At 45.0% G+C, this 72089-nt stretch overlaps 1 protein-coding gene across 1 annotated transcript; it reads right to left on the bottom strand.

The window, feature by feature from the left end:
* Positions 1 to 14650: 14650 nt before the first annotated feature.
* On the bottom strand, positions 14651 to 65067 carry hcrtr2 (hypocretin receptor 2). The gene is made up of 7 exons (XM_033022082.1): positions 64845 to 65067; positions 30263 to 30441; positions 27245 to 27488; positions 24471 to 24586; positions 24157 to 24380; positions 20340 to 20461; positions 14651 to 15260 (listed from the first exon to the last, which is right to left on the bottom strand). The coding sequence occupies exons 1-7, from the start codon at positions 65065 to 65067 to the stop codon at positions 15040 to 15042; spliced, it is 1329 nt and encodes a 442-aa protein (XP_032877973.1). The 3' UTR covers positions 14651 to 15039.
* Between the last annotated feature and the right edge of the window lie 7022 nt (positions 65068 to 72089).

Raw genomic sequence — 72089 nt, 5'->3', positions numbered from 1 at the left:
TCCAAGGAATAAAGCTCTAGTCTGTTCAACCTCTTCCTCTAGCTCAGGCCCTTTCCTGAAAGCCAAATCTTGGACAAACACCCTGTTAGTTTGGCCACATACCATGGATTTGAAAAATGCTCAAACTGCCTTCTTAGACCTGTCTAGGCGTTGTGATAGACTTCCCTTTGCAAGCAACCAGGCATCTTAAATAGCTACAAAGGCAAAAACTAGTGCAAAGTGCTTCCAGTTTGACTGAAATTATTTCACAACAGTCCTGGCACAAAAGTAATAGCTGATTGTGTGGAACTGATGTGTGGAAAAATACCAGATGTACTAACGTGAATAGTCCACATAAGTGGCCAGGCCAATTTTGTATCTGGTGCTCTTCCATTTGGAAATAATTTCCAATTGGATCTACTTGAAGTAAAATCAAAACTGGATAGCGTACAGCATGCAGAGCAGACTCAATATGATTAGGTTTCCAGGCTACCGTACGATTAGAGCACATTGCTGTACTGTGGGGCATTGTAGTCCATAACAAATCCTACAGACAGATGTTGGTGAATGATAGAATCTGGGGGAGCTGATCGCAAGGTTGGGAGAATGAATTGGGTTAGTGGAAACGGGTGCTTGATGTACAGCACAGAGTTGCTGGGCTGAAGGGCCTGTTTCTTTCCAACCAAAGTAGATTGAACCACTTCAGTCAGATGCCTTCACACTGCACACACTAAGCAGAGACCAGACATCTCTCTGCTGGTGGCTGCCGGTGGAACAGGCGAGAGGGAATCAGATAGGAAACTAGATACTTTGAATCGTGAGCTGTCTTAATGAAAACCACATTTCCAAAGTCTTCATTAGGGTCTAATATTTATCTCCTGGAATGCTTCACCGCAAGCTTTTACTGTAAATGTGCTTCCTCTATAAAAACAGATTAAGCAGCTCATTAAAGCTAATCCCTTTGAAATGTTCTTTATATACTTTTAGTTCTATGCATAATAGTGCCATCCTGCAACGTTTCTCGTTTAAGTACTGCAAAACCCTCAGGATTGATGCTTTCCTTACAACAGGAAGCTTCTCCTCAGCGTTGGTTGTGTATGTATCACAGCGAGGGGTCTGTCTGCTAAAGGCAAGCCCTGGTTAGAGTGCCCACCATTTTGTACAATGCTTGTTTCCTCAGTGGTCTTTACAAGGATGCCATCGAGAGGTAAATCCAAGGGTCATAGTTAGAAGCACTTCTTCAATAGTTGTCATTGAGAGACTCTGGGAACATTTTATACAAGGGCGTTGAACAATACAGCAGGAGCAGGCCCTTTGGCCCACAATATTCACGCTGACACCGATGCCAATTCAAACTGCACATCTGCCTGCTTGAGGTCCATTTAACTATTCCCTGCCTGTTCATGTGCTCTTAAATGATGCTATTGCAGCTACGTACTTCCACCATCAATCCTGGCAGTGCATTCCTGGCAACTACCAGTCTTTGTGTTAAAAAACATGCCTTGTAAATATCTTTTAAAGTTTTCCCCTCTCACCTTAAAGCTCGGCCTTTAGTCTTTGACATTTTCACCCAGGGACAAAGGTTCTGACTCTGTGCCCTATCTATACCTCTCATAATTATATATCCAGGGACCTTGTGTTTTACGCAGGGTTTCCTTGGTGGAAAAGCAGCGTGTAATTCAAAAATGTGTAAAGTAAACTTATACGCGAGCATGCTGTCAGCAGTGAATTCAAAAATTCCAGTGCATATATCAAGCTTTGCTGTTAAAGGGACAAGTGCGCTATTTCAAAAAAGCATAAATCAAACGCGTGTAAAACGCGAGGTGTCTGTACTTCAATCAGGTCTCCCTCAGTTTCCGACAATCCTGAAAAAACAACCCAAGTTCATCCAACCTTTCCTTATAGTTAATATCCTGAAATCCAGGCAATATCCTGGCAAACCTCTCCTGCACCCTCTCCAAAGCCTCCACATCCATCCTGTAATGGGGTGACCAGAACTGTATCCAATACTCCAATTTTTTTAGTTTAGTTCAGAGATGCAACGCGGAAACAGGCCCTTCAACCCACCGAGTCCATGCCGACCAGCGATCTCCGCACACTAACACTAGGAACAATTTACATTTATACTAACCCAATCAACCTACAAACCTGTACGTCTTTGGAGTGCTGGAGGAGACCGAAAATCTTGGAGAAAACCCACGCGGTCACAGGGAGAATGCACAAACTCCGTACAGACAGCACCCGTAGTCGGGATCGAACCTGAGTCTCCGATGCTGTGAGCGCTGTAAGACAGCAACTCTACCGCTGCGCCACCGTGCCTTCTGTAATGCTGCCTGACCAATGTTGTTTTAAGCTGCAACATGACGTCCAATGAAGGCAGGCATACCGTGGGGAGTGGAATAATGGAACATCCCTGAACACAAGGTCATCTCTAAAATGTAATCAGTGAAGAACAATAGAAGACAGTTTGGAATATGAAAACGACATAAAAATGACACTTCCGCTGATTAATATACTATCCTATTTTAACATGCACAACTTGGTAACATCTCATTTGCTTTTCACAGCTGACACTAATAGCTTTTCTCATCAGCTAATGCTGCAGTAATCTTTAAAATCATTTGGATGAAGGTGTTTGATGGGAACACTGCCATGAACATGTTGGACATTGGTGCTTCTCCATGTGGCTTGCTTGAGTATCACCATCTGCTTATTTCAGCACCTGAAGATGTGCCCGATAATGGTTGCATTGAAATGGAGACACAAGGAACTGCAGATGCTAGAAACTTGAGCGAAACATAAAGTGCTGGGGGATCTCAGTGGGTCAGGCAGCATCTGTGGAGGGAATGGAAAGATGCCGTTTTGGATCGGCAACCTTCACTGAGATTGATCTTAATGTGAGGGATTTTGAGACAGTGTACAGCTTGCTGGCTGAAGGGCATGTTTACCTGCTGTGTGAGGCACACTGAGAATCCAAGACGCAGAAACAAGGAACTATAGATGCTAGTTTACATGAAAGGACACAAACTGCTAGAGTGACTCAGAGGGCCAGGCAACATCTCTGGAGAACATGGCTAGGTGATGTTCTGTGTCACGTCTCTTCTTCAGACAGATTAAGGTCATAAGGTCACAAGTGATAGGAGTAGAATTAGGCCATTCGGCCCATCAAGTCTACTCTGCCATTCAATCATGGCTGATCCATTTCTCTCTCTCCTAACCCCATTCTCCTGCCTTCTTCCCATAACCTCTGACACCTGTACTAATCAAGAATCTATCTATCTCTGCCGAAAATATCCATTGACTTGGCCTCCACAGCCTCCTGTGGCAAAGAATTCCACAGATTCACCACCCTCTGACTAAAGAAATTTATCCTTATCTCCTTCCGAAACGAACGGCCTTTAATTCTGGAGCTATGTCCTCTAGTCCTGGCCTCTCCCACTATTGATTGCTGGGGGGGGGTGGCTGAAACCTGTCAGGCTTTGTCCTACCTCTCCTCTTTCTCAGCTTTCTACCCCTCTCCCCCCCTACAACCGTCTGAGGAAGGGTCCCCACCTGAAACGTCACCTATCCACGTTCTCCAGGGATGCAGCCTGACACGCTGAATTACTCCAGCACTTTGTGTCCTTTTGTGCATTAACCAGCATTTGCAGTTCTATGTTTTTTACAAGGAGATGGTACCACGGCCTCAATCTGTGCAATGCTGCAATACAGTCAAATCCCACAACACAGTCACGGAGAACATGCAAACTCCAAGCAGGCGGAATGAAACATCCGGTCTCAGGAACTGTGTGGCAGCGGCTCCTCTACCTGTGTCACTGTGCCACCCCACACAACTTTCCTTGCCCTTTTCCTGCTTTGTTGCCACAACCTCTGCTTCCACCAGCATGTGGAGCTCCTACACCAAAGATGTGGCTGCAGAGATGGTGAATCCTCAACAAATATGTGTTAAATGTCAACTATCTAATAAATTAATGGACATGTAGTGGCCTGGACGAGGTCAGGAAAAGGCCAGACGCCAGGCGGGTTCAAACAGTAGTCTTTTAATCCCTACAGCGAGAGTACACCACACACACACATCGAGAGCACTAAAACCAGGGTCGTCTGGAAACCCCGTGGCAGACCCATGCTCCTGTCCCTCAATCGGCGAGGGGGCTGATTCAAGGAGTGGCCTACCCCCCAGGGACCCGCCACAGACATGCGTTGAACAGGACAGCATAGGAACAAGCCCTTCAGCCCGCAATGTCTGTGCCGAACCCGATGATAACATAAACTAATCTCATCTGCCTGCACATGATCCATATCCCTCAATTTCTTGCATATCCAAGTGCCTATCTAAAAGCCTCTGAAGCACCACTATTTTATCTGCTTCCACCACCATCCCAGGCAGCGTAATCCAGACACCCGCCACCCGCTGTGTGGAAAAGTTTGCCCCGGCACATCTCCGTTAAACGTTGCCCTTTTCATCTTAAATCTATGCCCTGTAGTGTTTGACATTTTCACCCTAGGAAAAAGCTTCTGACAGTCCACCTTGATTTATGCCTCTCATAACATTATGTACTTCTATCATGTCTCCCCTCAACCTCCGGTGCACAAGAGAAAACAATCAAGAGTCCAGAGTGTTTTATTGTCATGTGTCCCAGATAGAACAATGAAATTCTTACTTGCTGCAGCACAACAGAATATGTGAACATAGTACATAAATGAGAGGAAAGAAATGTTCAGTGTGTATATATACACATACACACATACTCAAAAAACAAACAATTATCGTGCAATAATAGTAATTGTAGTTCAGAGCTTATTTGTTGTTGTGTAAGAAAGGTGGATGAACTTAGAGCCTGGATTGACACCTGGAAGTATGATGTTGTGGCGATCAGTGAAACATGGTTGCAGGAGGGCTGTGATTGGAAACTAAATATTCCAGGATTTCGTTGCTTCAGGTGTGATAGAATTGGAGGGGCAAGAGGTGGAGGTGTTGCATTGCTTATCAGGGAAGATATTACAGCAGTGCTTTGGCAGGATAGATTAGAGGGCTCGTCTAGGAAGGCTATTTGGGTGGAACTGAGAAATGGGAAAGGGGTAGCAACACTTATAGGGGTGTATTATAGACCGCCAAATGGGGAGCGAGAATTGGAAGAGCAAATATGTAAGGAGATTGCAGATATTAGTAGTAAGCACAAGGTAGTGATTGTGGGAGATTTCAATTTTCCACACATAGACTGGGAAACACATTCTGTAAATGGGCTGGATGGGTTGGAGTTTGTAAAATGTGTGCAGGATAGTTTTTTGCAGCAATACATAGAAGTACCTACTAGAGAAGGGGCGGTGCTGGACCTCCTGTTAGGAAATGAGACGGGTCAGGTGGCAGAGGTATGCGTTGGGGAACAGTTCAGGACCAGTGATCACAATACCATTAGTTTCAATATAATTATGGAGAGGGTCAGAACTGGACCTAGGGTTGAGATTTTTGATTGGAGAAAGGCTAACTTTGAGGAGATGCGAAAGGATTTAAAAGGAGTAAATTGGGACATTTTGTTTTATGGGAAAGATGTGGAAGAGAAATGGAGTACATTTAAAGGTGAAATTTTAAGAGTACAGAATCTTTATGTCCCTGTTCGGTTGAAAGGAAATAGTAAAAATCGGAAAGAGCCATGGTTTTCAAGGGAAATTGGACACTTGGTTTGGAAAAAGAGGGAGATCTACAATAATTATAGGCAGCATGGAGTAAATGAGGTGCTTGAGGAGTATAAAGAATGTAAAAAGAATCTTAAGAAATAAATTAGAAAAGCTAAAAGAAGATATGAGGTTGCTTTGGCAAGTAAGGTGAAAGTAAACCCAAAGGGTTTCTACAGCTATATTAATAGCAAAAGGATAACGAGGGATAAAATTGGTCCATTAGAGAGTCAGAGTGGACAGCTATCTGCAGAGCCAAAAGAGATGGGGGAGATATTGAACAAATTTTTTTCTTCAGTATTCACCAAGGAGAAGGATATTGAATTATGTGAGGTAAGGGAAACAAGTAGAGTAGCTATGGAAACTATGAGATTCAAAGAAGAGGAAGTACTGACACTTTTGAGAAATATAAAAGTGGATAAGTCTCCAGGTCCGGACAGGATATTCCCTAGGACATTGAGGGAAGTTAGTGTAGAAATAGCAGGGGCTATGACAGAAATATTTCAAATGTCATTAGAAACGGGAATAGTGCCGGAGGATTGGCGTACTGCGCATGTTGTTCCATTGTTTAAAAAGGGGTCTAAGAGTAAACCTAGCAATTATAGACCTGTTAGTTTGACGTCAGTGGTGGGCAAATTAATGGAAAGGATAATTAGAGATAATATATATAAGCATCTGGATAAACAGGGTCTGATTAGGAACAGTCAACATGGATTTGTGCCTGGAAGGTCATGTTTGACTAATCTTCTTGAATTTTTTGAAGAGGTTACTCGGGAAATTGATGAGGGCAAAGCAGTGGATGTTGTATATATGGACTTCAGTAAGGCCTTTGACAAGGTTGCTCATGGAAGGTTGGTTAAGAAGGTTTAATGGTTGGGTATTAATGGTGGAGTAGCAAGATGGATTCAACGGTGGCTGAATGGGAGATGCCAGAGAGTAATGTTGGATGGTTGTGTAGATCAGTGCATGCTCCTTTAACATAGTGACCTCACCACTACTAACCACGCCCCATTGTCTCCTGTATAATTGTAGCTTCCCCGCCTCTAGCTCTCTCTCTAGTCCCAGTGATGACCACGGACAGCTAGGGCATAATGTGTGTAGTGAATAAATAAAGATACTTGGTAAGAGACTTTGTGTGTTGGAACAAGACCTTTTACATGGTGTCAGCGCGGTAGACTTGCGTCTCCTGTTTATCGGTTTTATTTTATTATTTGTTTCTCCCAGTTGTTTCCCCACCTTTACATTTACTATGGCTAACTCGTGCCGTCGTCCTGACAAGCTCGTTTTTGACGCGGACATCGTGCACCGCTGGACTGTCTTCCAGCGCGACTATGAACATTACATCGCTATCGCTCATCCTGGTGCAACTCCTGCGGTACAGGCTCACCTACTCCTCAACCTGGCTGGTCCGGAGGCTATGGAACATTATGCGGCGTTCGAATTCGTCCCTCCGGAAGACCGCCATGACCCGGTATGTCTCATGGCCAAATTTACTGCCCTATGTGACATTCCCACAAATAACATAATTGAGCGCTTCAAGTTTTTCTCAAGACGTCAGGTTCCCGGTGAGCACATTGACGCTTTCATTGCCTCTTTGCGTCATTTGGCTCGGAGGTGCCGCCTCGAAGCTATTACAACTGACGAATTGATCAGGGACGTCCTGGTCTACGGTCTCCTAAACTCAAAGCTGCGCGAAGATCTCCTAATGAAACCCGACCTCACGCTAAAGGATTCCATGCATTCTGCTCGTATGGCCTCTGCTGTCGGCTCCGTTTCTCACCCACAGTCCCAGGACATCAACTTCACCGGTACCGTTGGCCGCCGGCGGATCAATAGCCCGCCTCGCCCGTTCACCCCCTCTTCTCCCGCTAAGGTCACCCCTCGTCGTTGCCCAAATTGTAATTTCTCCTCGCACCAGAACAACGTTTGCCCGGCGCTGGGTAAAACTTGCAACTCCTGCGGGAAACTTAACCATTTTTCTTCAGCCTGCCGTTCTCGTGGGAAACCGATCCCTGCTCCTAGAAGGAGTCTAAACATTCTTGCGGACACTGATAGCGCGCCTGGTTCCCAGTACCAGCCCGAACTCCCTGATTCAGATACGATTTCCTCCCATGGTGATCCGACTGTGTTTTCGCTCCTGGGTGCACCTGCCCCGATAACGGATCCCTCAATACATGTTACTGTGAATGGACACTCCTTCTCGGCCAAGGTCGATACTGGTGCGTTTGCAAACATTATGTCTGTTCGCCTCTTCAAACAGATAAGCTTGGGTGAGAGAGTGCTTCCCGATAGCTCCCGCCTTCATGCCTATGGGGGAGGTGTTCTGGTCGCAGTGGGGAAGGCCACTGTTATCTGCACTGTTCTCAAGACCTCTCGGCCCCTCACTTTTTTCCTGCTGGACTCTGATAACGTCACCCTGCTGGGCGCCCGTGCATGCCAGGACTTGGGTTTGGTCTCTTTTCACCGCGATGTCCACCTGGTGCAGGCCCCCATGGACCCCCTGATAGAGTATCCTGACCGTTTCGATGACATTCTGGGCAAACTGCCCTGTGCCTATAAAATCGTTGTTGACCCGTGGGTCGACCCGGTCGTTAGACCGGCCCACCGTGTGTCTTTTGCCATGAAGGGCCGCGTGGAGTCCACACTTCGTGATATGGTTTCCACTGGCATTCTCAGGGAGGTGAGCGCACCCACCCTGTGGGTCTCCACCATGGTCGTTGCTGCCAAGAAAGACGCCAGCGAGATCAGGATCTGCATCAACCCGAAGGACCTGAACCTTGCTATCCAACGCCCGCACTACCCCATGCGGACGGTGGAGGACGTCGCTGCACAGGTTGGTCCTGCCACTGTCTTCTCGGTCTTAGATGCCAAGAGCTCCTTTTGGCAGATCCCTCTGGATGAACGTTCGTCTTTTTTAACCACCTTCAGCACACCTTTCGGCAGGTTTCGTTTTCTTCGCATGCCCTTCGGGATCAACTCAGCAAGCGAGGTTTTCCAGCGGACCATGGAACAGCTGTTTGCCGGGTTGCCATGTGCTATTATTGTTGATGACATTTTGGTATACGGGAAGGACGTCGCTGAGCACGACCTGCACCTACGCCAAGTCCTGGACCGGGCTCGTGAGATCAATCTCAAGCTCAACCCGAAGAAGTGTCGGTTCCGCGTTCAGGAGGTCACGTACGTAGGCCACGTTTTCACGGCCAGGGGACTAAAGCCAGACCCCCAGAAGACTGCTGCGGTCACCGAAATGCCTGCTCCCACCGACGTGCCCGGCCTGCAGCGCTTTCTGGGCATGGTCAACTACCTGGGTAAGTTCATACCCGACCTCAGTGAACTGAGTGCCCCTCTGAGGGAGCTAATCAAAAAGGACAATGCCTGGGTCTGGCTACCGCATCACCAGTCGGCATTCGTAGCCCTGAAGTCCAGGCTCGCTCGCACCCCGACTTTAACGTATTTTGACCTGAACAGGCCTATCGTCCTCACCTGCGATGCGTCTCGGTTCGGACTCGGTGCTGCCTGCCTGCAGCTCGAGGACGATCGGCAGCTGCCTGTTTCCTATGCCTCTCGCACCATGACCCCTGCTGAGCACCGCGACGCTCAGATCGAGAAGGAGCTCCTTGCCGTGGTTTTCGCATGCTCCAAATTCAAAGACTACATTCTGGGCAACACTTTCACCATTGAAATGGACCACCAGCCGCTGGTTTCTATCTTGAACAAGCCTATCCATGCGGCCTCCTCGCGGTTGCAGCGAATGATGCTGCAGCTCCAACGATTCACATTCAACATTGTGTACCGCAAGGGCAAGGAAATGTTCGTGGCCGACACATTGTCCCGTGCGCCGCTCCCTTCCGTTGCCCGCCATCCATACGAATCGTCTGACCTGATGGTACTGAACGTTAACATTGTTCCCTCTTGGCAGATGCAGTCCCTGGTCGAACACACTGCCGCTGATCCTGCCCTACAACAGCTTGCGGGCGTCATCCGCCGTGGCTGGCCTGACCGACGCTCTTCCCTACCGGCCGGTGCCGTGCCCTACTTCCTGGTTCGGGACGAATTGGTGCTGCACAGCGGCGTGGTGGTGAAGGGCCACAAGGTCGTGGTGCCGGACGCTCTGCGTGACCACTACTACCAAACCGCACACAGCGGTCACCCCGGGGTGGAGGCCACTTTGTCCCGGGCCCAAGCTCAGTTTTTCTGGCCTGGCATGATTCCGGAGATTCGTGACAGGGTCTCCGCCTGTGCTGCCTGCAACAGCCTACTGCCTCATCAACAACGCCAACCTCTCATGCAGCAGCCGGCTCCCGAGTTGCCGTGGATGGCTGTCGCCACTGACATCTTCGAATGGCGTGGCAAACACTTCCTGGTCCTGGTGGACTCCTACTCCAGCTGGTTCGAGGTGGACCAGCTGCCTTCCCTCACGTCTGTTGCCGTCATCGGGAAGCTTCGCCGCCACTTTTCTACCTTTGGTTCCCCGGTGACTCTCCAGTCCGACAATGGCGGACAGTTTTCCAGCGCAGAGTTCGCCGCTTTCGCCGCCCTATGGAACTTTCGCCACATCACCAGCAGCCCCGAGTACCCGCAAAGCAACGGCCTTGCAGAGCGCGCTGTCCGCAGTGCCAAGGAGCTGCTGGAACATTGCCGTCTGTCCCATTCGGACTTCTATCTTGCCCTCCTCAACCTCCGCAACATTTCCCGGGACCCCGCACTTGGTTCGCCTGCCCAGCGCCTCATGTCCCGCACCACTAGACCCCCTCTCCCGGTTTCTCAGCAATCTCTAACGCCCGCTGTCCGCAGCCCTACCGCTGTCAAGGAGCGCATCATCGAGAAACAGGTCATCCAAAAGCGCTCCTTTGATAAATCTTCCCGACTACTTCCCCGTCTGTTCCCAGGCCAGGTTGTTCGGATGATGTCCACCTCCGGTCATCACCGGCTGGCCGTTGTCGTTGGCAATGCCGACTCTCCCCGGTCCTACCTGGTTAATTACGAGGGCACCGTGTACCGTCGGACACGACAGCACCTGCTGCTAGTCAACGAGCCTTCTCCGCCTCCCGCGGACCCGTTTTCGCCGCCTGTTCATTCCCCGCCACCTGTCCAGCCCCCGCCGCTAGTCCATTCACCGCCGCCTGCGACTACTCCTGCCCCTGTCACTCCTCGCATGCCACGGACCCTTCCCTCTCAGCTCATGGTGCCCAGCCCACACGGTCCCCCTTCTCCTCCTTCACCTGCTGTGGATCCTGTTCCGTCGCCTTGTTCTCCTCCTCCACCTGGGCTTTCGTCTCCCGGTTCCCCTATCTCTGTCCCTGCCCCCGTTCCTGTTGCTCCTGCGGTGGAAGGGGAAGGCGGGTTGCGCACCCGCTCTGGGCGTTTGGTCAAGCCGCCTGTCCGGTACGGAGTGGGCGAGTAGTCTGCTTCATTATGTTTTCCAACTGTTCCTGGTTTGCCTCTAGCGTATGAGCCGTGGTCGCTTTGTTTCCAAGAGAAAGGATGTAGATCAGTGCATGCTCCTTTAACATAGTGACCTCACCACTACTAACCACGCCCCATTGTCTCCTGTATAATTGTAGCTTCCCCGCCTCTAGCTCTCTCTCTAGTCCCAGTGATGACCACGGACAGCTAGGGCATAATGTGTGTAGTGAATAAATAAAGATACTTGGTAAGAGACTTTGTGTGTTGGAACAAGTCCTTTTACAGGTTGTTTGTCAGGCTGGAGGCCAGTGACTAGTGGGGTGCCACAGGGATCTGTGTTGGGTCCACTGTTGTTTGTCATGTACATCAAGATCTGGATGATGGTGTGGTAAATTGGATTAGTAAGTATGCAGATGATACTAAGATAGGTGGGGTTGTGGATAATGAAGTAGATTTTCAAAGTCTACAGAGAGATTTATGCCAGTTGGAAGAGTGGACTGAAAGATGGCAGATGGAGTTTAATGCTGATAAGTGTGAGGTGCTGCATCTTGGCAGGACAAATCAAAATAGGACGTACATGGTAAATGGTAGGGAATTGAAGAATGCAGGTGAACAGAGGGATCTGGGAATAACTGTGCACAGTTCCCTGAAAGTGGAATCTCATGTAGATAGGGTGGTAAAGAAAGCTTTTGGTGTGCTGGCCTTTATAAATCAGAGCATTGAGTATAGAAGTTGGGATGTAATGTTAAAATTGTACAAGGCATTGGTGAGGCCAATTCTGGAGTATGGGGTACAATTTTGGTCGCCTAATTATAGGAAGGATGTCAACAAAATAGAGAGAGTACAGAGGAGATTTACTAGAATGTTGCCTGGGTTTCAGCAACTAAGTTACAGAGAAAGGTTGAACAAGTTAGGGCTTTATTCTTTGGAGCGCAGAAGGTTAAGGGGGGACTTGATAGAGGTCTTTAAAATGATGAGAGGGATAGACAGAGTTGACGTGGATAAGCTTTTCCCACTGAGAGTAGGGAAGATTCAAACAAGGGGACATGACTTGAGAATTAAGGGACAGAAGTTTAGGGGTAACATGAGGGGGAACTTCTTTACTCAGAGAGTGGTGGCTGTGTGGAATGAGCTTCCAGTGAAGGTGGTGGAGGCAGGTTCGTTTTTATCATTTAAAAATAAATTGGATAGTTATATGGACGGGAAAGGAATGGAGGGTTATGGTCTGAGCGCAGGTATATGGGACTAGGGGAGAATACGTGTTTGGCACGGACTAGAAGGGTCGAGATGGCCTGTTTCCGTGCTGTAATTGTTATATGGTTATATGGTTATATGGTTTAATAGCCTGATGGCTGATGGGAAGCAGCTGTTCCTGAACCTGGACGTTACAGTTTTCAGGCTCCTGTACCTTCTTCCCGATGGCAGTGGTGAAATGAGTGTGTGGCCAGGATGGTGTGGGTCTCTGATGATGCTGGCTGCCTTTTGGAGGCAGCGACTCCGATAAATCCCTTCAATGGTAGGGAGGTCAGAGTCGGTGATGGATTGGGCACTCACAACTTTTCGCAGTGTTTTCCGCTCCTGGACGTTCAAGTTGCCGAACCAGGCCATGATGCAACTAAGTCTGTCCACCCACTCCTCGTAGCTAATAGCCCCTAATCTAGGCAGCAACCATTCTAATGGTTCAACGGCTTAATGCTGCTTTTAATGTCACATGTGCAAAATGCAAACGCAGAGTGAAGTTCTTTTCTTACAAACAGTCCAGTAGAGTATTGCAATAACCAAGCACATCGCCAATGAGCAAGTGTACAGAAATAATGTACTGATCCCGCATTCAAGAGGCGACGTGTTTTTCCGCCATTTTCACAGACCAGTTCTAGTTGTTATGAACGTTGCCCGTACCAGGCAAGCCCCAGGCTGCTACGGGCCTCCAGCCATTGCCTTCCGTGGATGTGCGGATCGGGCAGCGAACCGACGACCCTCTCCTCGCCCGTCCATCTTTGCTCCCCGGGGTCGCCTCCTGCAGCCGACCTCTTGGGCACAGTAGGCTAGACCCCGGTTTCCTCTCCTCTCTGAGCGGCCTTACCCCCCCATCATTGCATCGCATCCGGCATCATCACCGGCTCCATCCCCCCGGTCTCTGCGCTTCGGGGGGACGAGCAGGGGCCGGATCGGCGGGTTCCCCTTTACAGACCTCGCCATCCCTTATAACAACTATAATTTTTCGATTCCACATTTTGTAATGATTGATTTATGACTTTATTTTATAAGATTTGACATTAAAATCCCAGTCATGAGTTTTACCCAGTTTCGGACAGCACACTTCAATGGTGCATTTCTTTGCGATGAGAACGGGGCTAAGGGAGCTGGTGGTAAAGTGTGCCATCTAGTGCCCCCTCGTAGAACTGCAGCTAGAATGGAGGAGGAAGTCCCTGCCTTCTCACAGTCACAATGGCACACGTCAGTCAATTGGGAACTATTTAGAAGCCCCAGCCCACCTATGCTTCACTGAGTCCGCAGAGAGAACAACAGGCAGGGTGTGCTCGCCAAGGTCCTTTTGTTCTGTAATCATTTGTTGAATATCTCTGCCTTTTGCTCACCGAAATGAATGCAAAATGAAAGAAAGAACGAGAACAATATCAACCAATTTTACAGCCCATTAGCGTCACGGAGCTAACCTTTCAACCTTAGTGTGAGGGTAACGGGGCACTGATCAGCCTCTGTCTCACTTGTACAACACTAGATAGGGCTCTTAAAGATAGCGCAGTCAGGGGATATGGGGAGAAGGCAGGAACGGGGTACTGATTGGGGATGATCAGCCATGATCACATTGAATGGCGGTGCTGGCTCGAAGGGACAAACTCCTGCACCTATTGTCTTTTGCCTATTGTCTAACACCTGCATTTAACAGGTGATGTTATGCAGATGGACCCTGAGATGGTGCTGTTCAGTGGCTTGGTTTGGCATCACAAGTTCCCATCCAGTACATGGAGGTGGGAGCAAGAGTAGAGATTCCAATGGGGCTACACATCCTCAGGGAGAACAGAAAATGGGCCGTTAAGGAGGGATAAAGCGGGACAGGTAGATAAGGTGGTTTTTAGGGGATGTTGGACTAAGAGTTAAGGCTTGAAACCAGGGACAAGAGAGCACTGAGGTGGAATGCTGTGAGTTGCAATATGAACCCAAGTTCAAGTTCAAGTGAGTTTATTGTCATGTGTCCCTGATAGGACAATGAAATTCTTGCTTTGCTTCAGCACACAGAACATAGTAGGGATTTACTACAAAACAGATCAGTGTGTCCATATACCATAATATAAATATATACACACATGAATAAATAAACTGATAAAGTGCAAATAACAGATAATGGGTTATTAATAATCAGAGTTTTGTCCGAGCCAGGTTTAATAGCCTGATGGCTGTAGGGAAGTAGGTATTCCTGGTTGTTGCAGTCTTCAGGCTCCTGTACCTTCTACCTGAAGGTAGCAGGGAGATGAGTGTGTAGCCAGGATGGTGTGGGTCTTTGATGATACTGCCAGCCTTTTTGAGGCAGCGACTGCGATAAATCCCCTTGATGGAAGGAAGGTCAGAGCCGATGATGGACTGGGCAGTGTTTACTACTTTTTGTATTGCACTGCCTGATGCAAGTCCAATGAAAAGTTTCACATTCTGGGTGTGTATAACCCGTCTGAAAAAAGTGGAGTTAACTGGCATGCGGTGAAAGTGAAGGGGAGGGTAGCAGGTTGTCCAGGTAATTCGGTGTCACCATGGTCACGAGGTTTCAGCAGCTCCCACCTATAGTATGCATTCTCTGATTCTTGTCATTCCATCTATTAATATCAGAGGAGGAATTTTATTCTCTGTCACCGTGAACTTTAATGACGTGATGCACGTCCAAAATATTGTCACCTATCACCACACAGGGCCTCGGCTTTGCTCTTGCGATGCGGTGAGATATCCTCGGGTGGGTCTTTAATGTCACGGTCACCAGTCTCTAATGGCAGTGAAAGCGCTGGACTTCAGCGTGGTCACGTTCGCAAGCACCACGTGCTCCGCGTTTTTGGAAACGTTGTCGTGGCAGATCTGCGTGGTCAGCGATTTGCGGCTCTCCGTGCTCGCCCGCCCCCTGCTGAGTGGCTCCTCGCTCCGACCGTCCCTCTGCTCAAAGCAGGAAAACGCCATTTTAAACTCTTCCCGGAATTTGCCTTCAAGAAAAAGAGCAGAACTCTCAATCAATTATAGTTTTGTTTGGTTTAGTTTATTATTGTCATCTGCACCGAGCAAGGTACGGTGAAAAGCTTTTGTTTGTGTCTCAATCCAGTCAAAGAAAAGACTGTACATGAATACAATCCACAGTGCACAGATAAAGGATAAAGGGTACAACATTTAGTGCAAGATATAACATTAAGGTCTCCCTTCACACTTCTTCTCCAGTCTAACCGGGCACTAGTTTTTCAGACAGAATCACTCATGTAAGTGTTGGTGAATTTGTGGAAACAAAGAACTGCAAATGGTGGTTTACAAAAAACCCACCACAAAGTACTGGAGTAACTCCATGGGTCAGGCAGCGTCTGTTCAGAAAGGTCGTGGCCCAAGACGTAGCCTATCCATGGAAGGGTCCCGACCCGGAATGTTACTTCCATAAGTGTCCCAATCCCAAATATCACCTTCAGAAGGGTCCTAACCTGAAACGTCACTTATCCATGGAAGGGATCCAAAATGTTACCTGTACATGCTTTGCAGAGTTGCTGCCTGACTCACTGAGTTATTCCAGCACTTTGTATGTTTAGTTGGTGATTTGTATAGTTTCACCCCCTGCTGGATTCATGAAGATTCAAAGTTGGAACGTAATCAGTAGGATGTTGGCAAGTATTACCCAAAATATTCTGGACTTCCCACGTTGACACACTGTTTGGATCAATCTCCAACTTGTTGCCATTTAACCTCCAGCAATGCGGGCAGACTGCATGGAACATAACAGTTCCTCACCAAAGACTTTGCCACTGACCCATCCAATGTTTACGAGGCCCATTTAGGAATACAGGGAAGGAACAAGGAGATTTAATTAAGTTTAGTTTGGTTTATTATTGTCACGTGTACTGAGAAACAGTGAAAAGCGTCCTGTGTAGTCTTTTCTTTGACTGGATGGCACCCAAAAAAAAACTTTTCACTGTACCTCGGTAAACGTGACTATAATAAACTAAACTTAAAATAGACAAAACTATAGCTGTGTACAGATAAAGGATAAAGGGTACAACAATTATAGCGATGCAGCGGTAGAACTGCTGCCTTCCAGTGCCAGAGACCTGGATTTAATCCTGACCTCTGGTGCCGTCTGTGTGGAGTTTATACGTTCTCCCTGTTATCTCGTGGGTTTTCTCTGGGTGCTCCAGTTTCCCCCCACTAACCAAAGATTTTAAGGATTGTAGATTAATTGGCTTCAGTAAAAAAATGTAAATTGTTCCTAGCGTGGAGGATAGTGCTGGTGTGTGGGGTGATCGCTGGATGGCATGGTGGGCTGAAGGGCCTGTTTCCACGCTATATCTAAACTAAATTAAACAACAGATTTAGTGCAAAGATATAACATTGAAGTCCAATAAAGTCTGATTAAAGAAAGTTCAAAGGTCTCCAGTGAGGTAGATGGGAGGTCCGGACTGCACTCTCTTTATGAAAATGTCCTATTACTTGTTTCTTTTTTTTTCCCTCTTTTTAAAAAAATTTTTTTTTAAATTAGAAGTAAGTACAATATTATGGTACCATAGGTACCTAGTATATATTGGCATGTTGCAATTCATGTACAGCTTCTTATTATTTTTATTTTAACAATAAAACGGAGACAGAGAAAGAATAGAAAATAAATAGAAACGTGTGTGATATCAGAAAGTAAGAAAAGGAAAATGAGGAAAGAAAGAGAATGAAGAGAAAAGAAGCAGAGGTAGAAAGCAGAAGAATAAAGGAGAGATAGCTATTTGTTATTCTTGGCCACCATTCACCCAGTCCAGAAACGGATCGTTTCTACCTTTGTATTGCACCATATGCTTCCAAGAAATCGACAAATGGAGAGCAAATCCTTAGGAATGGTCTACTTTGTCTGTTAGGAGGAATCGTATTTCTTCAAGATGTAGGGTTCCCAACATGTTTGAAATCCACATCTTGCGTTGGTATCGATGTATTTTTCCAAAATGTCAGTATGTTTTTTTGCCGTTATTAAACCATAATTAAGAAATGATTTTTGAAACATATTCAATTTATTCTCGTCTTCCAGTAATCCAAATATAATCAATTCAGTGTTAGGATCAAGTTTTATCTTAAGTAACTGTGAAAATTTCAAAGATTTCGCTCCAAAATGTTTGTAATTTTATACAAGAAACAAAAGAGTGTGTTATAGTGGCATTCTGAAATAAACATTTATCACAAATGGGGGAAGTATTTGGGTAGAATTTGTGCAATCTAGTTTTCGAATAATATAATCCGTGTAGAATTTTAAATTGAATTAAATTATGTCTTGCATTAATCGAACATTTATGTATATATATCAAGTGTTTTTCCCAAATTTCTTTCGGGATTTTTATCAGTAGTTCTCGTTCCCATTCTTCTCTAAGTGCCTCTGTCTGTGGTAATTCTCTATTTAAGATACTATTGTATAAATATGATATTAATTTTCTAGATTCAGCCTTATTGTTCATTGCTTCTTCCAATGAGTCTAGAGTTAAAGTTTGGTATCCTTGTATATATTTTTTCAGGAAGTCACGGATCTGAAGATATTTAAAGTTTTGGTTATTTTTCAGCTTGTAATTTGATTGTAATTGTTGAAATGATAACAAGTTTCCCATTTCGTACATATTACTTGTTTCAAGGCCTCCAAATCAATTTATTTTTCAACCTTACTTGTCACCTTGCTAAAATCTGACCCTGTTGACGGAATGTAATGGGAATCAATCCTGGCTGCACATTAATATTCTCAGTGCTGTTCTCATCAGCAGTCAGTCTCATCTCCGGGATACAACACTAGGTGTTATTGAACTGGAACAGTCATCTTGGTCGAAGAGCCTGCTGGCTATGAGCAACGTTGTTCAAATCCTGCACTTATCTAGTTTGCCTTGTTCGACAGCCTCCCTAAAGATAAACAAGTTCAACAATTCTCTTCAACCTCTAAATACTTTTAGCAAATAACAGCAGGCAAAAGCACAGTTTTGTGTGTCTTTATCCTAGACGGTGTTGTTAGTTTGTCCCAATGGGTGAATTTTGTGCTCAGTTATCAGAACTGTCCTTCCATATGCTAGGATACTGTCCAATTCATCCCTACCCAATTGCGTGCGTGGATAGGAAAGGTTAAGACTGTGACCAACACCTTATCTATGCCCCATGAGACTTTGTAAACCTCTATAAGGTCACCCCTCAGCCTCCTTCACTGCAGAGAAGTCCCAATCTGTCCAGCCTCCCATTATCTTTCCAGCCTTCCAGTCCTGATAACATCCTCGTGAATCTCTTCTTCACCCTTTACTACACCCAGATTAATGACATTCTTCCTACAGTTGGGTAACTGTGCACAATACTCCATGTTTGGTGTCACCAATCAACTTGGATCGTTGTACAATGATCTCGTAAAGTTGTCCCATGAGTGTGATTGCCCATTCAGTGAATGTGTCAAAGAAACCTAAATTGATGTCATTTATCCTTAACAAACTGTTCATATGTCATCATTTCCATATTCCCCACTGCTCCACTGAAGCAGTACTGATGAAGCCGGCACCATCTCTACACCTTCACTCCATTCGAAAAATGCTCCCTGCAGGTTTGCTAATGCTTGGGATACACAGAAGATCCCTGCACCGATGACTGGGAAGTGAACCAGATCCTTAAAGTGCATTCTCCACCACGACCACAGTGCAGTGTCCTAAAGTGAAACCTCAGGGTGCTGGGGTAGCAGGCAGTAATTCAGTCCTTTGTTTAAATCCGTCATTGCTACAAGGAGGTTGCACAGCAGTCGAGGTCACAACCCATGACCCATGCTGTTGGTAGGTCGAGGTGGGTAGGTCGAGGTGCCGGTGCAGCGCGGTCAGTGACTCTGGGTGGGCGGAGGGACCAGACTGTCCCCAACTCTGCTGCAGGCGACGGGGACGTTGCCAGGTTTTCGTCTCCATGTGTCCGCTGCCCAGAGCCGCGGCCCCGCTCCACCCGGCCCCGTGTGTGGGCACTGCCGACCCATAGCCGGTGACAGTGCAGCCACACAGTGGGAGGGTGGGCGGAGGGCGTCTGTGGCTGTCCCGAGGGATGCGCTCCTTCAGCCGCTTGCACCTTGGTGCTCGGGCTCAGAGCAAAGATACCAGAGCATTTGGTTCAGAGCGCTCAGTCACCCTCCACAATTATTTATAGCGCAAAAATTGACAATTTCGGCCGTTTTTAACAGGTTAGAAAGTGTGCGTTTCGTGCGTTAACAAAACGCGTTAACATGGTGCTTGAAGCTGCCATGTCCTCCAAAAGGATTGAGCTACTCCGTGCGTCACGCCCTTTGACCTGATGACCTTACGTGCAACCCCCCTATCAGGAGTTAAGTTTTCTGTTAAAGAGGTAACATCTGAACACTTTGTGTTCACCTAACCGAAACAGCAACAAACTCATGTTTCTGTGCAAAGGAACTCATTATAATGAGAACAACACAAACTGCTGGAGAAATTCAACGTGTCGGGCAACATTTTTCAAGAACATGGATAGGTTTCGGGTCCGGACTCTTCTTCAGACCCAGACCCAGACCCAGGGCAGCACAGTGGCGCTGGGATAGAGTTGCGGCCTTATAGCGCCAGAGAGTGTAGGATAGTGCTCATTGTACAGGGTGATTGCTGGTTGGCATGGACTTGGTCGGGTGAAAGGCCTGTTTCCACGTTGTATCTCCAAAGTCTAAAGTCTAAATGAGTCCCAGCCCAAAATGTCACCTAACGTTCTCCAGAGATTCCGCCTGACCCGCTGAATTACTCCAGCATTTTGTCTTTCTTTGGCAAACCACCATCTGTAGCTCCTTGTTATTTCATTACAATGAGGCATCTTTTCTCTTTCCTGTACTTCCTTCAAACCTGAAAATGCACCTGCAACCAAGGCGACTGCCAAATAGTTCATTAACTGCTTCAAATTTGGAGACATGCCACGTTACCGAAGAACATAGTTATTTCTTAAGCACTTGTTCAAACAATGGTGCAAACAATTTAAACTTAATTACAAATCTATGTTTGAAAGTGAATTCAGTTATAGAGGCAACACAAGCCAAAGAATTATGATAAGGAACTTACCACTCAAAAAATTATAAATGATAGGATTAGCTGCACTGTTGGCATAGACCAGCCAATGTGAGAAGGTGAACAATGCATAGAGTGTTGCTCTGTCATTAATATTGTCGAAAGTCCCAAACACTCTGTGGAATGTGGAAACAAAAGGCAGAATCAGTTGCGGAGTTCACATTACAGGGACAGACCACAAATTTAATTTGAAAGGCTAAGAGAATTCTAGAAACACTGGCGGTACATCGTACAAAGCTGCTGCCTCACAGCATCAGGGACACAAGTTCGATCCTGACCTCGTGTGTTGTCGGATTGGATTTTCACTTTCTAACTGTGCCCACGTGGGTTTCCACCGGGTGCTCCAGTTTCCTCCCACATACCAAAGACATGCGAATTTGTAGGTTAACTGGCCTCTACAAAATTGCTGCTAGTATGTTGGGAGTGAATAAGAAAGTGGGATCGAACAGAGTGCGAATGGGTGAAGGATGGTCAGATGGACTTGGTGGGCTGAAAGGCCTGTTTCCATGCTGTATCTCTAAACTAAACAAAACCTCTAGCCTTTGTCCAGCCATCTGCTAATCAAACTCCCCCCCCCCCCCATACCTGTATCCACCTATCACTTGTCAGAATTTGACCCGCTCTCACCTCTCTTTACCAACTTTCTTCCCTTCTTATGACAATCAGTCTGATGAAGGGTCCCGACCTGAAAGATCGCCTATCCATGTTCTCCAGGGTTGATGCCTGAGCCGCTGAGTTACTCAAGACGTTTGTGTAATTTTTGGTGAATCAGTATCAGTGGTTCCTTGTGTCTGCCTCTTCCTTGCTGCAACATGTAGTGACAAGTATCTGGTTTATCATGGAATGTTTTTGGCAGATCACTCATGACTGGAGTGCGGTCCAGAAATGTCACCTACATTCTAGTTAAAGGGCCTGTCCCACCAGCATGCGCCTGCATGCGGCAAGCGCGACCTAACGTGGTCGCTTGAGCCGTTCGGCCTCGCGGGGCCGGTCCCGATTCGATCGCCGGAGCCGTATGGAGTTGTGCGGAGCTGGTCCCAACATCGCACGGGGCACCGAAAAACTGACCATGTTCAAACATTTCCGCGCGGCAACGGCCTGCCGGCCCGCAGCCGCCTCGACACCATACGCATGACGGGCATACGCAGCGTCTTGACGCCGTACGCAGTGTCTTGACGCTGTGCACGCCCGGCGGACTTTGCTTGAACTTCACGTCATTCACTCGACCTCCGCGCGGCCCCAGCTTCCGATTTGGTCGCGCTTGCCGCATGCAGGTCGCATGCTCGTGGGACAGGTCCTTAAGTCATAGTCACCTGGCCATGTTAGTCCTGAGGTCTGAATGCTTTTGATCAGGGTTTGATGCAAGAATTTGTAAATCTACCTTGACTTACACAAAATAAAGCACATCCCCAAAGCGATGATGAAACGTGAGATGAGATATGCATCTCACACTCATGAATAAATATTTTTAACAGTCATCAAATGCTTTATTGGTTGCAATCTTTTGAAGAGAAAAATAATATGGAATCCGTGACAAAATGAATGTTAAATTTCCCATTAAAGCTTCCTTACAAACTATTGTGCCATTTCCTGTTTTACAACTGTTTAATGCAAAGTTACATTTATTTAAGATAAGACCGTACATTAAAAATTAATGTCACATTTCATGCTGTTTATAAACTCTGTTGAACAAAGGAGATAATTAAAAAGCGATTAGTACCAAGGCTTTCTTTCGCTTGCATACTTATCTAAATATAATTGAATTATTTCAAACTTACAAAGCCAATAAAAGATTGGTGGCACAAAAGATGACAGATGCTCGAATCAGCGGGAGCTGCTGGAAGAACTCAGCGAGTCAGGCAGCATCTGCAGAGGGAATGGACACTTGAAGTTTCAGATCGGGACCCTTCATCCACTTCACCTAAAGGGTCTCGACCACGATGATGCAATGGTAGAATTGCTGCCTTACAGCGCCAGAGACCTGAGTTTGAGCCTGACTACGGGTGCTTGTCTGTGCGGACTTTGCACATTCTCCCCTTGACCTACGTGGGTTTTCTCCGGTTCCCTCCCACACTTCTAAGATGTGCAGGTTTGTAGCTTAATTGTCTTGGTAAAATTGAATATTGTGCCTAGTGTGTGTAGGATAGTGTTAGTGTGCGGGGATCGCTGGTCGGTGCGGACTCGGTGGGCCGAAGGGCCTGTTTTCGCACAGTATTTCTAAATGAAACTAAACTAAATTAAAATGTCAACTGCCCATTTCTCCATAGATGCTGCCTGACCCTCTGAGTTCCTCCAACAGCTCTCCTTTTTTTGCTAAAAACACTGGACCATTAGACTTAATTATGTAGCTGACATCCACCTGATAATGACTACAGTTTAGTACTTTCAATCATTCATGTCCATTCCTGATTTACACTTTGATCAGCGTTGCATTATTTTTATGGAACAAATACTGGTGAGATGTCCCATGCCTCAAATTCCTGAAATCCTTTCATATGAACACCTATTCCTCAACAGAATTCACTGTTCTTCTTGAGGTTGTGATGAAGATCCACTTGATAATTCCCTCATGGTCTATTAATGGCAGCAAAATACCAGCAGCAGTCAATTTCAGCCGAAATCAGCTGTCAACGCTCCTGATTAATGTCACCTTATAATCTCCTTTATTTTCAATTGACCCTTGCAAATATTAGCAACTTCACTTTCATTAAACAAGTTTTTGGTCACATTGCCAAGGTGCTTTTTGAAACAATACCGAATGCATTACTCTGAAGAAGGGTCCTGATCCGAAACGTCACCAACCCACGTCCTCCAGAAATACTGCCTGACCCGCCGTGTTACTCCAGCACTTTGTGTTTTGTTTGTAAACTATCATCCGCAGTTCCATGTGTCTCCGAACACATTACTCTTAGATAGTTAAATGTGGTCATCTTCAAAGAGAATAAATAAGTTTAAAACATACAAAGGGCTTTGCAATAATACCTGGTTTGTGTAGATGTTTCATATTCATTATACATATGCACTGTGTCAGGCCCTATCTGGATGTACACTGAGTGAGAATGAATAAAGTTCCAACAATCCGCTATCTGATTGTTCAGAAATCCTGATGGCTCAGTAGCTGAGCGACCACGTTTAGTTTCCTGCACTTCCTTTTAATCTCACTGGGACCCCTACACTTCATATATCTCACCAGGCCCATATGTTCCATGCTTCCCCTACGGCCCCGGTTTCCATGCTCCTGGCAAACACACCGGGACCTCACATCCTGCGATCCTTGTACCTCACCACAGCTTGGTTTCCCATCACTCCATTTAAACTCATCGGGGACCCCGTTTCCCAAACTCCCTACAAACCTACCCCGTTTCACTGGAAAATGTATTATCCCACTCGTTAACATCTTTTAAAAAAAAAAGAATTAAAAGTGTGCTTGGTTTACTGAGTATTTAATAGTCTATAAAATCAAGCCTTCTTGCACCACCATAGATAGCAGTGCTGCCTTACAGCGCCAGAGACCCAGGTTCGATCCTGACCTCAGGTCCTGTGTGACTTGCACGTTCTCCCTGTGACCGTGTGGGTTTCCTCCGGGTGCTTTGGATTGTGGGTCAATTTGTACCTGTAAATTGCCCCTAGTGTGTAGGGAGTGGATGAGATAGTGGGATAACACCATAGAGCCAGTGCGAAGGGGTGATCGATGATCGGTGTGGACTCGGTGGGCCGCAGGACCTGTTTCCACGCTGCATCTCTAAGCTACACTGCAACAGTGCTCAAATTGGCATGGTATTTGCGTTCTCCTGAAAATGAATCCACTCACCTTTTCAAGATGTTTAGGACGCTGATTGGAAGGTAGCAAAGTGCAAAGAAAATCAGAACCACCACGAGCATGCGTGCTGTTTTTCTCCTCGCTTGGATCTGTTTGATTTCTGCCGCTACACCACGGGTTCTGGACCTGGTTTGGTCTCTCCGACCTCGCTGCGAGGGGCACTGCAGGGCAAGGGGCTTCCAGTTCCTCTGTATGACCGAGAAAGTGCCGGGAATCTGCAATTTCAGTGAGAGATCTCCATGAGTGGCGGCCTTTTCACGAACCCAACAACAAGTTTCCCGTCAGTGGCGTTACCGTGAGCTCACCTGTTGGCACCAAAGCTTCCGAAATATTTGAAAGTAGGCCAAAACCATGAGACATAAAGGGCCCATGTACGTCACAATGAAAAAGCAGATATGATACACCTTGGCGTAAATATCATCTGGAACGGAATAGCAAAGCATTACCAAAATGGAACACTACTGCAATCAGTGATTCTATTCAGAAAATAAGAGATTACAATAGTACTGATCCGTTTCATGGTTTTAACCTAACATTTTACTTCCTCTGAGTGAATAAAACACCCAAGTGATACATTTATGAATAATTTATTCAACGACTGCACAAAATGAAACATAATATCGATCACTTATCTTAGTACTGTGTGAAAAATGTTAACAGAACATAACTCCGTTTGGACAATTTTGGACTTTTCATGAACTGCTCACTAAGCACGAGGACTTAGTTTCCAAAGGTGTTTTAATTTTGGTAAAATAAAAATTCCACTAGATGAAAGAATTACAGCTGCAGCTGTACAGTACAACACATGTTACAAGCCCCTTGTCCCATGAAGTCTGCTGAACATGATATCACTTTAAACTAAACCCTTCTACTTGCAAAACATCTATGTCCCTACCATCACCCATGGATTCCAAGCATCTTAATCTTCTGGATCAGTCTATCAGAAGGTGAAGAAGATTATACAAATTCCTTGTTCCTAATTCCCTAATTTTGTGTGGGCACTGCCCTTTACTTGTTTTGCCAACCTCATAAAACGAACATCACCAATGCAGGTAGTTCTGGTAGTTCCCAAACATCTCATGTTAGAGAAAATTATGTTATAAAGACAATGCGTTAAGGGCCTGTCCCACTTTGGCGTCATTTTCGTGGCGTCATTTACGCATCACGGCGCATGGTGCGCATGTGCGCGCCGCCCCATGATTTTGGGACGTACAAAATCTTCGCGCGCCATCTGCGTGACGTGCAAATGATGCCCAAGTGGGACAGGCCCTTTAATGGGCAGAGCAATTAGGTCTAGAGAGTTTCAGGATCGCCACAACAAAGTTAATTTTACCGCAGGATTTTCAAAAACATGATTTTTCAATGACAAATGTGTATTTTTGTTTCTGCAAGCAAAAAGATGCTAATGGCTGAATGCTACAGTGTTTAGTAGTGTGAATTGAAACAATCGCTTGTCAATGTCACCACCTCCCATGGTTAAATGAGCAGCTGTGTTCTTAAGAAACAATGGTGTCTGATTACTGATTACATGGAACCCATTTCCCCCCTATATTGTTTAAATTTAAGACAGATTTTTTCCTGCTTGTCAATTTCTAAAGTAACTTTGAATTGAAGAGAGACACAAAAAACTGGAGTAACTCAGCGGGATAGGCAGTGTACATAATGCAAATAGTGTTCTCTAAATCATTACTCACGTCCTACCTAGTTTGTGCTATGTTATAGCAGAACTACCTGCACTAAAGAACGGTTCTCCCTAAACTTTCTAATCTTTCTTATTCAGACACTTTAATCATGTTGATTCTTATATTTCAATGTTTTTTTCACTTTCAGAATTCATTGTTTGTGCTTTCTGCTTTATTAATGTCTTTCTTACATTTATTTAACCATTTGTCTGTAGCTCAAGTTCTGTATAATTAAGTTAAAATAAGGCATGGCAGAAATAGTCTCACTGTAATGCACAACTGACGACTGGAGTGATCTGGTTAATCATTTGTGTTGAAGAATCTAATATCTGGACATAGACTTCAGTACAGAGAGATTAGGTGGGGGTGTATACAAGCAGCTTGACCAGGAGGGCACATTGGCACATTAGAAGAATAATACTTCATGATTATTAACAACCCTCAGTATACGTTTCAGTGCATCATTGGGCTTGGCAGAGAACAACTGTGGTAAATTCAGTGCACTGATGTGAGGGCAGATGCCACTGCAACCTTCCAATGCCAACCCCTCACACATATGCATGTTGATACGTTGATTCGTCACAAGAATCAAATCGTAGACGAGCGTAAAATATTGATGGCTGCATTTGTAGGAAGGAACTCAGATGCTGGTTTAAACCGACGTTAGACACAAAAAGCTGGAGTAATTCAGCGGGAACGAAGGAATGGGTGATTTTTCGGGTTGTGACCCTTCTGCAGTTATCCGAAACGTCACCCATTCTTTTTCTCCAGAGATGCTGCCTGTCCCGCTGATTTACTCCAGCTTTTTGTGTCTATCTGATGGCTGAATGATTTGTAATCTAGGGCAAGCAGGGAGGGGAGGGGAAGGGTGGTGATGAGGTTGGTGGGGCTGGTCAGTTGATGTTTAGTTTTGTTTAGTTTAGAGATACAGAGCGGAAACAGGCCCTTCGGCCCACCTGGTCCGCGCCGACCAGCGACGCCTGCACATTAACACTATCCTACACCCACTAGGGACAATTTTTACATTTACCAAGCCAATTAACCTAACCTGTATGTCTTTGGAGTGTGGGAGGAAACCAAAGATCTCGGAGAAAACCCACGCAGGTCATGGGGAGAACGTACAAACTTCGTACAGACAGCACCCGCAGTCGGGATCGAACCCGGATCTCTGGCGCTACATTCGCTGTAAGGCAGCAACTCTACTGCTGCGCCACCTTGCAGTGTGAATGGAGTGAAGATATATAAAGTGGATTAAGGAAGGATTAGTACAAAGATGGACTTTGTGGGCTCAAGGGCTTTGTTTCTGATAAAAAGTAAAATGATTATCATGGCAGTCTGCATTTTTATGCTATTAATGATAAAATATGAGCTTTATTTCAGTAGAAATTGTATTTTACCTTTCCAATGCTCATCGCAGATGGTGAATAGAAGTGTTTTGTTGGCTAGTTCTGGCACCATGATGCTGCACTCCATGACGATTGCCTGGGGAATCATTAAGACAAGGGACACGATCCATATCATGACTATGTTGCTCCGTGCTCGCTTGGCCGTGCTCTTGAACATCAGTGGGTGACATACCGCATACCAGCGGTCCAGAGCGATGCAGCTGAGTGTCTGTACAGACACAGAAACCGCAACAGTCTGCAGCACACAAAACAAGGGTCATTACATCTCATCTCTTTAAACTTACTCCAGCATTTTTGTCTACCTTCTTTAAAGTCGTCATCTGTTAATGGCTTGAACAGGGCAAACATTTCAGGCACAGCTTTCCCTCAACTTTTCAAGTTGAGCCGAAGGGCCTGTTTCCATGCCGTATGACTCTGTTACATTTTAGATGGATGTGGGCCAAACAGGGGCTGGTGGGACCATAGTAGATGGGGCTTCGTGGTCGGCACGGGCAAGTTAGGCCATAGGGCCTGTTTCCAGACTGTATTATGGTGGGTTATGGGCCAAATGTAGGCAGGTAGGACAAGTGTAGATGGAGTATTTGATCGCCATGGGCAAGTTCGACCGAATGGTCTGTTTCCGTGCTGTATGTCTCTGTAACTCATCAGTTTCCCATGTACTGCCCGATATAAAACAGCAGCAGTGCTTACAGGCAGAAACAGAGGCCTGGATTCATTATCCAGGTGCAACGGTTCATATTCTTCCTCAGCAGTTGGGGACAAAGATGATGCTGATTTACAAAATAAAGACACAAAGTTCTGGAGCAACTCAGCAGGTCAGGCAGCATCTCGGGGGAACATGGATAAGCAACATTCTGGAATCGAGTCTGAAGAAGGGTCTCAACCTGAAACATTTTCTCCAGAGATGCTGAACTGACCCACTGAGTTACTCCAGCACTCTGTGTCGGCATCAGTAGTGGAGTTTAACATCAGTTAGCAATACAATGCAGACATTAAAACCCTCGTCTCAGTCACTGTAATGGTTCAATAACTGAACTGGATTAAAACTCCATCTGGTTAGGTTTAGTTTAGTTTAGTTTAGAGATACAGCGTGGGAACAGACCCTTTGGCCCACCAAGTCCGCACTGACCAGCGATCCCTGCACATTAACACTATCTGCATGCACTAAGGTAATTAACATTTATACCAAGCCAATTAACCTACAAACAATTACGTCTTTGGTGTGTGGGAGGAAAGCCCACGCAGAGAAAGCCCACGCAGGTCATGGGGAGAACATACAAACTGCGTACAGACAAGCACCGGTAGTCATGATCGTACCTGGGATCTGGGGCTCTGGCACTGTAAGGCAGTAACTCTACCGCTGTGCCACCGTGCAGCCCAGTGGTTCACTGACATCTAAGAGAGATACAACTTGGAAATAGCCCCTTTGGCAAAACGAGTCCATGCCACTGTGTCTTTCAGGTGAACAAATCTGATGTTCTTGTTGGAGGCTCCTTACCATAGAAAAAGACCCAGAGGCAGAAGCGATGGAAGACGAGCTCCACATCATGGCGGGCCTGCTCTAAGGAAGGGTCCCGACATGAAATGGCACCTATCCATGTTCTCCAGGAATGCTGCCTGAGCCACTGAGTTACTCCAGCACTTTGAGTCTAAGTCTGATGTTCTTCCTTGGCCTGGGTCTCCAATCCCACAGCAATCATCTTGACTCCTAATGCTCAGCTGACATTAGCTTTATTTAGAGATACAGAGTGGAAACAGGCTCTTTAGCCCAACGTGTCTGCACCCACCAATGATCACCCATACACCAGTTCTGTCCTACACACTAGGAACAATTTACAAAAGTCAATTAACCTACAAACATGTACGTCTTCGGAATGTAGGAGGGAACTGGAGCACACAGAGAAAACCCACGTGGTCACAGGGAGAACGTGCAAACTCATATAGACAGTACCCGAGGTCAGGTTTGAACTCGGGTCACTGGCATTGTAAGGCAGCAACTCTACCGCTGCACCAGTGTGCTGCCCATGTTACAGCACCCATTCATCTGCCCCCCACCACCTTCTCAAACTCACACAGAGATGGGTAATTTATACGGGCTTTGCAGTGAGAAAAGCTATCCCCAATCCCCACAGAAAAACAACAATTGGCACTGAGATGAAATCAAACAAATGTCTTGAAGGTATAATTTTTGTAAGGTGTCCTTGAGACTCTTGAAAGGCGCCCATAAATAAAATTTATTATTATTATTATTATTGAAGTTCACAAGCAATTATTTTAAAATTGGATTTGAATTTCAGTGGCTAGAAGAAACCCAGTGGGAGCAAAGCACACAAATACATTGTTGATATCTGTTCAAGCCTCTGCTGCAGCACCTCTCTGTGTATTAAACCAACTTGTTCAGGGTAGCCAAGTGATTTTCGCCACCAGAGGTCTGTCTTTTTCTTTACATTATCCCTCCTTTGTGTGCCCATCAACTGTTGGTGCTGTGTCCCCCCCCCCCCCCCCCCCCCCCCCCCCCCCCCCCCACGCTCCCCAAATCTTTGCACATCCTGAATCCTTTCCACTCGTCACTTTAATTTCATGTTTCATTTATTTTGTATTTTTATGACTGTTGGAAAAGCCATTTCTTTCCTGGGGTAAATAAAGTTCTATCGTATCGTATCATATGTTTGCTGCCACTTTAGCTTTGCAATATTCACAATCTAACTGTCAGTTCCAGTAGCTTGCACAGATTAAATTCTATAAGCTAGTTTAATGAAAACTTGTAGAATCAAGGAAGTGCAGATGCTGGTTTACACAAAATGACACAAAGTGCTGGAGTAACTCAGCGGGACAGGCAGCATCTCTGGAGAACAAGGATGGCTGATGTTTCAGCATGAAATGTCACATAACCTTATTCTCCAGAGGTGCTGCCTGACCTACTGAGTTACTCCAGCAGTTTCTGTCTTGTAATAAAAACTTGCATGGACCTCGATTGTCATTTGAGTTTTATAATTGATTAATAATTACCTGTAGGTAAGGAATGACTTTGCAGAGAGCATGGCCAAAGAACCAGGTCTCAGTTATGTCCACCACAAGGCTGGCAGGCAGGCAGATAATAGTAACGAGAATATCGGCAAATGACAGATTCACGATGAAATAGTTTGTGACTGTCCTCATGTGGTGGTTCTTCCATACTGCAACACAAACTGGGAGAAAGAAAGAATTAGCAAGAGCAAAGGCAGCACCTCGGCTTCCTAGCAGCTGTGCTTTCCTGCAGCTAGTCTCTGAGGTCGGGCAGCATCTGCGGAGAGAGGAACCTGGTTGATCGTTTAGGTCAATGACTTCTTGTGAGAAATCAAATGGTGGCGGTCGAGTCACGTGGGAGAAGAAAGCGTGGAATGGGGGGGAGAGCAGCAAGTTAGTGGTGGAGTGAGCTGAGAGATGGAGGAGAAACAAGGACATAAAGTGCTGAAGTAACCAGTGGGTCAGACAGCTTCTCTGGAGCGAGACCAAGCACAGACTCGGTGACCATTTCGCCAAACACATGTGCTTGGTGCCCAAGACCAACTGGATCTCCCACGTAAATCACTGTAAACCATTCCCCTTCCTATTCCCATTCTGACCTTTCTGTCGTTGGCCTCCGACATTGCCAGAGTGAGGCCACATGCAAACTGGAGGAACGGCACTTCATATTCTGCTTGGGTAGTTTACAACCCAATGTATGAACATTGAATTATCCAATTTTAGATAACCACAAACCTCCCCCCCCCCACCTGAGCATGCACCTATTTCTCCCCTCCTCTTACCCATCTTCCCACATTCCTTTCTCTCGTTCCACAATATGCGACTCTTCAACCCTTCTGTCTCACACTTTCTTGTTTTAATCTCTGGCCTTCATTCCTGCAATCTGCTTTTCAAACCCCCCCTCACCTGTGTCCTGCCCCAAAACATCACCTATCCCAGGTGTCCGTGCAGGAGGAGGCTCCCGATATCGCTTCCAGAGTAAACATTTATTAGTGTGGTGGCACGGTAGTGCAGTCGGTAGATGTGTGAAAAACAGGAAGGCAGATTATTATCTAAATGGCGTCTTTGGGAAAAGGGAAAGTACAACGGGATCTGGGGGTCCTTGTTCATCAGTCAATGAAAATAAGGTACACCACGCAGTGAAGAAAGCGAATGGCATGTTGGCCTTCATAACAAGAGGAGTTGAGTACAGGAGCAAAGATGTCCTTCTGCAGTTGCACAGGGTCCCAGTGAGACCACACCTGGAGTATTGTGTGCAGGTTTGGTCTCCAAATGTGAGGAAGGACATTCTTGTTTTTGAGGGAGTGCAGCGTAGGTTCACAAGGTTAATTCCCGGGATGGCGGGAATATCATATGCTGAGAGAATGGAGCAGCTGGGCTTGTATACCCTGGAATTTAGATGGATGAGAGGGGATCTCATTGAAACATAAGATTATTAAGGGCTTGGACACGCTAGGCAAGAAACATGTTCCCGATGTTGGGGGAGTCCAGAACCAGGGGCCACAGTTTAAGAATAAGGGGTAAGATATTAAGAACGGAGATGAGGAAACACTTTTTCACACAGAGACTTGTGAGTCTGTGGAATTCTCTGCCTCAGGTTGTGGTTATGAGCTTCAAGATCCGAGACATAAATATTATCGACAATCTGTTGTGAACAACCCACATTGAAGCCTCAGGCAAAAAAGCACATCAATGTCTCTACCTCTTCAGAATTATGAAAGTTGACATGACTCCAATGACTCTTACACATTTCTACAGATGTATCGTGGAAAACATACTGTCAGGTTGCATTGCATTACAGTCAGGTTTTGGAACAGCTCCACCAAAGACTAAGAAATGGCAGAGAGTAGCGGATGTAGTCCCGTCCATCACACAGATCAGACTCTATTTGCACTGCACACCGCCTCAGGAAAGCAGTCAATGCAATCAAGGACATTTCCTACCCCAGTCCTACCATCATTCCCCCACTCCCATCCAACAGTAGATACAGAAGCTTGAAAGTGCACACCACTAGACCCAGGAACAGATTCCTCTGCTGTTATCAGATTTCTGAACAATCCTTCCATAGGCTCAGGTACAGTCACAATTTTCCACTCGACCTCATTGCAGACATTGAAGCCTTTCACCGGAACTGTTACGCTACAGCGTTGAGAAACTATATTCTGCACTGGTATTCTTCACTTTGCTCTATCTTTGTACTTGTGGTTGGCTTTATTGTATTCATGGATTCATGGATAGTATTATCTGATTTGACGTGATGGCACACAAACAAAGCTTTACACTGTATCTCGGTACACGTGGCAATAATAAACCTAGACCCAATCATGCAGCAGAAATGAAAAAGGAAAATAATTACTGCCACCAGGTACATTGGAGGAAACTTCATAGTTCCCTCGATTTATGGAATCGTAACATTCTGTAAGGTTAAAAAAAGCAGACCAGGATTGATGAAGTGCTTCACCCAATGTTAGCATAGTAACATACTTAAGAGGCACAGTGGCACGGCTGGTAGAACTGTTGCTTCACAGTGCTTACAACCCAGGTTCGATCCTAATCGCAGGTGCTGTTGTTTGGTGTTTGCATGTTCTCCATGTGACTGCGTTGGTTTCCAGTGACGTGTAGGTCTTATACGTTAATTAGCCTCTGTAAATTGCCCCCTAGTGCGTAGGGAGGTTATGAGCAAGTGGGATAACATAGAACTAGTGTGAATGGGTGATCGGTGGTCGGTGTGGATGCAATGGGCTGAAGAGTCTGTTTCCATGATGTATCTCCAGACTCCAATTTTGTTTGAAGTGTAATCAAATACGCAAGAGGGAATTTCTATCTACTTCTAAAGCATGAATATCAATCAGCACTCAGGCCTAATTTTGTAAGAAAGGACAATTTAATTGTTGACTTTGTTTGAAAGCTCCCTGTGCTGTCCTTCAGCCCACCGACTCTACGCTGACCAGCCATCACCTGTTCACACTGCTCTGTGCTACCCCACTTTCCTATCCACTCCCTATCCATTCAGGGCAATTTCCAGAGGCCAATGAAAAACAAACCTGCACATATTTGAGATGTAGGAGGAAACCGGAGCACCGGGAGGAAGCCTACGTTGTCACGAGGAGATTGTATAAACCCCACACAGACAACACCTGAGGTCAGGATTAAACCTGAGCCTCTGGAGCTATGAGGCAGCAGCTCTACTAGCTGTGCTATTTTGCAGCCTAATTTTCTACTCCATTGCCCAAAATCAAAATAGAAATCTATTTTGCCTTGTTCCAATTTTTGGTTTTCTGGCTTCTGAGATGCTTTCACAAATCAAGTTGTCAGCCTTGTGATTGTCTTAAAAGCAAGTTCTGTTGTTTAATCTTGCTGAACAACTGAAAGAATGTACTTCTACTTACATCGCTTTGTAACTTCAAAGGTCACCTGACAATTTTCTTCCCGATCCAGTGAAAGCAGCTGTAATTTTACAGGTCTCCCTGCCTTACTGTTACCCCCATCGCTGGAAATATCTGAGTGATCTATCCAAGCTTTTCCTGTTTTATAGCAAAACAGAAAGTGCTGGATGAACTCAATGGGTCAGTCAGCATCTGTGGAAGGAATTGACATGGTCTTTTTTCAGAAGAAGGGTCCCGACCCAAAACGTCCTCTGTCCATTGCCTCCACGAATGCTGCCTGACATGCTGAGTTCCTCCAGCACTTTGTGTTTTGCACAAGATTCCAGCATCTGCAATTCCTTGTATAGAATAATACATCATAGGTACAGGCCATCATAGGTACAGAGCCAACGAGTCCACGCCAACATTCGATCGCGCAATCACAAAATCACACTGGTTTTATGTTATCCCACTCTCCACAACCTAGGGGCAATTTACAGCGGCTGATTAACCAACAAACCCAGCACATCTTTGGAATGTTGGAGAGAAACTGGAGCACCCGGTGGAAACCCATACAGTCACAGGGAGAACGTACAAACTCCACACAGAGAGCATGCAAAGTCATGATTGATCCCGGGTCTTGAGGCCGTGAGGCAGTGGGTTTATCAGATGTGGCTTCCAACACCTCAAAATCAATTGTTGACTTCAAAGCTCAAATCCTCAGCCCATGAAAGACGGCTTATAAATGCAAATTCTTTCCAAGGGACGTCTAATCTCCAATGTGTATCATTCCAGTGGACACAGTTGCTAAATTCAGTTCTGAGCAGAGTGGTTTGCTTGAGGTGCATGTGTACGGTCCATCACAATATTACCTTCCATTACTGTAAACAGGGAAAGCAGAGCTGGGGACTCACAGTTGAGATGTTAGTGTAAATTGCTCGTTCTAAGCTTCCCCCCAGTCTAGTTTCAGTCAAAAACCACTGTATCAAGCACTTGATCAACTAATCTTTATTTTGACAAAACACAATTGCAGTTCCCACCATTGTACCTAACCACCGCGGGTTTGATCCTCGTATCTGCCTGTTCACGCCCTCTAGGCCTCGCTCAAACAGAGACACTCCAGGAGGTCACGCAGTCCTAAGCGCTCTCCCAGAAGATCGATGCAGGACCTCGTGGCAGCAGACTTTTATAGGTCCCCGGACCTCGAGGAGCCCAACCACATGGGGGTGGTCTCTTTCCAATCCAATTACAGATATCGATTAACCCCATACATTACAGACATTTCCCTAAACCAATAATACAGTAGCTAATACATTGTATTCAAACGGGGCTTCTCGGAGGAAGCAAACATAGCAGCATTTACCCTGATCTGCAAGAAAACCAGACAAGGCACAATACCTCATCCAATCAACATTTGGCAAAGTGAAACTCTGCAACATTATTTATAATTATTTACAAGGTGTATGTCTGGTTTGGAGTCATCCAATCCATCCTATGCATTTTGCATCTAAATGACAGGATCTGCAGATGTTCTTATCCTTTTCCTGCAGCTTGGATCTAGGCTCTGGACAAACTAATAATAATAATAATAAATTTTATTTATGGGCGCCTTTCAAGAGTCTCAAGGACACCTTACAAAAATTTAGCAAGTAGAGGAAAAACATGTAGGCGGAATGAAATAAATAGTAGAGACATGACTAGTACACAAATTAAAGACAGAATTCAATTCAAAACACAATATGCTGCAATTCAAGCACAGATGAAAAGGGAGGGGGACGTGGGGCTAAGGATAACTGGTACCACTCTGTAGCTTGTCCCATTTCCACAGAGAGCACGTTCAAATTAATCAAATCTCCCAGCAGCCCTGAAGCTTTTACCCCATTTAAAAGTCCTAGCCTCTCCAATCTGGCCAGGATTAACATTCCTTCCTTTTTATCATATATGATAACCCATCATTTATGATAAATAGTCCAGTAATCAGCTAACCAGATATACATAAGTGTGTCCATTACATTTCCATTCATCAGCAACAAGATGATGATGTTTCTTCCCAGAATCATGTCAATCTTCCCTAGTTTTCATGGGCGTAGCTTCACAATTGCCATCTGATGAGTCTTCACCTCCTGAGTATTCATGGGTGCGAATTCACTCCATCCGTGTTGTTGCCCATTCTTCCATCCCATTCCATAGTTGAACCTACAACCTAAAATTCCTGAAAAACCTGGGACAAAGCAAGTTACAATCATGCACCCATGCTCTCCCATACATTCACTGTAATTTTACTTCAGAGTCACCTGAGTGACTACGTGAAGAACCCCGCTAGGACGCATGCGTGTCATATCGCTACACGCATTGCAACGAGTCACAGCAGGGGGAACTACGTTCCCCTTAGCGGCAAAATTTGAAAGCCGGGAACAGCAGGTAAGAAGACTCTGCGTTCCAGAATTTGAAAGTCGGGAACAGCAGGTAAGAGACTCTGCGTTCCTTCCACTTACCTTTTAGATGGAGACATGGACCAGATCCACGAAGGCTGCGGGAACGCTGGCGGGGGAGAACCGTAGAATTGCGGGCAGCTGGCAGCAGCAGCAAACGGCACACTGATCTCCCGTAATTGGGAACAGCTGTGCCCGACTTCGCTCCCGCGCCGGCCCGGCCGGTCGGGAGAGGAGCAGCCGCGAGCGACCAGTGCCCGTGTGCATGGGGGTCGGTTTGAGCGGCTGCAGGAGAAATTAAGCAGCCGCGAGCGACCAGTGCCCGTGAGCACCGGGGTCAGTTGGAGCGGCTGCAGCATGCAGGATAAAGAGCAGCCGGGAGCGGCCAGTGCCCGAGAGCATTGGAGCCAGTTGGACCGGCTGCAGGAGCAGTACCCCTTGTGGGGCTGCAGAGTGGAAATACTCCAAAGTGGCAAAGCCACAGTGGGCAACTAATAAGCCCCACAGCAGTACTCCTTGTGGGGCGGCACAGAGTTTCTCACTCATCAGAGGGGAACACCAAGAGTCAATCCTGGGCTGGCTGCCGGAACTGGAGTAGGAGCAGCCTCAGGAGTAACGGGTTCAGGAGCAGCCGCGATGGCCAGTGATCATGTGCATTGGAGCCGGTTGGGTGCCCGAGAGCATCGGGACCAGCTGGAGCGGCTGTTGGAGCAGGTAAGTGGCAGCTCCATGAGATGGAGACTAGTCACAGAGGGGCAGCTAGTAAGTCCTACAGCAGTACCTCTTCTAGGGCTGCACAGTGTTCTCCCTCATCAGAGGGGAGTATAGGGGGTCAATTTTGGGCTGCACTTGAACAGGGGAGCAGAACATACCCCTAGTACACTTAGGGTGCGGAAACCCTATGGGAAAACACTTACCATCAGGGAACTGCAAACCTGAATGTTCCCAGTATCAACCAAGACATGGTAGGGCAGGGAATTGAAACGAAATAAAGTTCTAAGTCCTAACAGCGGGACGGGATCGGTCGCACTATAAACAGAGACATGACACTAGATCACCAGGATGCACTAGCCTTATATGCTAACCTGGAACCTCCCAACCTCCAATATTAAAATTTGGAGGCATCTTATCTTAACAGGGAAAGAACTTCACATAGAGGGAACTCTGGGGCACATTAAGGAACGTCTTAAAAACTACTTCCTGGGAAATGTGCTACCCTCATCAGACACCGACACCCCAACGACCACGGAGGATGCCGAAATAGTAACACACCTACTAATAGTAACCAGGGAGGTTGGTGGGAGATAACAGATCCATCTGTATGCATAGAATTATTCTACCGACACTTAAAATTCAGAGTTATAAGGGTATACCTTAAAATTATTCATTCCATTATCCTCCAGTTCAGCATGTACCGAACTGAATGTTCATGCTTAACGGGTAAGAATCAACTAAAGCGCATAATGAACTACAGTGCCCATATATTATAGGAGTTATGGTGGACATCCAACACGTATCACAGGAAAGAAACATCGTCTGCGGTCCACCGTTAACACAAGTCACATGGCAGTGACTTTGCCGTAAGAAAGGGTACAGCCTTTATGGAAGCTTGCAGGGAACTAAACCATCCATCAGACTGGTAGTAGAATAATTGGCATTAGGGGCTGTGTGACAGCCACATGATATCGGACCTTTACATAATCATAGTACAGAGCGTAACACGCGTCACTCAAGAAATTAAGTGGGGTTCATTCTGACAGACGAATGAAGCAACCAACAGAGGCCATATGGTACAAAAATGGTGGAACATACATTAGGCATTGTTCCTAACCAAACACAGTTACCCGTCTATGGAACCACATACTGATGGGCCTTGGATTGGGATGCTACTAATTCCATCTCCAGCTGAGGGGGAGATGGAATGCTCAGGAGGCATCACTACTAACGTTGGGCATATATACCTGGGGAAGTGAGAGTTAGTCATGGCTTTAAGTCATATTGTTTTGGGTTATATCACCAGTATGTTAGTCTACAAATTGACAACACCACCGAGGTAGCATATGTCAACCATATGGGTAGAAACATATCGACACCATTTGACTATCTGGCCAACTCTATTTGTGAATTGAATTGAATTGAATTGAATCCTTTATTGTCAGTCAGACCTTTCGGTCTGAACGAGATGTTGTTGCCTGCAGCCATACATGTAATAATAACAAGACACAAACTAACATCCATCACAGTGAGTTCACCAAACACCTCCTCACTGTGATGGAGGCAATAGTCTTAGAGTTACTGTCTCTATTAATCTGGATTAATAGCGTATCCAGATAAAGATTGGATATCAGCTTCCAACTACCAGGGAAACTGAATTTAGTGGCAGACAACAGGTCACGCTAAGTCTAAAAACACTGTATGGATGTTGGATAAAATATGTATTGCTGGAACAGCCAGTATGGAACACCAGATAACGACCTATTCACATCCATGCTCTTACCAGTTATCAAATTATGTTCTTGGGAGCCAGAACCTGGGGCAGTGGTTCAGATGTATCTTCGCTGATTGGGGGATCCTTTATGCATCCCTCCCTTTGCCTCATCAGTCGGGTATTTAGGAAGAAACTATAGACTCCACGTCTCGAATTTTGATATACCTGATTGCCCTACGCAACCATGGGTACTGGTGATATCAACATGGGTCAGAACCATACATCACCATCCATCATAGACCTAACTTACTGGGTCTTCCTGCAACAAGGGGAGTTATCCATGTCACTATTATATATTAACCTATTTATTTAGAGTTGTAAGCACCTCTGCTACACCTGGGACCGACGGACCGAATGCGGAATTATTTCAGCGGGTCACAGACAGTCCACCTAAACATCAGTACTTGGTATCATCTAGTAATGGGAAGTACTGTCACAACAATAATCATCACCCACAGATCTATGAACATCCCATCTGTTCTGGAATTCCTGGCAAGCCTCCATTACGATGAGAGGCTCAGTCATAGTGCCATCAACTGCGCCAGAGGTGCTCTGTCAACATACCTGTCGAAGGTACAGAGCGGCATTCTGTTGGGACAAACCCTGGTAAACAAACTCATGAGGGGCATTTTTAAAATTAGTCCCCAAGAACCAGGTACTCCCAAATATGGGATGTGAGCATTGTACTGACCATGTTAAGAAACTGGTCTCCAGCTACAGCTCTGTTCCTATGGAAACTGACTATGAAAACAGTCATGCTGATGGTCCTGGTCACGCCACAAAGGGTCCAGTCACCACAGAAAATAAGGTTGGACAACATGATTAATTCATCTGGAATTTAAGGTTTACATCAGTGTAATAGTCATACAGAACAGACAGGGGTCAACACGCCTAAAAAATTAAAAAAAAAACAGAATTCAGAGCCTACCCTACAGATGGTCGTCTCTGTATTATAACTCACTTACTGTCATACATGAAGTATACTAAGATCATCAGAGGGAAGAAATGTCACTTTAATCAGCTACTAACAGCCATTCAAAACAGTGACAGTCCAGACCATCTCTAGATGGCTAAAACAAGTCCTAAATAGGCTGGAGTGGACACTAGCATTTCAAATCTCACTCCACCAGGGCTGCAGCTACACTGGCAGCTATGAAGTTGGATGTACCAATGGACCTAATCCTCAAGACAGCAGGATGGTCAACGGAGGAATTTTCCAACGACTTTATAACAAACCATTCATTGAACCTGGAACATTTGCAGAAACAAATTTAAGTTCTGTACTATAATATACCCATAAATAGGGGCAATAATTGGTGTTAATATTTTTACTGTTGGATTTCAATATCGTATTGATGTCTAATGATGTTAACTCTATTCTCCCCAAAAATCAAGGCAGATGTGATGCATGGACTCGTTCCACGGCATGAAATCACAGAGCTTTAAAATCTTCACATAGTCACTCACGTGACTCCGAAGTAAAATAGTAAGATTAAACGAGAACTTACCAGTTTGAAGTTTGATCTTTATTTTATGAGGAGGAACGTTGAGGGACTACGTGCCCTCCGCTCCCACCCTTGATCATAGTCTGAACTATGTTGTCTGTTGTCTGTTGTCTAATCTTACTATGTTTAGTCATTACAGTTATCTGTGATTTCACACCGCTGCTTTGAAGAATGACACGCATGCGTCCTAGCGGTGTTCTTCATGTAGTCCCTCAATGTTCCTCCTCATAAAATAAAGATCAAACTTCAAACTGGTAAGTTCTCGTTTAATCTTACTATTCTATTTCACTCGAACCTATTATATTCTGTTCTATCACTGTATTTCTATTCTGTTCCCTAATATACTCTTTATTATCCTAGGAACAACACTAATCAGCCCTCCCCATATTCACACAATGTTATAATGTGCATATCTGATGATGGGTTCTCATATAAATTTCAGCTGGGTTCAGTCCAGATTTCCCTACAGGAGTGACTCTAATTTAAAGCAAACCATGATGAATGTTCCAATTTAAACAAATGTAGTCTCAGCCTTCAATTTACTATTTCAAATTTCAGTGTCCATCTCAGCCTTCTTATTCCACAGCATTGTGGCCGATAACACAATTCCATTCCAATTCCTGTCAAATTCCCAGCTGTTCAAATTTAAACAATCAATTTGTACATGTTGTCAATTTCATCATAAATCCAATTAAGAATGCCTAATTCAGGGAAAATTTCTATCCACCTTGATAATAGAAACCACTTTACCATCAAGGGTTAAACAATTTAGATCCATCGGTTAAATATGCATCGGCTCAGCTATTCCTACACCCGTTCAAGTATCTCCCTCTAATTCACTAAGTCTCTCCTCCAGTACCTCTTCCTATTTATGTATGTCTCCTTACTATGTTGACTCTTTATATATTGACTTTTTACTATATTGGCTCAGTTCTCAGTCTGGCGGTTATCGCTTATACTAGTTCTTTTTATCTCTAAGTAACTCTTCTGGATGGTTAGTATTGACTTTCCAAGGGGAACTCAAATATTTTCAGTCTATCTCATAATTTTATATTACCACCTTACGTTTGCTGGGTGTGTCTTAATTCCTGATATCTGTTAGGGTCTGTCCCTTCCTTGATAGTAACTAAATAGTCCAGTCCCAACTTCGACTATCCTCCGATGGTTGAGACAAGAGAATAATGCCAAATTAACAGTCAATTCTCTACCAATTTTAAGACTGTATCCCATAGGCCCTCTTTAAATTAATTTACTTATAATTAAATGTTGGCGCAAAGTGAGTATTTTGCCCCGAACCACAGACGAATTCCTTTTAATTCAAATTCAGTCCTTTAAAGTAGGGCTTGTCCCAAAAGTTGTCATAGGTTGTCAGTGTTGTTTCTTTTAGGGAAGGTTAGAGTGTCCTTTACTTTCCTTCCTTTCTTTCTTCAAAAGCTAGGTGATATTAAAGTTCTTCTTTTCTGGTGTCAATTTCAATTTCAAGGGAGTGAGGATACTGAGGAGCTCTGTCTCTGTGTGTTGTCCTCCCCAAATTTGTCTTAAAGGGGCAGGACAGTATATTTTCCTCCTGCTAGTTGATTCCTGTTTCTGGGGAGCTACATTACCTTTGCTGTCTTCTGCCTGTTCTCAAGGGGTCTGTGCATTCTTTACCTCACTCTCCAGATAGTACGTCATCGATATACTGTCCTGCAGGCACAAACTCAGTAACACATTAGTATAAAATCATCTTTCCCCACTCCCGTACCTCCTGCACACGTTTGTTTCTTCTCTTCCTAGTGCCCTTTCGATTCTTTAGTTACCATTCCTCCTCACACCAGCTACTATGTTCCTTTTCTTGCTTTCTTTATTACCCCTTGGGTTTTTTTTCATCCTGCTATGTTCTGCCTTCTCGCTGGGCACTCCTTACTCCAATGACCTAATTGGGTACAGTTGTAACAAGCTCCTTGATTTACAACCTTCTTTGCTCTAAGGGGTTTTCTGGGGTAGTCATTAGATGGTTTACAATTTTCTTCTATGTGATTTTCAGTTTTTACTACAATAGTACATCCAATTCGTTCATTCTGGTAAATTACTTGAGGGGGTTCTAGAGTAGGGGTCATGTCTCCACGCCCACAATTCCAAGACGGGGAGGTAAGTCAGGACTGAGAAAATGGGTTGGATTGAATGAACGGTGTGTGACTTCTTGGTTCCTGACATTCGGGCCATCTTCCTCTCTGGTCTCTTGGGTCCCAGTAATCTCTTGAATTAAAGGACCTCCGATAGTTCCTCGGATCTCGGATGTTTCTATCTTCTCTGGGATTTCTAATTTCTTCGTAATCCTGGAAATCCCTTCTTTGACCCTTCTCTTTCACTCGCTCTCTTGTTGGTCAGGCCAGACTCCAATGTCCCATTCCACCACAAGTATAGCATTGATTAGGCAACATGGTTGGTCTTATTCTACCCTTGGTTCCATTGGAATGGGTTCTAAATTGGGAGAGATAATGATCTGAGTAGTCTGGAACCCTAATTTCTCCCAATCCGTAATTTGCTGGTACTCTGGGAATCCATGGTTCAGTTAGATCTTGGCAATTCTTTCTTGGCTATGCGTTCACTTTCTCTTCTAGTTACAGGATAATTTTCCTGGTTCCTACCTTCCTTCCAATAATACCTCACAGTTCTGGCCAATTCACTGGCTCGGTTCTCAGACCAGTTCCTGTTATCAGTTTGAATTAAATCCGCTACTTTAGTGGGGAGATAATTCAATAGGATAGCACAATATTGAGGGGAACTTGCTCCATTCTGATAGTCTAAATCACCTGATTGGTCCATATATAATTTTGAAAAACGGTCTAGAAATTCGTATGCTCCTTCACCCTATTCTGGTTTTATTTCCAGAACTCGTTTTAAATCACCTGGTTTCTGAAACGTTTTTGCAAGGACTGTTAAAACAGGCTCTTCTATTACACTGTCATTCATTATTACTTTTGCCAAGGCTTCATAAGTTGGGTGTCCTAGGACTACTAGAAATTTGGTATTTTCAGCTGGAGTAATTATCTGTTGTATGGTCTCCCACAAATCCCGGGAATCTGCATGATATACATGCATTGTGGTTCTTAAATCTATATTAGTAAAAGTCTGATCTTGACCACTTCCTGTTGTTCTGTATATTGATTTTAGAAAAAAAGCGCTGCCACTTACGGTTATGATTTTTGGCCATCTTACTCAGAGTCCCCCTTCGCTGTGCAGGACAAGATGATTTTCCCATTGATGAAAAATAAAATAGTTATTAGTGTTTAAAAAATGTTGAGATTTTCTCTCCTTCCGGAGAGACTATAAAACCTGGAGGTGTTGAGTGCCACAGTCAGACTCCTTAATGTGGTTTGAAAATATAGTTTGGAAATGCTAAAGCTGTATTGCCTTTGGTTTGGAAATGCAAAAGCTGTGTTGCCTTTGGTTTGGAAATGCTAAAGCTGTGTTGCCTTTGGTTTGGAAATGCTAAAGCTGTGTTGCCTTTGGTTTGGAAATGCTAAAGCTATGTTGCCTTTGGTTTGGAGATGCTAAACTTTGTTGCCTAATTAAAGTTGCCTTGCCTAATTAAAGTTGCCTTGCCTAATTAAAGTTGCCTTGCCTAATTAAAGTTGCCTTGCTTAATTAAATTTTCCTTGCCTAATTAAAGTTGCCTTGCCTAATTAAAGTTGCCTTGCCTTCTATATAATTAAAAGTCTAATTGTGACCACTTCCTGTTTGCGCTTTATATTAATTTTAGAAAAAACGCTACCATGTACGGTTGTGATTTTTGGCCATCTTACTCAGAGTCCCCCTCCGCTCATCAGATTCTCTCTCCTGTCAATCACGCCATGAAGGCCACGCCCCTTCTGGTTGGTGGGGGGGGGGAAGGACTATAAAACCCAGAAGTGTGGGCGTGGCTCAGTCTCTGCGAGATGGAAGAGGGAGAGGCCATGACTCACTGTCTTTAGTGGCCTTGCACCCTGCTTGAAGGTATGAAACTGCACTTGTATTTGGTGGCCTTGCACCCTGCTTGAAATGGAATTTCAAGGAATAGCCATGAGTCAACTGCCGGCCCACCAGCCGTGAGTGAGTGAGCTGCCAGCACAACAGGCTTGATTGACTGAGTCGCCAGCGCAAGAATCCATTCGGCCCACAATATCCATACTAGTCCTCTGGTACCAGTCCCTTCACCACACAACCCCCCACACACCCCCACACCCCCTCTCCCCGCCACCAACAAGCCCCGCCTGTAGCCGTCCCCCTCCCCCAACCCCCCTTTCCCCACACGCCCCCCTCACCAGCCCCCGACAGGACCCGCCTGTGCCATCCGTCACCCTCCCCTGGCTGCAGAACGCTCCCTGCCTGAAGCCATCCCTGTCCCCCGGCTACAGAACGCTCCCCGCCTGAAGCCGGCCCCGTCCCCCGGCTACAGAACGCTCCCCGCCTGAAGCCGTCGCCGTCCCCGTCCCCCGACTACAGAATGCTCCTGCAGTTGCGTTGGGGGTGCAGGTGAGTGGTGGAATATTGCATTGGGGAATGGGTTGCGTTGGGGGACCAGGCCTCCCGTGTGACTGGGACCCAACGGGTCCCACTTAGTCTAGATCTAAATAAAATCAGAATTTGAATTTTTTTATATATATAAAGCAACTTCAAACTTGACAATCAATTTCCTGATATTAATCAGAATGTTTAATGGGTGTGCTCACACCTGTTGACTTTCTAGAGAAAAACAAACAAGGGATGAAGGCCAGGTCACCTATGATTGCCAAGCCTGCTGATCTTCCACGAAGTAAAAATCCCTTGCATTAAAAACAAGTGTAGGGATAAAATGGAGGATAAATATTTTATAAACAGTTTATTTTTAATTAAATCCCTTGCATTAAAAACAAGTGTAGGGATAAAATGAAGGATAAATGTTTTATAAACAGTTTATTTTTAATTAATACTAGAAATAGAATTTGCAACTTCAAATTACATTTATTTAAAACCCCACCAATTGGATACCAAATCTAACCTTGGGCCACTATTGATTAACTCCATACATAACAGACATTTCCCTAACCCAATAATACAGTAGTTAATACATTGTATTCAAACGGGGCTTCTCGGAGGAAGCAAACATAGCAACATTTACCCTGATCTGCAAGAAAACCAGACAAGGCTCAATACCTCATCCAATCAACATTCGGCAAAGTGAAGCTCTGCAATATTATTTACAATTATTTACAAGGTGTATGTCTGGTTTGCAGTCATCCAATCCATTCTATGCATTTTGCACCTAATTGACAGGGTCTGCAGATGTTCTTATTCTTTTCCTGCAGCTTGGATCTAGACTCTAGACAAACTGGCACGACTCCCAGTTCCACAGAGAACACTTTCAAATTGGCCAATTTCCCAGCAACCCTGAAGGTTTTACCTCATTTTAAAGTCGTAACCTCTCCAATCTGGCCATGATTAACATTAGTACCGGGTGTCAGCAATCAGAACTGGTGACAATTCACCCATTTTATCGGAAATAAACATTTTCCACACAGAAGCCAGAGAATGGTGAATCTGTGGAATTCATTGCCACAGACAGCTGTGGAGGCCGTCAATGTATATTTTTAAGGCTGAGAATGACAGATTCTTGATTAGTATCCTGGGCAGAGGATTCTAAACTACAGTGCACCCCCCCTCTTCACACAGGGTTCCCCTTTGTTTTCCCACCGTCCCTCATGGTGGTCCCCGCACGCCGGGTCCCCATTGTTTCCACCTCCTCACTTATGCTCACCGACCATTGATTGCGGGTCGATCGCGTGTCCCTCCCCCCTGCCGCTGAGGCTCCCATTTCCGCCGAGGCCCCACCACCATCGAGGCTCCCATCGCTGTTGAGGCTCCCCGGGACACTCCCACCATTCCGTTTAGTTTAGTTTAGTTTATTGTCACGTGTATCGAGGTACCGTGAAAAGCTTATGTTGCATGCTAACCAGTCAGTGGAAAGACAATACATGCTTACAATCGAGTCATTCACAGTGTACAGATACATGATAAGGGAATAATAGTTACTGCAATGTTAAGCCAGTAAAGTCCGATCAAAGATAGTCCGAGGGTCACTAATGAGATAGATAGCAGTTCAAGACTGCTCTCTAGTTTTGGTTGGATGGTTCAGTTGCGTGATAACAGTTAGATAAACTGTCCTTGAATCTGGAGGTATGCGCTTTCACACTTCTGTACCTTTTGCCTGATGGGAGAGGGGAGGGGAAAAGAGGAAGTGGCCAGGGTGCAACTCATCCTGAATTATGTTGCTGGCCTTGCCGAGGCAGCGCGAGGTATAAATGGAGTCAATGGTAGGGGGGTTGGTTAGTGTGATGGCCTGGGCTGCGTCTACAATTTGCTGCATTACCTTGCTTTCTTGGATGGGGCTGTTCCCAAACCAAGCCCGCGATTCACCCCGTTAACGTAAATGGAATGTAAGGTGAGGAGCTGCTCATCTGGTGAGGACGTTACCACCATTAAACTCCAGCACCAAGAGTTGGTGTATGACTGGTTTACACCACTATTGCTACACTGATTACTCCACCTCTCTGGATCGTGCTCTGGGAAACACATTTTGCAGATGAGATGTCACCTTTTCGGTTGTATATTTAGTTGTTGTTATGGAATCTAGATGTGCATAGACAACTCCCGATGGGCTGATTGGAAAGTTGCACATTATCTCTTTGTTTTCACAGCCAATTATATCCAGGTACGAAATAAAACATCAATGTGCTTTTTAATAGTAAAATTAAACGAGAACTTACCAGTTCGAAGTTTGATCGTTATTTTATGAGGAGTAACGTTGAGGGATTACGTGAAGAACCCGCCAGGACGCATGCGTGTCATTCTTCAAAGCAGCGGTGTGAAATCACAGATAACAGTAATGCTGAACATAGTAAGATTAGAGAAGAGGATACCAGTTGAACTTTATGATCAAGGGTGGGAGCGGAGGGCACGTAATCCCTCAACGTTACTCCTCATAAAATAACGATCAAACTTCGAACTGGTAAGTTCTCGTTTAATCTTACTATTTTACTTCGGAGTCACGTGAGTGACTACGTGAAGATTTCAAAGCTCTGTGATTTCATGCCGTGGAAACGAGTCCATGCATCACATCTGCCTTAATTGACTAAGGGAGGAATTGTGTTAACATGTTTAAACATGAATCCGACATTGAAAATCCATGATAAATTTATTAACAACAAATTATAGCCCCTATTTCATGGGGTGAAATCATATTACAGAACTTAAAATTGATTCTGCAAAAGTTCCAGGTTTAACCACTGGTTTATGGTAGAATTGTTGGAACGTTTTTTCCCTTGACCATCCTGCTGTCTCCAGGATTTGGTCCATCGGTACGTCCAACTCCATAACTGCCGATGTAGCTGCAGCCCTGGTGGAATGAGATTTGAATATGTTAGTATCCACCCCAGCTGTTGTTAAAACCTGTTTCAGCCATCTGGAAATAGTTTGAACTGACACTTTTTTGTGGGGTTGCTTGTGGCTGATTAGTAGTGCCATCTCATTGCCTCTGATGTTTTTGGTGTTCTCCATATATAACAATAAATGTCTTATTATACAGAGACGATCATCTATAGGGTAAGCCCTAAATTCTATTTTGAGGTCTGTTCTGTTTGACTAACTCGTGAAAATGAAAGTTATATTTCTTGTTGAAGAAGTCATATTGTCCAGCCTTAACTTATGTAAAGACTGTACCCTTTGTGCTGTGACCAAAGCCATCAGCATGACTGTTTTATGCGTCAGTTTTTGTAGGGACAGAGCTGTTGCTGGAGACCAGTTCCTTAGCAACGTTAGGACAATACTCACACCCCATATTTGAGAGTACCTGGTTCTTGGGGGATTGATATTAAAAATTCCCCTCATAAGTTTGGTTACCAGGGGGTGAGTCCCAACAGAATGACGCTCTGATCCTCGCCATAGATATGTTGAAAGGGCACTTCTGGCGCAGTTAATGGCACTGTAACTGAGCCCCTCATCATAATGGAGGCCTGCCAGGAATTCTAGAACAGACGTTATGTTCATCGAGCTGTAAGTGATGTTGTTTCTGTGACAATATATCTCCCATTTCCTGATGTATACCAGATATTGTTTTTTGGTGGACTGCCTGTGAGCCGCTGAGATAATGTTCAATGTTCGGTCCATCAGTCCCAGTTCCAGTAGAGGTTTCTTTAGACTCTACAAATTAATAAGTTTGTCGTATTATGACATGGATGGCTATCCCCAGTTACGGGATGAACCAACAAATCTGGTCGTTTCAGGATGGTGATACATGGTTCTAAGACCATGTCGAGTATCACAGGGAACCATGGTTGAGTAGGCCAATCGGGCACTACCAAAATACCAGACGCCGAGTCTTGTTGTATTTTGCGTAATACCCGACTGATGAGGCAGAAAGGAGGGAATGCATAGAAAAACAATTTCCCCCAATGCAGCGAAAAAGCATCTATCGCTGATGCCCCAGGGTCTGGTTCCCAAGAAACATAGTTTGGTAACTGGTGATTGAGTCTAGATGCAAATAGATCGATATCTGGTGTTCCATACCGTGCTACAATTTCAGCAAATACTTTTATATCCAACATCCATTCGATGTTTTCATTGAATTCGCGTGACCTGGTGTCTGCCACTGAATTTAGGTTACCTGGTAGGTAAGTAGCTGATATCCAAATATTTCTCTGGATACACCATTGCCAAATTGTATTAGCCCGATTGTCACATGATGTCGATTTGATTCCACCCATATGGTTAATATATGCCTGCCAGGAACGTTAACGGCTAACAACTGCTTTGGTCCACCATTACGGTTCATCTGACTAGCAAGGGACGTTTGAAATGGCATGGTTTCAGCTGCATTATCTTGGAGAGATTTGATGTAAACGAGCAGATTCCTGACAAAAACACAGAGCATTGTAGTCAAGCGCAATTTGCAAGAATTGTTGGCAACCCTTGAATTGACAGATCACTACAGTTGCTGTCCATTTATGTAATTTCACAATTCTATAAATATTGAGAATACTTGTGTCATTATGCCATTATTTTCATGTATTATTGTAGGAGACACTGCCATTAATTGAACATTATTAGAGCCATAGTGTCATATAGTACAGAAACAGGCCCTTCAGCCCAACTCGTTCATGCCGACTAAGACCTTGACACAGATAATCCCATTTGCCTGCTTTGGCTCATTTTCCTCTACATTTTCCTAACCATGTGCCTGTCCAAAATTGTTTTATAGTTTTATCCTTAACAATTTACAAAAGATGATATTCTGTTGCGAGTTCCGTTGGTTGCTTGTCCAAGCTGCAACACTAAAGAATCTACGTACTACAATGTATTCACAAAAATTAAAATACATTTATTGTACAGCCAGTGGACCCACTGCCTCCCATTTCCCGAGATCTGGGTTCAATCCTGACCTCAAGTGCTGCCTGTGTCAAGTCTGTATGTTTTCCCTGTGACCATGTGGGTTTCCTCCAGGTGCTCTGGTTTCCTCCCATATCTCAAAGATGTGCAGGTCGGTAGGCTAATTGGCTTTGACAATTTGCCATAGTGTAAATGAGTGGTTGATAGCTGGCATTGACACCGTGATTCCACATCAAGTTGCCTCTGTAGCTTTCTGTAAATTGCAGCAATGTCTGGGATTACAGATTAGGCATTAGGGAAAGCATTGTGGTGAAGCTGGTAGATTTGCCACCTCGCAGCACCACAGACCTGGGTTTGATCCTGAACTCAAGTACTGTCTGTGCGGAGTTTGCACGTTCTCCCTCTGACTGCATGGATTCTACAGAGAGTGGTGAGTCTGTGGAATTCTCTGCCTCAGAGGGCGGTGGAGGCAGGTTCTCTAGATGCTTTCAAGAGAGAGCTAGATAGGGCTCTTAAAAATAACAGAGTCTGGGAATATGGGGAGAAGGCAGGAACGGGTACTGATTGGGGATGATCAGCCATGATCGCATTGATTGGCGGTGCTGGCTCGAAGGGCCGAATGGCCTATTCCTGCACCTATTGTCTATTGTCTATTGGTTTCCTCCGGGTGCTCTGGTTTCCTCCTTCATCCCAAAGATATGTGGACTTATAGGTGAATTGGCTTCAGTAAATTGACCCGTGTGTGTCGGGAGTGGATGAGAAAGTGGGATTAAGTAGAACTGGTGTGAATGGGTGATCAATGGTTGGCATAGACTTGGTGGGCCGAATGGCCTGTTTCCACGCTGCATCACTAAACTAAAGCTGCACATGAGTTTGGCTCTTCATTCACAATATAAATTAAGGGCTAATTATTGTTACTTGCAAATACTATTACATGCCGTTTGTTCATCTTACATAATCATTTAATAGAAATAGGCTCCTATTTGCTCTTTTACTCTGGACATTGTCAACATTTCACATGAAAATAGAAATTACCACACTACCCTAACACCCCACACACCAGCCACGCTCTCATTTTGCTCACTTTGAAGACGGCACAGTAGCCTGAAAGCCGTGACCACTTAGTTCAAGGATACCTTCTTCCCGGTAACCATCAGGCTCGTGAACACTGCACAGCACTAACCTCAGCAACTATGAACATCTATGGACTGTGTCTTTGGTTGCATCACAGACTTTGGATTTTTTTCTGCACTAGCGCTACGGTTATTAATTTATTGATTAAAAAAATGTATTATGCATTATCTGAATGTGTTGCCTACAGGCTTGATAAACTTCTGCACTTAAGAATTTCATTGTTCTGTGGTCGACATATCAACACCCCATTTTCTCTGTATTCTGTGGCAACTCCATGAGAATGTATCAGGTTGTTACAAAATAATTAGATGGATCTAAATAACCTTAAAAAAATTGTCGATTTGCACGAACAGCTCATTCTACTTGAAAACAGAAGTTTTTATAGATTTCCCTTTCTTTACTGTTACCTCAGAGGTTACATGTTATTTAAATGCCAGTTGCTTTGGTATATGTAATGAAGGGTTGGAAGAAAAGCCAGTGGGTCTGTAACAATCCGTCATGTGCCGGCAGCAATGAGCATGGCAGTGTATTTATTGATTCACAGAGTAAACAGGCCCGTTGGCTCTGCTCATCCATGCCGACCAAGATGCCTGGATAATCCCATTTGCCTACATTTGTCCCATACTGTGGTTGTCATCATGGCCATATACATCCCACTACAGGCTAATGCTAACCTAGCGCTAGCACAGCTGCACTCGGTCATCAGTAAGCAGCAGGATGCTCACCCCAACAGTGCCTTCATTGTTGCAGGGGACTTTAATCAGGTCGACCTACGTGCCACACTCCGCAAATTCCACCAGCATGTGCAGTGCCCTACCAGGGGCTCAAACACGTTGGATAAAGTGTACACCAACATCAAGGACGCATACAGAGCTCTCCCCGCCCATCCCTGGGACAATCCGATCACCTCTCACTGTTTCTATTGCCTGCATACAAACCCCTCATCCGCAAGACCAAACCTGCAATAAGGACGGTCAAAATATGGCCCGAGGACGCAACCCTACAACTCCAGGACTGCTTTGATCGCACCGACTGGGACCTGTTTGCACAACAGGCTACCAGTGGTGCAGAGGTAGACTTGGAGGAGTACACATCCACTGTGCTCTCCTACATCAACTGCTGTGTGGAGACTGTCACAGTGGACAAGCAAATAAAGATGTTCCCAAACCGGAAACCCAGGATGAACAAGGAGGTTCAGGATCTGCTAAGGGCACGCAACAACGCCTTTAAATCCAGGGACACTGAACAAAGGCATAAGAAAGGCCAAAGTCATCCACAGGCAAAGGGTAGAAAACCACTTCAATACCGCGGACACCAGAAGCATGTGTCAGGGTGTCAGGGACATCACTGACTACAAGAGCAGCCCCGCCTGCCCCCACAGTGATATCACACTGGCCAACGAACTAAACACCTTCTTTGCCCGGTTCGAAACTGGCAACACCACCAGGAGTGGAATAACCCCGGCCATAGCGGAGGGACAGGCCTTAACACTGAGCACTCAGGAGGTACAGTGCGCTCTGCGTAGGATCAATCCACGCAAGGCTGCAGGCCCGGATGGAGTACAGGGAAGAGTATTAAAGGACTGTGCTGGACAGCTGGTGGAGGTATTCACGAGAATCTTCAATCTATGTCTATCTCTGGCAACGGTCCCCAAGTGCCTGAAAACAGCCACCATAGTGCCGGTGCCGAAAAAGTCCAAAATCACCAACCTCAACGACTACCGGCCGGTTGCCCTGACTCCAATCCCCATGAAGTGCTTCGAAAGGCTGGTCCTCTCCCATATTAAATCCAGCATCCCTGCCTCACTGGACTCCCATCAATTTGCATACAGGGCAAATAGATCGACAGAGGATGCCATCTCTCTGGCCCTTCACACTGTCCTGACTCACCTGGACAGACAGGGCACGTATGTGAGGATGCTCTTCATTGACTATAGCTCTGCATTCAATACGGTCATCCCCACCAAGCTCACCACCAAACTCCACCAGCTAGGCCTCAGCTCACCGATATGCGCTTGGATCCTGAACTTTCTCACGGAGCGACCGCAGGCAGTGAGACTGGGCCCGCACCTGTCCTCCACCATCACCCTGAGCACCGGCACACCACAGGGTTGTGTACTAAGCCCCATGCTCTACTCCCTCTTCACTCACGATTGTGTCCCTGCATTCGACACCAACACCATCGTGAAGTTTGCAGACGACACAACAGTGATTGGGCTGATCACCAACGGTGATGAAACAAAATACAGAGCGGAGGTGCAGAACCTGGCGGACTGGTGCGCCAATAACAACTTGGCACTAAACACCTCCAAGACCAAGGAGCTGATTATTGACTTCAGGAGGTCCCATTCTGGAGAATACGCCCCAATCTCCATTTACGGGGAAAGTGTGGAGAGAGTGTCCAGCTTTAAGTTTCTGGGCACTCACATTTCAGAAGACCTCACATGGTCCACAAACACCGCCGCGCTGGTCAAGAAGGCACAGCAACGACTGTTCTTCCTGAGGACATTAAAAAAGACTGGTCTGCCCCAACAGCTGCTGACAGCGTTCTACCGCTGCACCACAGAGAGCATACTAACGTATGGCATCTCTGTGTGGTATCTCAGCTGCACGGAGGCGGAGAGGAGAGCTCTTCAGTGCGTCGTCAACAGAGCGCAGCGGATCATCGGGACAGAGCTACCAGCCTTGGAGGTCATCTACCACACGCGGTGCCTCAGGAAGGCCCTCAGCATCCATAAGGACTCATCACACCCCTGCCACGGTATGTTTCAACTACTTCCCTCCGGCAGACGTTACAAGGCCTTCTACGCCCGAACCTCTAGACTCAGGAACAGTTTTATCCCAAGAGCTATAGCGGCTCTGAACCGGCCCTAATGAGTGCCCCCCCACCCACTCCCTTTGGACAGTCTCCCTCAGATGGTCACGTCAATCAATTCAGCTTGCTTATTTATGTATTGTATTTATTTACCTTTCTTGTACATCAGTGGAGCTGCACACTAAATCTCGTTGCACTGACGTGCAATGACAATAAAAGATATATTATTATTATTATTATATTGCTCTGAAACTTTCCTATCAAGGTACCTATCCAAATGTATTTTAAATGTTGTAATTGAACCTGTCTCAACTAACTCCTCTGGTCAGCTGGTTCTGTGTGAAAGGGTTAACCCTCAGATCCCCTGTAAATTCTTCCCCTCTCAATTTAAACCTATGCCCTCTAGTTTTAGACTCCCCTACTGGGAAGATGACTATGACCATCCACCATATCTACACACCTCATGATTATATAAACCCCAATCAGGTCACCTTTGCTACAGGGTGAAAGGTTAAAAGCCTATCCAGCCTCTTATGACTCGAGGCCTTTTCCTTCCAAACATGACGCCACTTGCATGTGGGCTCAGTCGACTATTTCTGTACAACTGCATATCGGGGGTTGTATGGTGATACTCTGCTGGACTGTTTATAATAAAAGAATTTCACTGTGTGTTTGCATCACACGTGACAATAAAGCACCATTGAACTATTTTCCAGCGTTCTCTATCTGCACGCTAGAATGGACACCAGAATAGCAGTCGAGGTCAAAGGTGTACTCATCTGATGCCTGCTCTGCAACTGTCTCACCATTGAGTAAGTTCTGAGAGGTCGGGAATAATTCCTATCTGGCCCCAGCCATACTTTAGACATTAGACATATTTTAGAGATACAGCGTGAAAACAGGCCTTTCGGCCTACCGAGTCTACGCCAACCAGCAATCACCTTGTGCACTAATTCCGCAATGACCAGCGATCCCCCTACACTCACATTATCCTACAAACTAGCGACAATTTACCATTTTACCAAAGCCTATTAATCTACAAACTTGCACGTCTTTGAAATGTGGGAGGAAAGTGAAGCACTGGGAGAAAACCAACATGGTCACAGGGAGAACGTACAAACTCCATACAGGTAGTACCTGTAGTCAGGATCAAACCCGGGTCTCTGGCGCTGTGAGGTGGCAACTCTACCGCTGCGCCACCATGATGTCCTCCAGATATCTAGCCCAGAAACTGCATTTAAAATGTGCATTTGTTTTTTTTGTTTATTTATCTTTCTTTCAGTGTATATTTATGTTTATAACTAATCAACAGCAACTTGTCATGTAGAGTTTAGTTTAGTTTAGTTTGATTTAGATTAGTTTAGTTTATAGCATGGAAACAGGCCCTTCGACTCACCAAGTCCACGCTGACCATCGATCACCACTAGTTCTATCTTATATCACTTTCTCTTCCAACAGGGGCAACTTACAAAGGTTAATTAACGTTTAAACGCACACATCTTTGGGATGTGGGAGGGAACGGGAGCACCCGGAGGAATGCTCTCGGTCACAGGGAGAACGTTCAAACTCCACACAGACAGCAACCGAGGTCAGGATTGAACCCGTGTTTCAGGCTCTGTGAGGCAGCAGCTCTACCCGCTGCACCGCTGTGTTGCTGACAGTCGATATCTGTTCAAGTGGCCTGATATCTTTCAAGCCGCCACTGCCCTCTCTCAGCTGGCACAGCCAACGTGGCATCTTTGTGTCTTTTTCTGATATCCTTCAACTCTGCTTGAGAGTTTTATGACCAGAAAGCGTGGTCATTCACGTTTTATGTGAATGGGACGCCCTTTGATGTATCCAGCTCATCCATTGTCTGGAGATGCACAGGCCACATAGAAACATAGAAACATAGAAAATAGGTGCAGGAGTAGGCCATTCGGCCCTTCGAGCCTGCACCGCCATTCAAAATGATCATGGCTGATCATCCAACTCAGTATCCTGTTCCTGCCTTCTCTCCATACCACCTGATCCCTTTAGCCACAAGGGCCACATCTAACTTCCTCTTAAATATAGCCAATGAACTGGCCTCAACTACCTTCTGTGGCAGAGAATTCCACAGATTCACCACTCTCTGTGTGAAAAATGTTTTCCTCATCTCGGTCCTAAAAGATTTCCCCCTTATCCTTAAACTGTGGCATGTTTTCAGACTCTCTAAAATTTCTACAGTTGCACCATGGAAAGCATTCTATTAAGACATGCCACAGATTGGTTATAGCAACTGCTATGCCCAAGACCACACGAGTTTTCAGTGAGTTGGGAATGCAGTCCAGTCCATCACACAAACCAGCCTCCCCCACATCGACTTCATCTATGCTACACGCTGCCTCGGGAAAGCAGGTAACATAATTGTAGATTGACTATGCATGTTAACCAATCACACATAGTTAGCATCATTAACCCCACCCCGCTATAACGTTTCTATTAACACTTGCTTCTGGCACTGCTCAGTTCGAGCAGCAGTTGGCATGTTCTGACATCTAACCATCCTTCATGCTGTTAAAGTTTAAGTGCTGATTAAAGATGATTTTGGATCACATAGCGTGTCTGGAGTTCGTTTACAATAATCAAGGACCATTCACACCTCAGTCATTCGCTCTTCTGCCTTCTCCCATCGGGCAGAAGCTAGAAAAGTTTTAAAGTACATACGAACAGATTTAGAAACAGCTTCTTCCCATTGTTAGGTTTCGAATTATTATTGTCGCAGAGGTACAGTGAAAAGCTTTGGTTTGCATGCAATGCAGACAGATCAGATTTACTTGCCATACATAGATACAATCAGTTCAATTTCAAGTACAATAGATCAAGTAAAGGGTGGAAATACAGAGTATAGAATATAGTTCTCAGCATTGCAGTGCATCGTATATAATAATAATAATAATGGATGGGATTTATATAGCGCCTTTCTAATACTCAAGGCGCTTTACATCGCATTATTCATTCACTCCTCAGTCACACTCGGTGGTGGTAACCTACTTCTGTAGCCACAGCTGCCCTGGGGCAGACTGATGGAAGCGTGGCTGCCAATCTGCGCCTACGGCCCCTCCGACCACCACCAATCACTCACACACATTCACACACAGGCAAAGGTGGGTGAAGTGTCTTGCCCAAGGACACAACGACAGTATGCACTCCAAGCGGGATTCGAACCGGCCACCTTCCGGTCGCTAGCCGAACACTTAGCTCATTGCGCCATCTGTCGTCCCGTATATGGAAGAACCGTTCACCGGCTGGTAATGTTATTAAGACTCTTGAGTGGACGTAAACTAAAGATGTATTCACAATCTCCCAATCTACCTCATTGTGGCCATTTTCCTCTTTCTTTTATCTGCACTTTATCCGTAACTGCAACATTAAACTCTGCATGGTTTGATTGCGAACATGTTAGGATGTTTTACCTGGATAGCAGGCAAAACAACGCTTTTCACATATCTCGGTGAATGTGACAATAATAAACGTATACCTACGGATGATAAGGAAGTCACTGTACGTTCTCCAGTATCATCATTCTTTCATCATGGTTGAATCCTGCAACCCTGCCTTATGATACCATGCGAGTACAGTCACTGCAACCACAACTGTACAAATTGCCTCCTCCACCATCTTCTAACGGATAATTAAAGATGAACAATGACTGCTGGCCCTGACAGATATACGTATTCACATCATAGAATTGGATACAAATTAATCAGAACTAAAAGGAGCAAGCAATTAGTAATAGATGTAATCACTTTGCAGTTTCATTGTGATGCATGGAACCAGTGTCTGCAGTAAACAATGCTTGTCTCTAAAGGTAGAGTGGATGTCAGCATTCTTGGCAACACCAGCCTTCAATATCTTTTGAAATGGTACACCAGCCTTTAATATCTTTTGAAATGGTATTGTTTTATTATTGCAATCACGTATACCAAGCTACGGTGAGCAGTGGAGCAGAAACAAGGATCTCGACCCGAAACGTCACCCATTCCTTCTCTCCAGAGATGCTGCCCGTCCCGCTGAGTTACTCCAGCTTTTTGTATCTACAGTGAGCAGTATTGTTTTGTGTGCTATCCAAGGAAATCAGCCAAACCTGAGTCCAGCAGTTAGTGCAAAAACATGTTAGAGTCATAGCGTCATGAAGTGATACAGTGTGGAGACAGGCCCTTCAGCCCAACTTGCCCACACCGGCCAACAATGTCCCAGCAATACTAGCCCCACCTGCCTGCACTTGGTCCATATCCCTCCAAACCTGTCCTATCCATGTACCTATCTAACTGTTTCTTAAATGATGGGATCATTTAAATGATCCCTGCCTTAACTACCTCTTCTGGCAGCTTGTTCCAGACACCCACCATCCTTTGTGTGAAAAAGTTAGCCCTCGGATCCCTATTAAATCTTTTCCGCTTCACCTTGAACCTATGTCCTTTGGTCCTCGAATCCCCTACGCTGGGCAAGAGACTCTGTGCATCTACCTAATCTATTCCTCTCATGATTTTGTACACTTCTATAAGACCACTCTTCATCCTCCTGCACTCCAAGGAATAGAGACCCAGCCCACTCAACCTCTCCCTACAGCTCACACCCTCTAGTCCTGGCAACATCCTCGTAAATCTTTTCTGAACCCTTTCAAGGTTGACAATATATTTCCTATAACATGGTGCGCAGAACTGAACCCAATATTCTAAATGCGGTCTCATTAACGTCTTATACAACATTGGAAGACCATTTCAAATTTTGTTGTGCTCAGTGGTTCAGTGATTAAATTATAAGCAGGTTATACAACATTCAATAATTATATCTGGATTCAAAACGAGTTACATAATGCTCAATGTAGTTTAATTTAAAGTTTAGTTTAAAGATACAGCTTGGAAACATGTCCTTCGGCCCACTGAGTCCACACCAACCACTGAACCACTTGTTACATAGAAAATAGGTGCAGGTGGAGGCCATTCGGCCCTTTGAGCCAGCGCTGCCATTCATTGTGAACATGGCTGATTCACTAATACTTATTCTGTGATATCAGTGATAGCGCCCCCTCCCTTGGATGCCACTGATTCCCATCACTGGCTGATGGGCCAGGAGAGGTGAATCTCCAGCATTATTGGTAACTGCTGGGTCCAATTAGCTGATATTGGTTTGGCCACATGGACCTTGTCAGCCTCCTCTCTATAAAACCCAGACATTCCCAGAGGAAGGGGTAGGTCTCCCTGCAGGCTGGGTTTCTGTCATAGTTTTGAGGAAGACTGAGCCACTGGATCAAACCTGAGACCACTAGTGCCACTGTCCGGTCAAGAATGGACTGCCAGGAAGAAGTCCCTGACAGCCAGTACCTCTACAGAGGTTAGCCTGTGTGTTTGGCTGGGAAAAGCCTGAGACAATAGTGTCTCCCCCTGCCCAGGGACTATGAAGAACCATGCCCATGCATTGAGGCAAAGACTGAGCCACTAGGATAATCCAGAACTGTCTCTTGAAGCCCCAAAGCTGAGCTGCCAGGATATGTCGGCGAAGGGAAGGGTGAACTGCAGGGAGAAGCTTGAGATCGCTATGCTTCCTCCTTTGAAGACCAAGACTGAGCTGCTAGGACAAGCCTGAGATCAACAGCGCCACTACACATGCCCTGAAAATGAAGGACAGCACCCTGATGCAGTCCTGGACTTTTTACTATTGTGAATAAAATGTATACACAAGTTCTTCCTACTGTGATTGTTGGTGTGGTCACTGTCAAAATTGGCATCATCCCAGATGCCACATATCCCACTTTCTCATCCACAGCTTACACACTAGAGGCAATTTACAGAGACAAATAAACTACAAACCCACGTGTCTATGGGATGTAATAGAAACCCAGAGGAAACAGCTGCAGTCACAGAGAGAACATACAGACAACAGCCACGAGCTCTACCAGCTATGCCACCCTCTCCTCTGTGCCTCCTTTGTATGTGCTTGCCTGCAGGTGATACAGTGCCCAGTATATATTTTCTTTCAAAGCTTGTTGCTTGTCATCTTTCAATGCACAATCCGCAATGCTCAACAAACGTGTTTCTGTGATAGTTCTTATCCTTTGGCAGGAAGATGCAATAATATGTGAACGGCTCAATAAATGAGCGGGCAGAATCTACAGGAAACTTCCATGTTTCTAAAAACAACTATATCATAACACTCTGGTTGTTCTAAATTGTTTGTGTCACTTTGCATTTGGTAAAAAGACACTGCACCACTCTTCTTGGATGACTAATCCTTGTTATCAGTGAAAATTGAGTTATATATTAGAGTCATAGAGTGATACAGTGTGGAAACCGGCCCTTCGGTCCAACATGCACACACCAGCCAACATGTCCCAGCTACACTAGTCCCACCTGTCAGCATTTGGTCCATATCCCTCCAAACTTGTCCTATCCATGTACCTGTCTTACTGTTTCTTAAATATTGGGATAGTCCCAGCCTCAACTACCTCCTCTGGCAGATTGTTCCATAAACCCACCACCCTTTGTGTGAAAAGGTTACCCCTCAGATTCCCATTAAATCTTTTCCCCTTCATCTTGAACCTTCCTCTGGTCCTCGATTCCGCCACTCTGGGCAAGAGACTCTGTGCATCTACCTGATTTATTCCTCTCATGATTCAGATACAGCGCTGAAATAGGCCCTTTGGCCCACCGAGTCTGCGCCGACTGGTGATTCCCCCACACATTAACGCTATCTGCACACACTAGGAACCATCTTGGGGAACGGCTGCTAACCAGCAGCCGTCCGTTTAATTCACTTTTTTTTTGTAGTTTTAGTGAGTCCTGTGCTTTGTTTGTGGGAGAGATAGACTTTTTAATGTGGGGGGTAGGGGGTAACAATATTTCTAGGTCCCTACCTGGTCGGTGAGGCAGCTTTTTCTCCGGGCTGCCCCGTCGACCTGTCCTCGTGGCCTACCAGTGGGCGTGGAGCGCCGTTTCCTGGCGGGGACCGCCCTGCACCTCGGCTTCGGTGGTGGCACAGCGCTGGAGTGCTATCGCGGAGCGGAGCGGGCGATGCCTTGCCTGGGTCGCCGCGCTGGATCGACGCGCTGGAGCTCTGGTGAGCTGTGATCGCCGAGTTCATCACCTCCGGGCTGCGGGTCTGCAGAGCGGAGCGGGCGGCGCCGACTTCAACATCGGGAGCCTGGGAGCTCCAAACCGGCACGGCCTTGTCGGCTTCGGATACCCCGGTCTCCGGTAAGGAAACGGCCGTTCCAGGTGGCCCAGCCGCTGAGAGGACTCTCCCGAGGCCGGGGCAACAGCACCCGGCCAGAACGGCCAGGAACATTGGGCCTCCATAGAGGCAATAGTGGAGGCCTCAATAGGCCTGACTTTGGGAGAACTGGGGATGGGGACTGGACATTGTGCCTTCCCCCACAGTGGTAACCATTGTGGGGGGATGATTTTTTGTGTGTCAGTGAATATTTTAGTTTGTGTCCAAGATGGCTGTCGGAAGGGAGAGTGTACGCTGGCGCGGTTTAGCTGCCGCTACTCTCTCTTCACATTGTGTTTTTGATTTTTTGTCTTTGGATCGAATTCTGTCTTTAACCCGGAAAAATCCCACGTCACCGTGCCGCCCATATCTGCTGACATTTCAGGAATTTCAAAGGGCCTTTCGGAAACCTGAGAAATGCACTTTGAGCAAGATGTTAAAATCCTCATGGAGAGAAATGAAATTCATTCAATTTCATACCTTCTTTTCCCCAGCTTCTGATGCTTTAATAAAGCACTTTCAAAAAGCAGAACTGTTGCAATGCAGGGAGCAAATAGGAGATTTTGCTTGAAGGATGCTCCTAGAAATAGCAATTTGATAATGGACAGTTCATATTGTTTGGACTTTACTTTGATACAAGAAAAAAATACTGGGTAGAGTCACAGAGGGCCATTCAGCATGGAAACAAGCCCTTCAGCCCAACTGGTCCATGCCCCCCCCCCCCTCCCCCCATCTAAGCTAGTCCCATTTACTCGTATTTGGCCCACATCCCTTTAAACCGCTCCTAATTATGTATCTGTCCGAATACCTTTTAAATGTTGTCATTGTACCTACCTCAACTACTTCCTCTGGAGGGTTGTTCCATGTAGCCTCTACACTCTGTGTGGAAAAAAGTTGCTCCTCAGGTTCCTCTCTCATCTTAAACGTATACTCTCTAATTCTTAATTTCCTAAAATCCTAATTTCCTAAATTCTTAAAAGACTCTGTGATTTCACCCTATCTATTCCACTCATGATTGTATTCACCGCTGTAAGATCATTCCTCAGCCTCAACCTCTCCCTATAGCCCAGGTTCTTGAGTCCGGGCAACATCCTTGTAAATCATCTCTACACAGTGAGCCTTTAGGAATGATTCACCTGCTATTTCCTGAAATAACCACGCATGCATTTGTGTCTTTATGAAACAGCTTTAACATCTCACACACAGGAAAGCATATACAGCATTTTCTTATGACTGCATCAGCCTATATATTGTCTTGAACGCCAAGCAGATGTCCCAACAATAGTATGTTGGATGCGAGTTAGATATCAGTGAGGGAGGCTTCACGGTTTGAGGCAAACCTCCCATAGTAATTTGAAGAAGGGTCCTGGCCCGAAATGTCACCATCCTTTTTCTCAAGAGATGCTGCCTGACCTGCTAAATTACTCCAGCACTTTGTGTGCACCTCTCATTATACTACCTGTACACCAGCATGTTTGTTCAAGGGATTCATATCGTCATAAGATCACAAGTAGGAGCAAATTTGGGCTATTGGCTCCATTGAGTCTGCTCCATTATTCGATCATGGCTGATTTACTTTCCCCTCTAAACTCCAATCTCCTACCCTCACCCCATAATCTCTCCTGGGTATCTTGCTGCTTTTCAGCCATATCCACGCATTCAGTTTGCCTCTCACTCCTGGTTATGTGCACCCTCTCTCACCTTTAACCTGAGTAATCGAGATTAAAGTGACAGGCAGTGTGGACAGGTAGTGCAGGTCAGGTTCACTGTTTGGCAGAGGGACAATGAAATCAAGGGACACAAAAGGTAGACACAAAAAGCTGGAGTAACTCAGCGGGTCAGACATCATCTCTGGAGAAAATGAATAGGGTGATTTCACGAAAGGTCACTGGAGCGTAGAGCCGCACCCACGTGACCGAAAATTTTAACTGGAGTACATGCATCACTTCCGGTACATGTTAGTGAATGGGAAAACACGCACTTTCACACCCGTTAAAAACATCGAAAACGGCCAGTTTTTGAGCTGCAATTAACTGTACCAGTCGGGGTGACCGTGAGGAACAGCTACCTAAATTTACAGTCCAAAAAAAAGATAGAAACTAAGGTAATTTCAAGAGGGAGCTGAAGGTGTCAAAACAGCGGAAGTTGATAGCGGACATTTGCCGTGGAGATTTAAAGATCGAAAATATCGGGAATTATCGCGTTTGCTCGCTGCATTTCATCAAAAGTAAGGCATTATTGACTTTTTATCTTTATTCATTTGTTATATGAAAAGTATTAAAAGTTAAAAATCCGTCAGTAAAATTGCAAAATCGCCCATGGTTCTCAGGTGGGTTTTAACATGCAAAATGAAAACGCTTCTGAAGCTCCATTTACCATTTAAATAATCGTAAACTATCAATGCATTTTGAAATAAATTTTACTGAGATGCAAGCTAAGGAATGGGAACGCCATGCACGTGCAACAAGAAGAGAGTATTAAAGCAGATTTGGTTGCAGCTCAAGCATCTATAGCTCTGCAAGTTGATGGCATTCTTGTCTATCCTGCTCACAGTGGGTGCCCAATCAGGATTGTTGACATCATTCCATGCTGCAGGCTTGTCTGTTATTAGATGATAAATAAATAAATAAGTAGTTTGGGTGATTGTGCAGGCTTTAAACAAGAAACATTGAGAAATATATTTTGGCAAATAATAAAATGTCCTGCTTTTGTCCAACTAACAGCTGACAATTATCCCATTTATCAATTTATTTCAAAACGCATTGATAGTTTACGATTATTTAAATGGTAAATGGAGCTTCAGAAGCGTTTTCATTTTGCATGTTAAAACCCACTTGAGAACCATGGGCGATTTTGCAATTTTACTGACGGATTTTTAACTTTTAATACTTTTCATATAACAAATGAATAAAGATAAAAAGCCAATAATGCCACTTTTGATGAAATGCAGCGAGCAAACGCGATAATTCCCGATATTTTCGATCTTTAAATCTCCACGGCAAATGTCAGCTCCCTCTTGAATTTACTTTAGTTTCTATCTTTTTTTTGGACTGTAAATTTAGGTAGCTGTTCCTCACGGTCACCCCGACTGGCTCAGTAAATTGCAGCTCAAAAACGGGCCGTTTTCGATGTTTTTAACGGGTGTGAAAGTGCGTGTTTTCCCATTCACTAACATGTACCGGAAGTGACGCATGTACTCCAGTTAAAAATTTCGGTCACGTGGGTGCGGATCTACGCTCCAGTGACCTTTCGTGAAATCACCCTATAGCTGACGTTTCGGGTCAGACCCTTCTTCAGACCCTTTTACAGTAGTCTTTGAGTTTGCAGACAGCCCCATGCCCAAATGCCAAGATCACGTCTTCATTCGCATCTCAACCAAAGGCTGGTGACCCCATTAACTTCCACGAATACCTCACTTCCCAATTAAGGGTGGCAATCACTTCTGCATAACGCAACACCCCACCGGCTAACATTCAAACATTGTTACCGGTTCCGAGCGTCCTGCTACTCACAGGATGCATGATATACGGTTGTCGACAACGAGGGAGAAAAATTGGCAGGGCACAATCTCCGGACCCGACTGCGAATTACAATGGTGCAGGCACTGGTATCTTGAGCAAAACAGAACAGGCTACAGGAGGAACTCAACGGACCAGTGTTGGGGTAAATTAGCGGACAGAAGAAGGGTCCCGAGCCGAAACATCCTCTATCCATTCCCTCACAGATGCTGCCTGCCCCACTGCGTTCCTCTAGCAGTATGGTGTTCTATTGCGCTGTGAATTAAAGTGCTTTAGAATAACATGCAGGTTGGATATAACTCCTTGAAATAAAAAGGAACCGAAGGGTTCGGAATCCGAAACGTCGCCTATTCCCTTTCTCCAGAGTTGCTGCCTGTCCCGCTGAGGTATTCCAGCATTTTGTGCCCATCTTCGGTGCAATCCAGCATCTGCAGTCCCTTCCTACACAGATGCTGGTCGATACCGTCCGAAGAAGAGGACTCCCGACCCGAAATGTCACCGATCCAATGCCTCCAGAAATGCTGCCCGACACGCTGAGTTACTCCAATCTTATCTTTAGCATCAAAATCCAGCTGATTCACACCTATATCGACCTGGGAGAGGGTGGAAAGTGGCCGAGGAAGAGCGAGGGGGGGGGGGGGGGGGGGGGGGGGGGGGTGGGTGCAGATGTAGGGGAAAGGAACGAGGTGTCCCAATAACAGTGGTCACTCACCCAGTATGTTCCCAATCAGAGCAACGATGAACACAACAATGTAAGCGACGATCAAGACCCACTCGTATTCCTTCGGGTACAAGTACTCCCTCCACAGATAACGGATGAACTCCTGGTCGTAGTCGGTGTTGGGATCCAGGGTTGGGCTGCCGGTGGATTCGTTGGTCAGGAACAGACCCACCGCAGTCCCCGCGCTCTGCATCTCTCTCTCCGGTCCCTCCATCCCCCACAGCCCGGGGAACCGTCCAGCCCCCTTCACGGGTAAGATGCTTGTGACTTGGGAGGAATGAAGATCAGCCCGAAGCTGACGGAGCTTAAGCCAACTCCTACCCTCTCTTCTTCCAAGCCAGCCTCCGAAACTTTGCCCTTGGAGTATTTGCAGGGCACTCGCCCCAGTCTCTCCCCCCGTGAGTCTCTCGCAGCTGCAGAGACTCTCCGCAGGTGCCGCTTCCACCGAACGACTCAGGCTCCCAAAACCCCCACTTCAGAATTTAACAAAAAAAAAAAATATATTTTTTTTAAATCCGAGCTGTTGGAAGCGGGGTGCACATCGGAGACCTGTCTTTGTCACTCCATATTTTAGTTATTGCCTGAGATGGTGTGTGGGGAAGTGCGGCGGGTATCCACAGTAATGGAGCGAAAGACATGCATTCACGGGGGGGATCTGCATCTCTTAGATTCAGGTGCACTTACACACGGAGAAGAGGCGTAACGCATTCACGCAAAGGCTTGCAAATTCACAAGTGGCACGGAGTGTACCTGGGAGACATGCACATGCTTATATACAGTACACTGGGAACATGCACATCTGCATATATACACTGGGAAAGTGCACTCTTGCATATATACCTGGGGGCATGCACACGCATATATACCGGGGAGCATGCACTCCTGCATATACAGTATACTTGGGGGCATGCAGTTTCATATACAGTGCATTTAGAAAGTATTCAGACCCCTTCTCTTTTTCCACAATTTGTTATGTTACAGCCTTATTTTAAAATGGATTATATTCATTTTTTAAATCATCAATCTACACACAATACCCCAGAATGAAGAAGCGAAGCAGGTGTTTAGAAATCTTTGCAAAGTCATTAAAAATAAATAACTGAAATATCACATTTACATAAGTATTCAGCCCCTTTGCTATGACACTCAAATTGTCCGTGGACCTCCAAGACAGGATTGTGTCGAGACACAGAAGGGTATAAAACAATCTCTGTGGCATTGCAGGTCCCGAAGAGCACAGTGGTCTCCGCACTTCTTAAATGGAAGAACTTTGGAAGTACTTTGGAGCTGGCCGCACAGCTAAACTGAGCAATCCGGGGAGAAGGGCTTTGGTCAGGGAGGTGACCAAGAACCCGATGGTCACTCTGACAGAGCTCCAGAGTTCCTCTGTGGAGATGGGGGAACCTTCCAGATGGAAGCCACTGCTCAGTAAAAGACACATGACAGCCCACTTGGAGTTTGCCAAAAGGCACCTAAAGGTCTCTCAGACCATGAGAAACACGATTCTCTGGTCTGATGAAACCAAGATTGAACTCATTGGCCTGAATGCCAAGCGTCACGTCTGGAGGAAACCAGGCACCGCTCATCACAATAGACAATAGGCAATAGACAATAGGTGCAGGAATAGGCCATTCGGCCCTCAAGCCAGCACCGCCATTCAATGTGATCATGGCTGATCATCCACAATCAGTATCCCGTTCCTGCCTTCTCCCCATACCGCCATCACCTGGCCAATACCATACCTACGGTGAAGCATGGTGCTGGCAGCATCATGCTGTGGGGATGTTTTTTCAGCGGTAGGAACTTGTCATGCTTGAGGGAAAGATGAACGGAGCAAAGTACATAGAGATCCTTGATGAAACCCTGTTCCAGAGCGTTCTGGACCTCAGACAGTGGAGGTTCACCTTCCAACAGGACAACAACCCTAAGCACAAAGCCAAGACAACACAAGAGTGGCTTTGTGACAAGTCTGTGAATGGCCTTGAGTGACTCAGACAGAGCCCGGACTTGAACCCGATCGAACATCTCTGAGGGTCCTGAAAATAGCTGTGCATCGATGTTCCTAATTCAACCTGACAGAGCTTGAGAGGATCTGCAGAGAAGAATGGGAGAAATTACCCAAATACAGGTGTGCCAAGCTTGTAGCATCATACCCAAGAAGACTTGAGACTGTATTCACTGCAAAAGGTGCCTCAAAAAAGTACTGAGTAAAGGGTCTGAATACTTGTGTAAATGTGATATTTCAGTTATTTCTTTCTAATTACTTTGCAAAACTTTCTAAATACTTGTTTTTGCTTTTTATTGTGGGGTATTGTGTGTAGATTGATGATAAAAAAAAATGTAATCCATTTTAGAATAAGGCTGTAACATGACAAAATGTGGAAAAAGTGAAGGGGTCTGAATACGTTCTGAATACACTGAATACACTGCGAGCATGCACTCTTGTATTAATGCCCAGGGAGCATACACTCTTGCATAAAAACACTGCGAGCATGCACTCCTGCATAGATACACTGGGAGCATGCACTCATGCATATAAATACTGCAAGCATGCACCCTTGAATATATATATGTGTGATTCTTCAGTAAGTGTCTACTTTGAAGTTTCTAGAATCCCGATTATAAAACTTAAGTTTTTGCAACTTTGAATGTTGTTTCACATAGATGAATATCTCTACGCTGGGAAAAATATGGTTGGTGCAATCTTAATTTCATTCATTTTTTCCTCTACTTTTTCCAGGTTGCCCATTGCATTCAGTCATATCCGTCGCATTTTTATAAACAACACTGTAAAATATAATTGATTTAAGAATATAAAATCAAATTTTTATCAGTCTTTCAAATTATAGAGTAGCTTCTTCAAATAAACCACCAAAAATAAACTTTTTTCAGTATAACGCATTGATTTTAAACCTTCGTAACAGTTTACTGCTGCAAAAAGTGGTGATTTTCAGTAAGAATGGTAACCGTCACATAGCTTTTCACCAACTTCCTCTAAAACAATATTAACTTCAGATGCATGGGCAGAAGCATACTGTTCATTTATCAATTACAATTATGGTAATTGTTATATTATTTGACACATTATGAGCATAAAATATTCATGTGACGGACATGATTCAGCGCGATGGGGATGATCAAGTTCGGGAGTGTCACGTGACAGAGATGACCAAAGGATGATTTTCAGTAACTGTCGACCTTGGTGTCCCGCTACTTTGATGCTGTATATAAGGAAAATCCATAATTCTATCCCATTTCTTCTTTTTCTATATTGTTAATAAACATAATCCTCATAAATAAAGATGAAATCTTAAATGTGTTTTATTTTATTTTTTAATCCCGATGTTCGATGCCCCACCCCCCCGCGCCCACGGAAAACTGCATGTCTCGATGGTTACTTGTGAAATTTCAAGTCAGCATATTTATTTAATGGGGGATCTATCTGAAATGAAAATACTTTTAAATGGTAGGTATTAATAAATAAAATATTTATCACCCTTAAAAAAAAAATGTCATTTTTTCTTGATATTGTTAGGGCTAGGGCTAGGGCAAGGGTTAGGGCTAGGGCTAGGGTTATGGCTAGGATTATGGCTAGGGTTATGGCTAGGGTTAGGGCTAGGGCCAGGGCATCAAACATCGGTAAAAACATTAGAAAATAACACTTTATTCATTTAGGGTTTAATCTTTATTTATGAGGATTATGTTTATTAACAATATACAAAAAGAAGAAATGGGATAGAATTACGGATTTTCCTTATATACAGCATCAAAGTAGCGGGACACCAAAGTACACACTTACTGAGGAATCACCCATACACATGGGACATGCACTTTTGCATACTATTATGCAGAAATAAGACAAGCTTCTGAATGGTGCCAGTAAGTCTTGGGCCGAGATCAGTGTTGCATATTCAATTGACAGAATGAATGGGATTTCAGCAGAGGACCTCCAAGGAAGTGTGAAATGCATGAAGATGATTGGATTACTGCAAACCAAGTGTACATATTGTAAATAATGTTGCTAGACAGTTACCCTGTTGTTTGTTGATTGGTTAAAGTGTTGAGCCCCTGGCAGGTTTGTTTGGATTCCAGGGTAAATGTTGCATTAATCGAGTTAAGTTAGCTTCTTCCAGAATGATACTGTATAGTATATGAGGCTTTTTTCTTTTCTTTTTCTTTTTTTCTTTTTTGTATGGTTTTGTAAATATTTGATTAGTGTATACATTTTTTATTTTTTTATTTTTTGTATGGCTTTGTAAATATTTGATTAGTGTATAAATGTAAATAATTTGGTGTACATATAGCTGCTGGTGTACATATGGTGTACATATAGCTGCTACATTTGTATAAGGTAATTACAAGCAGTTGAATAAGGTGTGGGAATTAATAAGCTTTGGCTTCTTCCTGCTCCTTTTCGGACACAGACAATTTCATTTATTTATAGATATTGCTCATGACACTTTATAAATATTCTTGTTTTGTTTTTTTGTATGCTGTTTCACACTTGCTTTTTATTCTTTTATTCTGTTCGAAATAAATAATTAAATGAAATAAAAAATAAAGAAATGTGGGGGATTCTGTTCTTGATCTGTGTAACTGTCAATAATGTATTGTTGTAATTAATATGTTTGATTGGATTGTAAATAGATCACCCCTCTGTAGTTCAGCCCCTGAATGTTCGGGGATCTATAAAAGGCAGCCCCCATGAGGTCCTTTGTCGATCTTCTGGAAGAGCGCTTGGGACTGCGTGACCTTTTGGAGTGTCACTTTGAACTAGAACTAGACTGGGGGGAAGCTTAGAAGAGCTTATTTACAGGGGCATGCATTCTTGCTTCTATGTCCAGGTGACATGCACACTTGCATGGGACAGTTTAAGGCTAAACTGTGTTTAATGAAAAAAAAACATTGGCGAGGACACATTTAGAGTATTGTGTTCAGTTGTGGTCACCCTGTTGTAGGAAAGATGTTATTAAGTGGAAGGAGTGCAGAGAAGATTTAAGATGATGTTGCCATGTCTCAAGGGCCTGAGCTATATGGAAAGGTTGATCAGGCTAGGACTTTATCCCTTGTAGCACAGGAGGATGAGGGGTGATCTTATAGGGGTGTATAAGATCATGCGAGGAACAGACTGGGTAAATGAACAGAGTCTTTTACCCAGAGATGGGGAATCAAGAACTAGAGGACATATGTTTAAGGTGAGGGAGGCGGGAGAATTAATAGGAACCTGAGGAGCAACCTTTTTACACAAAGGGTGGTAGGTAGCTGGACCGAGCTGCCAGAGGAGGTAGTCAAGGCAGCTACTATCACACATTTGGACAGGTACATGGATAGGATAGGTTTAGAGGGTGTGGTAGTGTCTCCTGGATGTCACTCTGATCCTCATCATTGGCTGACAGGAGAGACCAATCCTCAGCATCATTGGTAGCAGCTGGGTCCAATTAGCTAACATCAGATTGGCCACCTGAACCGTGTCAGCCTACTCCTTATACAACCCAGGCCTTCCTAGCCAGGGGGCAAGGAGGTTGTCTTGTCACAGGTTTGAGGGTCATTGGGACAAACTCACTACCATCACTACTTGTGTGGTCAAGACTGAGCAGTTGGGAAGTAGTTAGACAGTCAACGTCTCTATTGAATCTGAGACTGAGTGGCTGGGGCAAACCTGAGATGCCAGGGCCCTTTCCTGCCCACGGACAATGAAGGACTGCAGCCACGCTCTGAGGCAAACACTGAACCAACAGGACAATCTAGAGACTGCTAGCGCTGCCTCTACGATGATTGATCACCCCTGAAGAACATAGTAATTATTTGCTGATTCTGGGATACCCTACTCCTAATGATGAAGCCGAATAAAGTTATAAAAATAAGAAGAAATTAAAATGGGTTTCTGGGCTAGCTTACAGCTTATATTTAGTGTCAAATTAGGCTTGCCTCAGGTTGCAGTGTGTGGGATAATAAGTACCATAACATTGTCTCCCAAGTGAGGAAGTGACAGAGAAAGAAACAGCTAGTCACATCTTTGAAGTAAGATGCTATGAACCAAATGACCAATGTTTATGGGGGAGGAGGCAATAAAGGAAGAGAGAAACAGCTAGTCACATCTTTGAAGTAAGATGCCATAAACCAAATGACCAATGTTTAGGAGGGGCAAAGTGATGAGAGAGGATCCAGGGAAGTGGAAAGATAAGATGCCATAAACCAAATGGCCTATGTTTATGAAGGACCAAGTGACAGAGAGGAAACAGCAAAGAGCTAGGGTGATCTCTTTGAAGATAAAATGACCTAAAACAAATGGCCTATGTTTATGAAGGACCAAGTGACAGAGAGGAAACAGCAAAGAGCTAGGGTGATCTCTTTGAAGATAAAATGACCTAAAACAAATGGCCTATGTTTATGAAGGACCAAGTGACAGAGAGGAAACAGCGAAAGAGCTAGGGTGATCTCCTTGAAGATAAAATGACCTAAAACAAATGGCCAATGTTTTTAGTATATCATAACCTGTAAACAAAAGGCCTTTGATGTGATGCCTTTTCCTGTACCTCTGACCATGACTAATGTCTGTGGAATGTGCTAATGTGACAAAGAAACACTATATAATGCGATGTAATTCTGTTGTTCAGAGAAGGGAACAGAGGACAGTCGAGTGTCTATATTGGTCACTTAGCTGGAATTCTCGCTCCCTTCAATCGTCCGATGTTAAGTAAAGTTTTGAACTGGTCTACCAAACAGTTTGTGTGGTGTCTGTTTATTAAGAAGCGAACCTGGTTTAGTAGTTATAAAAGTAACTTTTTCACTGAAGCGTTAGTGGAGGTGGTAACAAGAAAAAGTGACAGAGAAGAGACTATCTTTGCTGCTCTTATTAAATCCTTCCAGGGACCAGTGGAACTGATACAGAAATTGAAAGTGAAATCAAAAGAAGAAGAAGAGTTTGAGGCTTGGATCCCTCCAGATTACCTTAGGGACATGCCTATTTGGAAGCCTGATTTTCCTCAGTTCTATGGGAAAGGGTACAAAATGGTTGGGCCAGACCAGTGTTATGTCTGTGGAGAGATGGGGCATGGAGCAGAGCTTGCCCCACAATAGATCAAAGAGGAGGAAGGGGTTGAAGGAGAGGGTCACGAGGTCCAAGAAGTCGGGGGATCCCTAGGGGATATAGGGATACTTGGGACTCTGAAGATCAAAGGAGAGGATGCTGGCTAGAGGATCTGGGGGTGGGAATGCCAGACACCTTTCTTGCAG

Source organism: Amblyraja radiata, chromosome 5 (genome assembly GCF_010909765.2).
Source record: "Amblyraja radiata isolate CabotCenter1 chromosome 5, sAmbRad1.1.pri, whole genome shotgun sequence".
Lineage (NCBI taxonomy): Eukaryota > Metazoa > Chordata > Chondrichthyes > Rajiformes > Rajidae > Amblyraja > Amblyraja radiata.
This window is presented reverse-complemented; position numbering and strand designations above follow the sequence as displayed.

Coding starts and splice junctions, on each gene's coding strand:
- hcrtr2 (XM_033022082.1), bottom strand. CDS start 65,067: ATGGAGGGACCGGAGAGAGAGATGCAGAGCGCGGGGACTGCGGTGGGT. Junction 20,462..24,156: donor GTCCTAAACATCTTGAAAAG/GTGAGTGGATTC, acceptor CACATTCCACAG/AGTGTTTGGGACTTTCGACA. Junction 15,261..20,339: donor CATTTATAATTTTTTGAGTG/GTAAGTTCCTTA, acceptor TTTTTCTTGAAG/GCAAATTCCGGGAAGAGTTT.